At 43.0% G+C, this 72,089-nt stretch overlaps 1 protein-coding gene across 2 annotated transcripts; it reads right to left on the bottom strand.

The window, feature by feature from the left end:
- Positions 1 to 24,198: 24,198 nt before the first annotated feature.
- LOC134612802 (prostaglandin reductase 1-like) lies at positions 24,199 to 70,591 on the bottom strand. Of its 2 annotated transcripts, XM_063457248.1 has the most exons (11): positions 70,479 to 70,556; positions 69,570 to 69,625; positions 68,925 to 69,040; positions 47,589 to 47,634; positions 46,018 to 46,077; positions 43,743 to 43,910; positions 42,954 to 43,071; positions 38,279 to 38,434; positions 35,552 to 35,657; positions 24,713 to 24,831; positions 24,199 to 24,321 (listed from the first exon to the last, which is right to left on the bottom strand). In XM_063457248.1, the coding sequence occupies exons 3-11, from the start codon at positions 69,028 to 69,030 to the stop codon at positions 24,208 to 24,210; spliced, it is 993 nt and encodes a 330-aa protein (XP_063313318.1). In that variant the 5' UTR covers positions 69,031 to 69,040; positions 69,570 to 69,625; positions 70,479 to 70,556; the 3' UTR covers positions 24,199 to 24,207. The 2 variants fall into 2 exon arrangements, with proteins under 2 accessions (XP_063313318.1, XP_063313317.1); XM_063457247.1 differs by lacking the exon at positions 69,570 to 69,625 and having other exon boundaries at positions 70,479 to 70,591.
- Positions 70,592 to 72,089: the final 1,498 nt, after the last annotated feature.

The raw sequence follows: 72,089 nt of genomic DNA, 5'->3' as shown, positions 1-72,089 counted from the left end.
GTGGGTGGAGAGATAATGTGTGTGAGGGGTGCACTGTGTGTGTATGCAAAGGTGTACTCTGTATGGGGGGGGTCACTATCTGTGAGGGTGTGCTGTGTTCAGTGGGTGTAGAGAGTGGAATGGGGAAGCGCTTTTACAATTTTTACTTTATAAATTCTTTAAAAAAAAAAAAAGAATATTCCCCTTTCTCTGATCTTACCTTGCAGGGAAGGTGTGGCACAATCAGATCCGTGGTGGTTGAGAAGGCTGCTTATCCATCGGGTACAGGGGAGGTCACAAAATGAGAGGTCTCTCTCTTGGAGCTCTAGCACTTACACAGACTGACCCATACAAACCCACAGACTGCCCGCCCACACAGACTGACCCATACACACACACAGACTGACCCATACATACACAGACTGACCCATACACACTCACACACAGACTGACCCCCACACACAAAGAATGACCCCCACGCACAAAGAGTGACCCACCCCACACAGACCGACCCACCCCACACAGACTGACCCACCCCACACACAGACTGACCCCCCCCCCCCCCCCCACACACACAGACTACCCCCCCCACACACACACAGACTAACCCATACACCAGGGCTGACAAATTTGTTTGGAATCTAGGAGTCAGCTAAAAAAGTTAGGAGACAGTTTTTTTTTAAGGGACACTATAGTCACCAGAACCACTACAGATTAATGTAGTTGTTCTGGTGCCTATAGCCTGTCCCTGTAGCCTTTTCAATGTAAACGCTGCCTTTTCAGAGAAAAGGCAGAGTTTACATTGCTGCCTACTAAGACCTCTAGTGACAGTCACTCAGATGGCCACTAGAGAGTCCTGTATCAGTGCTCTGCTTGGAGGCGCGAATGTTACCCAGAGAGAACATGCGTAATATCCTCCCAATGCTTTCTTATGGGAAAGCGTTGGCTTAGCTGAGATCATTAAGATCTCAGCTATGGAGGAGGGACAGGCCGTGGTGAAACCAGCATGGCGTGGGAAAAAAGTGAGTAAAAACACCAATCGTGTGATCGGAGGAGGCAGGTACCTAAACAGACACACGCTCTCTGACAGACAAACACACACACACACAGTGGTGTATCCTGGTTTTGTGCTGCCCTAGGCAGGACAAAACTCAGGCGCCCCCCTCCCGCCCGCGCCACCCCCATCCAACCCTTCCCCCCGCCCGCACCACCCCCACCCTTCCCCCGTCTTCTAAATACACACATTCACTTACAGATACGCATACACTCACTAACAGACACACACTTACAGACACACTCACACTCACTAACAGACACACACTCACTAGCAAATACACACACACTCACACTAACAGACACACACACGCACTAACAGACACACACTAACAGACATACATACACACACACACACTAACAGACACACACACACACTAACAGACATACACACACACACTAACAGACATACACAGACACGCTAACAGACATACACAGACACACTAACAGACATACATACACACACACACACACACTAACAGACATTCACACACACACACACACACACACACTAACAGACATTCACATTCACAAAACTTTTGCACAAAGTAACAGAAGTAGTGATGTCCCGAATGGTTCGCTGGCGAATAGTTCCTGGCGAACATATGCGATGTTCGGTCCGCCCCTATTCGTCATCATTGAGTAAACTTTGACCCTGTACCTCACAGTCAGCATACACATTCCAGCCAATCAGCAGCAGGCCCTCCCTTCCAGACCCTCCCACCTCCTAGACAGCATACAATTTAGATTAATTCTGAAGCTGCATTCTTTTTTTTTTTATTTATTATTATTTTTTTTGTGTGTTTGTGTTTATTATACATTATCCTCCATAGCCAGTAACCTGTGTTTATTATACATTATCCCCCATAGTCAGTAACCTGTGTTTATTATACATTATCCCTCCCATAGCCAGTAACCTGTGTTTATTATACATTATCCCCCATAGTCATTTATCGTTGGACCTAGGCAGCATGATGTCTTAGGCCGGCCCAGATAGTAAGTTAGTGAGTGAATAATATAATATATATGTTCAGAAACATATTAGTAATATATGTAAATCGGGTTCATGCAAAGAGGGTGAAAAGGTATTAAAGAAAAACACACTTATTGCATCAAATTTACAAAGCCAAACTTTTAAAAGCTTTCCTCATTTTTTTCTCGGGATGAGGAATATATAGGTTGTAGACTGAGGATTTCCATCTGCCCAATCTTTTAATAATATGCACTGGAGTGTCAGTGTTGAAGGAGACCGAAGCTGCCCGTATTCTAAATGAAAGACCCGAGACATGGATACAACCCAATCTTAGGAGTAGTGTTCTGATGTAGAAGATGAATTTAGCCGTAGTCCGATGGATTCAGTGAGAGTAGTGGTGAAATGTGTGTGGCATGACTGAGTGTGGGTAAGTAAGAGTCAAGTATTTTAACTGGGTACTAGTTCTAGGTGGGATAAAGTAGTATAGCGTATGGATGAGTAGTTTGGTTCGTTTTAGAGGTTTGTAGAGAAAGTATATAGTGATCATGATTTTTAGCGATATCCAATATTTTTAAGGTGGTCTCAAACAAACATAAAATGCTATATAAAATTTGTGGGAATACCGAATAGTCATGTACAGTAAATCAGAGAGGGCTCAGAATATCGAACCATCGATCGGTAACCTGGATGAAGTAGGGGGTCTATCTGTTTTATTAAATATGCGGTAATATGCTTTTAATGGAATAGGACGTTAGGAAAGGTGTGTGATTGGGATAAGTGGTTGTGGCTGTATTTACCTTATCCTGGGACCGACCTGGCTCCTAAGCTTGAGCCACGCGTGGCTGGATCACTCCTGCCTCCACACGAGCCGCATGCGGCTTGATCTCCCCTTCTGACTTAGCCGCGTGCACTGACCGCAGTGATCGGTCACGTGGCCCGCCTGGCACTAGGAGCACGGCTCGAGTCACGAGCTCGCTGTTAAAGGGGCAGTGAGAGCCAAAAGTTGATTCAGGCTCCCATTGGCCCACATCATTCCAGCACCCCCACACACGAACGTTTGGGGGGCGTAGGCATGACGTGGGCCAATCACTGGTGTAACAGTAATGTACATTAAAAAAAAAACTAGAAATTTGACTGTGAAATAATAGCAGTTGCACCAGTGCAACTCATATCTGGTGTAACAGTAGTGTACATTTAAAAAAAAAAAATACAGGGGGCTTGTTGTCACCTTTCGGGGACCCTTGGTGTTGTACGTGGCTGGGTGGAGGAAGAGACCTTCAATGACATTAGTGAGGACAAGGAACGGGACATGGCTAGCTTGGTATCCAACCTTGTGCAAATGGGGAGTTTGCGGTTGTGCAAATGGACTGTTTGCGGTTGTTTGCAGTGCGTTAAACGGGGAGTTTGGTATGTCACTGTGAAGCGGGCGTAACCCTTATACTCCCTGATCGATACAACATCATACCTGTTGTTTTAAAGCATGTTATTCCAAACAATTTAGGAATGTTAGGTGATTTATGCCCTTTATGGATTAAAACCAGACTCTGCATCAACTATGTAATTTTCCATGGGAGTTTTGCCATGGATCCCCCTCCGGCATGCCACAGTCCAGGTGTTAATCCCCTTGAAACAACGTTTCCATCACTATTGTGGCCAGAAAGAGTCCCTGTGGGTTTTAAATTCGCCTGCCTATTGAAGTCTATGGAGGTTCGTCCGGTTCGCCCGTTCGCGAACATTTGCGGAAGTTCGCGTTCGCCGTTCGCGAATGGAAAATTATATGTTCGCGACATCACTAAACAGAATTAATGGCACCTTGAATATGCAGTGCAAATTTGGACACCTGTTCTAACGAAGGTTATTATGGCACTAGAAAAAGTGCACAGGAGGGTTTCAAAATTAACAAAAGTAATGGAAGTTTTTAGTTATAAAGAAAGGTTAACAAAGAAGTAATTTTATGTAAGAGTCTGCACAGATGTTTAAACAGCAACTTGCAAAAACATAATATTCAGGGATATAATTCTTAACAGGCGCAGTAACAGCTTTGTGACCCAAAAGATCTGACATCCTATCTGAGGTTGAGAAGATATTTATTCCTAGTTTGTTTCAAACTGGGTTTTGCCTTTTCTTGGATCAACAGCAAAATCAGCATTTATATAGTTAAAGCAAATACACTGCTCAAAAAAATAAAGGGAACACAAAAATAACACATCCTAGATCTGAATGAATTAAATATTCTTCTGAAATACTTTGTTCTTTACATAGTTGAATGTGCTGACAACAAAATCACACAAAAATGAAAAAGTGGAAATCAAATTTTTCAACCCATGGAGGTCTGGATTTGGAGTCACACTCAAAATGAAAGTGGAAAAACACACTACAAGCTGATCCAGCTGATCCAACTTTGATGTAATGTCCTTCCTTAAAACAAGTCAAAATGAGGCTCAGTAGTGTGTGTGGCCTCCACGTGCCTGTATGACCTCCCTACAACACCTGTGCATGCTCCTGATGAGGTGGCGGATGGTCTCCTGAGGGATCTCCTCCCAGAACTGGACTAAAGCATCTGCCAACTCCTGGACAGTCAGTGGTGCAAAGTGACGTTGGTGGATGGAACAAGACATGATGTCCCAGATGTGCTCAATTGGATTCAGGTCTGGGGAACGGGCAGGCCAGTCCATTGCATCAATACCTTCGTCTTGCAGGAACTGCTGACACACTCCAGCCATATGAGGTCTAGCATTGTCTTGCATTAGGAGGAACCCAGGGCCAACCGCACCAGTATATGGTCTCACAAGGGGTCTGAGGATCTCATCTCGGTACTTAATGGCAGTCAGGCTACCTCTGGCGACCCCAAAGAAATGCCACCCCACACCATTACTGACCTACTGCCAAACCGGTCATGCTTGAGGATGTTGCAGGCAGCAGAACGTTCTCCATGGCGTCTCCAGACTCTGTCATGTCTGTCACATGTGCTCAGTGTGAACCTGCTTTCATCTGTGAAGAGCACAGGGCGCCAGTGGCTAATTTGCCAATCTTGGTGTTCTCTGGCAAATGCCAAACATCTTGCACGGTGTTGGGCTGTAAGCACAACCCCTACCTGTGGACGTCGGGCCCTCATCCCACCCTCATGGAGTCTGTTTCTGACCGTTTGAGCAGACACATGCACATTTGAGGTGATTTTGCAGTGCCCTGGCAGTGCTCCTCCTTTTCCTCCTTGCACAAAGGTGGAGGTAGTGGTCCTACTGCTGGGTTGTTGCCCTCCTACGGCCTCCTCTACGTCTCCTGATGCACTGGCCTGTCTCCTGGTAGCGCCTCCATGTTCTGGACACTACGCTGACAGACACAGCAAACCTTCTTGTCACAGCTCGCATTGATGTGCCATCCTGGATGAGCTGCACAACCTGAGTGTGGGTTGTAGACTCCGTCTCATGCTACCACTTGAGTGAGGTGGGAATACGGACAGAAGACAGACATAATTCTTCAGCACATCATAAGGGCCTAGACGGGACATACTTGTGTATAAGGGAGGATAGATAGGTGGGAGCAGCATTATGTAGACATTTGAAAGCAAGAACCAGAATTTTAAATTGAGCTCTATATTTTATAGGAAGCCAATGTAGGGACTGACAGAAGGGTGAGGCATGGGAGGTGCGGGCGGACAGGAAGATGAGCCGCATTCATTATGGACTGTAACGGCGCAAGTTGGGAGCATGTAAGACCACTGAGAAGCAGATTACAGTAGTCAAGGCGAGCAAGACTAGTGGAATGGACCAACACCTTAGTTGCATCTGGCGTTAAATAGGGGGGTTGCGCGCAATGTTTTTGAGATGGAAATGACAGGATTTGGTGATAGATTGAACATGAGGCTTGAAGGAGGGGTCGGAGTCAAAGAGAACACCTAGGCAGCGAGCCTGCATGGTGGAGCTGATGGTAGCACCGTTGACTTGGAGGGAGACAGACACAGGAGTAACAACACTTGAGGGAGGAAAGACCAGAATTTCAATTTTGGTCAAGTTTAGTTTAAGGAAGTGGGCAGCCATCCAGTTAGAAACAGCAGAGAGGCAGTCAGAGACACTAGTCAAGAGGGACGGGGAGAGATATGAAGAGGACAGGTAGATTTGCGTGTCATCTGCATAGAAATTATATTGGAAGCCAAAGGAGCTAATGAGTTTACCAAGGGAGGCAGTATAGATAGAGAACAGTAGGGGACCAAGGACTGAACCTTGGGGGGCACCAACAGAGAGGAGTTGGGGAGAAGAAGCAGAGCCAGAGAAAGAAACACTGAAAGAGCGCTGGGAGAGGTAGGAGGAGCACCAGGAGAGAGCAATATCTTGTAGACCGATATTGCGGAGGATGAGAAGAAGCTGTTGATGAAAAACAGTGTCGAAAGCCGCAGACAGGTCAAGGAGAATTAGGATAGAGTAGTTACCACGAGATTTTGCAGAGATTTTGTACATCATTGGATACTTTGGTCAGTACCGTTTCCACAGAGTGCTTAGCGCGGAAACCAGACTGAAGCGGGTCTAGCAGAGAGTCAATCTCGCATACACAATTTTTTCAAGGATCTTGGATGCGAAAGGCAGTAGCGAGATAGGACAATAGTTGGATGGGGAGTTAGGGTCAAGATTGGGCTTCTTTAGAATTGGGGTTACAGTTGCATGTTTGAAGGGCAATGGAAATATACCAGAGAAGAGAGAGAGATTGAGAATTTTAGTGAGAGGTGGAGAAAGAGAAGAAGACAGAGTATGGATGAGATGCAAGGGAATTGGATCTAGGGAGCAGGTGGTGGGGCGGGAGGACTGGAGCAGAGCAGAAACCTCTTCCAATGTAGCGGGTGCGAATGAACATAGAACAGCAGAGGGAGTGAAGTTAGGGGAAGTATTGTAAGGGGAAGAAGAAAGATGAGAGATCTCTTCTCTGATTGTAGAGATCTTGTCAGTGAAGTGAGTTGCAAAGTCTGAGGCGGTCAAGTTAGTAGGTGGAGGAGGAACAGCAGGGCAAAGAAGAGAGTTAAATGTGTGAAATAGTCATTTGGGTTCGCGTGAGAGTGTGGTTATGAGGGTATTAAAGAGATTAACGTTTTGTAGAGGAAAGAGCCAAGCTGTATGAGCTCAGCATAAATTTATAGTGGAGAAAGTCAGCGTTCAGTAGTTCTGGAGCATTTTTGGAGGTATCGAGTGAGCTTGGTGTGCCAGGGTTGTTGTTGGGGGGGCCTGTGGCATTTAAATGTACAAGGTGCCATGATGTCTAGTTGAGAGGAGAGGGTGGAATTATAGAAGGAGTTTGGAGAACTAGGACAGGTGAGGTTTGAGATAGGTAAAAGGAGAGTTTGGAGATTAGTGGAGAAATGCTCTAGGTCAAGGCATTGGAGGTTTCTGTGAGAGTGATGTTCAGACGGTGGTGTCAATTGGGTCTTAGGTATGCCAATGTCAAAAGTGAGCAGATGGTGGTCAGATAGAGGAAAAGGAATATTGGAGAGATTAGAGGCAGTACAGAGATTGGTAAAGGCAAAATCAACAGTGTTTCCTGCTGTATGGGTTGCTAAATTGGACCATTGCGTAAAGCCAAAGGAGGAGGTTACAGAGAGCAGACGAGAGGCATCAGTGCAATTGGGGTTATTCATTGGGATATTGAAACCCCCAAGTATAAGGGAAGGAGTGCTATATGAGAGTAAGTGGGGAAGCCAGGAAGAAAAGTGCTCAATGAATAGTCTAGGATAACCGGGGGGGGGGGGGGGGGGCGGTAGATGATAGCAATTCTTAAAGGAGTGGGTTTAAATAGGCGGACAGTGTGAACTTCAAAAGAAGAAAAGGATAGGGCAGGGGGAGTTATGATTGGTTGAAAGGTACATTGAGGGGAGAGAAGGATGCCTACGCGGCCTCCTTTACAGTTGAGTCTGAGAGTGTGAGAGAATTGTAGCCCACCAAAACATAAAGAGGCAGGAGTAGCGCTATCAGAGGGGGAAAGCCAGGTCTCTGTAAGTGCAAGCAGTGTGAGTGAGTTTGAGGTGAAAAAGTCGTGTATGGTTGTTGATTTTAAATTACTGCAGATGGAGCGGGCATTCCAAAGTGCACAATGAATTTTGGTAAGTGAGGGTAAAGGGCAGGGCATTGTGATGAGGTTTGTGAGGTTTCTGGTTGTCTTAGTGTGTGTAGAGAAGGGGCATGGCCAAGACAGATGACCACATGAAAGCCGAGCTCTGTGAGTAGCTTAAGGAGAAGGGTGAAACCCGGCTTGTAAACACTACGATGACAGTCAAAAAGCAGCGCAACACTGCGGGGAATACCCCTGCCACAAAACACCCGTCATTTAAGTCCTCTCTTCTGAGGTTTCTCTCCGAACAACGTACACGAGGCAGCCAGCCCTCCAACCTGTCAGATTTGGAATGCTCCACAGACGGCAACAACATTAAGGCACTACTCTCCCAGCTGCCCTGAACGGACATTGCAGCCATGTTCCAGAGGCTGGAAGAGAGTTTCAGCGACAAATTGCAAGCAGTCAGTACCGATGTCCAGCTGGGAGCAAGGCTTCAAGCATTGGAGGAAAGTGAAGCTGCAAAACAGCAATGATCTGAAAGCCACACCAAACAAAGATTGCACTCAGAGGCGATTCTATACCTCCAAAGCAAGTTGGAGGATGTAGATAACCTGAGGGTTACCAGAAGGCACGGACAGAACCACGGAGAACCCTTTTAAGGTACTGACTGTTCTCTTTAACCAAATCCTCACTAGACCCCCTGATACAGCAAATAAATTTGACAGAGCACATAAAGCAGCCAGGCCGAGGAATATACCATCAGATAAGCCCCGCAACATTATATGCCGTATTCAGATCTTTCCCCGTTTAGGAGGAAATCTTTCTTAAAGCACGTCAAAACCGCAAGCTGAAATTTGAGGGTCACCCGGTTGACATCTACCAGGATTTATCACCCAGTAATCTGCTAGTTAGGCAGGTACTAAGACCCATCAACCAGGCCCTCTAGGAGAGACGCATCAAATTCAAATAGAACTTTCCTTTTGCTCTTATTGTGACGGAGCCAAGGCAAGACATACTCTATCACTACACCGGCGGATGTACCGGACTTCCAACAGGCATTGGATCTGCCACTCATCGGAGTAGAGGACTGGACAGGTCTGTCGGGCTATTATCCCAGGCACTTACCGCAAAACCCCAGGTGGCAAAGAACACCACGGAAACGCAGGAGGCAGATACCACCGGGATCTGACACTCCCTCCACTGCCAGACATAAAGTGATCTGAGGACTATCGCTGGTGATCATACATATCTTTAACCCATCCACGATCCAGTGAACCTGTTGTGGATCAGAATGTTGATCTTTGTTATATTCAGAGGAAACCCAAATTGTTGTTACAAGTGCACTCGGAGAAGCAAGAATTAGACACCAGACACCTGTTGGTATTCAAAATGAGCCTCTGACGTTTTTTATTCATCAGCTGGGTTTTATACATTAAAAAGTAAGTGCTTACGTGCAAATACTCTTAGAACAAAAATAGCAAGGGAATACAGATAAGACATAGGAATGAGCGCCATGTATACATAACAAATAAGTTTCTGGGTAAGAGAGAACAACAAGATTAGAGTAGAGACATCTTGGGTGGGGGCTCTCTGCTCCCGGGACTTAGACATATATGGTCTTAAGTGTTGTTCAAGCATCAAGCAATCAATCCTGATTCCAAGTTAGCCAATTTTAATATAGGATATCATTATATGACACCTATAAGCTTGAGCCTTGGAATCAAGATAAATTCTATCACAATCCCCTCTTTTGATCCAAGGGTCACCCAAATGTCCAAGGTATATCCAGGCCTGCTAGCCAAAGCCTGTGGGACTTTCATTTATTGCTTCACCACGGTTCCCTTGGACTGAGCGACCACCAGAATCAGCAGAGGAGAGTTCTTTCATTTGTTAGGCGAGGTAACATCATAAAACCTTTCCGAGGTCGGAGCTGGAATGTAAGTTAAGGTACGACCAACAGTAGGTTTGCTTTTACATAGAGAGGTTAGTAGACATGAAAAAAATCTAAAGGTTAGAAAAATAGCCATAATGACAAATATAGCTAATAGCAAAAAGTACAAAATTTTCTTAATTAGTAAAGTCAACCATGTTCCTAGCCCAAATGTCCAATCCCAATCCTCAAAGAAGCCGTTATCTTGTTTGATATCCTGTACTAAGTCATGTAAATCTTTTATATGTTTATGGATCATAGTGCCATGGTCAGATAGGTTAAAACAGCACATACCTTCAATAGCTTCACATCCTAAGTCATGTTTCATTAGTAAGTAGTCAATGGCTGCTCTATTCTCAAGGATTGCCTTCTTATTTGCCTGGTTGTCCATAAGTAGCTCTTCTAGGGCCTGTGAAGTGGCATTTAAACCTTTTGCAAGGGAACAGGCTACAGCATTAACTACTCGGGTATTATACAGTGCTAAGCCTGGGACTCCTACCAAGGTGTACGCTAGGGCAGAGTATTCGGCTTTGGATAAGAGAGTGATTTCAGAGTTACAATCAGAAGTAAGGGTGTTTTTAACATCTCTCCTGTCTCTCAGCAGTTTGTGTAGCTGGGTGGTTTTAGTGATCAGGTCAGATTTGGAAAACATGGTCATGGTTAGTCGAGAAATTGCACAGGGACCTCCTGTAATGTTACCTGGGACATAAGCATAAGTAATATTTCCACAGGAGAAAGTCCATCCTTTAGGAAGATAGACATTGTAGTGGTAACTCATAACTTGGTGAGTTTTGGTACAATTCATAGTGGTGCTCAGGGCTCTACAATTCGTGGTATTTTTCCACCATGTGGGGCAAAACAGGGATTCAGTATTAGGGTCTCTTGAACAATTACATGAAAAAGACCAACATAGTTCAGCGCCTGTCACATTAATTGTCTTCAGGGATAGGGGGGGCATGCCTACCAGTGGTTTGAAGGCATAAGAATATAGTTGTAGAGATTTATGGGGTCTATGGGTATGTAGGTACTTCCTCAACAGTGAGATTGGTGTGGGGACAGCTATAAGACAAGATTCTATGGCGTTTTCAGTACTAAGGAGAGGGTTGAGGCAAAAGGAGGTTAAATTGAAAGCCTTTGCTATCTGCAACCATATATTTTCCTGCCATGCATTATTATTTTCTGGTCTCAAGTCAGAGTAGCATATCTGAACAGAGCATAATATGGTAAAGGATATGAACAGCTTCATGTTGGTGGATCAGTCGGAGTGACTTGTTTACAGTGACTGGCGTGTATCCACGTGGCTTTTCCTTCTAGTTTTACCGAGGTAGCCGTAGTCAAGAGCACTTGGAATGGACCGTCAAAGCGTGGTTCAAGTCCTTTCCTCACATGCCTCTTTATCACCACCCAATCACCAGGCTGCAGTTTGTGAGTTGCAGAGTCAGAGTCTGGATCTGGAATAGAATCAAAGACTTGTTTATGCACCTTGTCTAATCTTTGGTGTAGGGCCTGAACATAGGCAGTCATACTACCATGCTGCATCTGGAGGGTTTGGGGAAAATAGAGGCCTGTCTTTGGGGCACATCCAAACAGGATCTCAAAAGGGGATAGGCCATGTCTGGAATTGGGGGTGAATCTCATAGAAAAGAGTGCTAGGGGAAGGCATTCAGTCCAGGGCTTCCCTGTGTCTTGCATGGCTTTTGCAATCTTGTTCTTTAAGGTGCCATTTGCCCTTTCTACTTTCCCACTACTCTGGGGGTGATAAGGGGTGTGGAAGGCCTGACTGATCCCTAAGGCTTTCATAATTTCTTGCATTATTTCCCCAGTGAAATGGCTACCTCTGTCACTTTCAATCACTTCAGGTACTCCATATCTACATACCAGTTCCTTCAGAAGCTTACTCGCTGTTATCTTTGTTGTGGCTTTCGACACTGGGTAGGCCTCTGGCCAACCTGAAAAGAGATCAATGCACACCAACACATATTCATACACTCCTACCTTAGGTAGTTGAATATAGTCTATCTGCAGTCTTTGAAACGGGTAAAGTGGCCTTGGTGTGTGCTTACTCTGTGTTTTGACAGCCTGTCCTGGATTGTTTCTAGCACAAATCATGCAAGCTTGGGTGTGTTTAGCTGCTACAACAGTAAATCCGGGTGCTACCCAATGGGTGTTTACTAAGCTGTTCATGTGCATCTTGGATAGATGTGTAGGTCCATGGGCAATCTGGGCCATCATGGGGTACAATACTCGTGGCAAACACAGTCTTTTACCTTTCCTCCACATTTTGTCATCATCAGGTTCTGCATCTTGTTTCCTCCAGAGGTCATGTTCTTCCTTGCTTGCCTGTCTTTGTAAGCTCAACAGTATATTGTAGTCAACGGCGTCATCTGTAAGAACAACTTGTAGGAAGGTTTTACCTTTAGAGGGATGAACTTGAATTGCTGCTTGCTTGGCAGCTTCGTCTGCTCTGTGGTTTCCTCTTGAAATTTCATCTGTGATCTTCACGTGAGCTGCCACCTTGATGATGCCTACTTGAGTGGGTAACAGGATAGCGTCCATAAGTGCACTCACGGCTTCAGAATTCTTGATTGGAGTTCCTGCTGAGGTGAGAAAATCACGAGCCCGCCAAATAGGGCCAAAATCATGGGCTATACCAAAAGCATAGCGAGAGTCTGTAAAAATATTAGCAGTCTTACCAGAAGCCATTTTACACGCTTCAGCGAGTGCCTTCAGCTCTGCCTCCTGTGCAAAGCAGTGAGGAGCGAGTGGTTCAGCTTTTATTATCTCATGTGCAGAGACTACAGCATATCCAGTGTGGAAATTACCCTTCTCATCAGCATATCTGGAACCATCTACAAAAAACTCAAAATCTGCATTAGATAATGGAGAATCAGTTACATGCAAAAAAAACTGCTGTTTCTCGTGCCATTAGTGCTGCACAATCATGGGGTACCTGGGCATCAGCTAACTCATCTGGTGAAAGTGAATTTACAAAAAGATCAGAAGTACAAGTACCATTCCCACTCCCCTCTTTTAAATCCAGGGGAAGTAATGTAGATGGATTTATTACCATACACCTTTTAAGAGTAACATTAGGTGGCATAAGCAAGGCACATTGCATTCTGAGATGCCTTGCAGTATGTATGTGTTTTGGTTGAACTTGTGACAGTATGCTGTTGATATCATGTGGTGTGTATATGGTCACCGGATTATCTAAAACAATATCAGTGGCTTTGTCCAGGAGGGCAGTAACAGCCGCCACTGCCCTAACACATGAGGGGGCACCCCTGGCAACAGGGTCCAATCTGGTGGAGTAGTAAGCTATTGGTCTTTGTTTACCACCATGGTCCTGTGTAAGGACAGATGTAGCATAACCTGATTGCTCAGTACAGAACAGGTTAAAATTCTTTCTGTAATCTGGGAGACCCAGTGCTGGAGCTGACGTTACCAGTATCTTAAGTGTATAGAAGGCATTTTCTGCCGCATGGTTTAATTTAAATGGTTTGTTTTCGTTGGCAAGACAATCATACAGTGGTTGCATGTAGATAGCTACTAAACGCAGCCAAGGACGACAGTAAGATATCAAACCGAGAAATGTACGAAGCTGGGCTAGGCTGCGGGGGGGTTTAATATTTTGAACTGCAGTCTTTCTACTCTCTGTGAGATGTTTTATGCCCTGGGAAATGCAATGTCCTAGGAAAATAACTTTCTCTACACAAGCTTGCAGTTTCGTTTTTGACGCTTTACAGCCTGCTTTTGCCAGGAATTTCAGCAAGGAGAGAGTGTTTACAATACAAGATTCCATATTATCGCAACATAGGAGTAGGTCACCGATATACTGCAATAAAATTACATTATTTGGCCTCTCCCATTCTTCAAGAATCTGGGCCATTGCCATGCTGTACATAGTGGGTGAGTTTTGTGCGCCCTGTGGCAATACTGTCCAAGTGTACTGTTTGTGTTTATGTGTAAATGCAAATAAAAACTGACTGTCGGGATCCAGGGGGACACTGAAAAATGCATTTGCCAAGTCAATAACAGTAAATACCTTAGAGGAAGGTGGTATTTGTGCCAACAAGGAGTGTGGGTTGGGAACATTAGGGGCAATCAGTTCAGTTACAGCATTAATTGCCCTCAAATCATGTACCATACGGTAAACCACAGGTTTACCTTTCTCTTGCTTTTTCTTAATTGGGTACAATGGTGTGTTACAAGGGGAGGTGGTCTGGACAACTACCCCTGCCTGCAGAAACTCTTGCACAGATTGCGAAATAGCATCTTCCTGTGCTGGGCTTAGGGGGTATTGTTTTTGGTATGGAGGTTTGGCTCCGGGCAGGAGATTCACCTTGACTGGGGGCACAGAGAGTCTGCCTGTATCTGTCTTCCCTGTAGCCCATAAGGAATCAGGGACTGAGGACAAGTCAATGGTAGGTTCTGGCACATGGCTGGGCATAGTGAGAGTTGCCAGAACATTTGAAAGAGATATCATTTGTTTGTCCTCTAAAGGCACAGACAATGTTACTTTTCCAGTGGGGCTATACTGGATATTTGCACTAAGAGCAGACAGTATATCACTGCCTAGTAGATTAACAGGGGCATTAGGGCTGACAAGTAGCCTTGTCACAAGGGCAGTAGAGTCGTGTAGCTTCAATTTCAGCTTGTGGGTAAGGGGAATGTCATTTTCGATACCATCCACCCCTACACATGATAATACATCATTAGATTTCTCATACGGGAACACATATTTTTCCTGTAACATCGATTTAGCAGCGCCAGTGTCCAACAGGAAAGGGACTATTCGGCCCCCAGGTAGTGTAACATCGAAAATGGGTGAGGGTCCTGCAGAGTCAGGGATATTTATAATATGTAGGGACACTGGTTTGCCAATTTCCTATTGGGGAGGGGGAGGTGGTGGAGGTGGTTGGCTGTCTTGGGAGTTATCATTAGAATCCTGGGGTTTTCTATTTTTAGGAGGACACTTGCAGTTACGTTTAATGTGTCCTTTCCTGCCACAATTCCAGCATTCTACCTGCCTTCTGTCTCCGTCAGCTCTAGGGACAGTTACAGCCATTAGAGGTGTGCTCCTCTTTCTAGTATTTAGATTAGCTTCCACTCCCCTAGCCACCTTCACCAGATCACCATAGGTTAAACTTCTCCACTCAGGTCTAGCATTTTGGAGACCAGTCCTTATGGGTATGTGGATACCATCCATGAAGCAGTTAATAAGCAGTCTGGTCGAAGTGGTTTCAATATCTGTGTAACCCAATGCCTCCCAAGCCATCTGTAGTCTGGTGAAAAATGTCTCTACAGGTTCATCTTTCCCTTGTAATATATCTCCTAATTTATGGGCTAGTTCCTCTGTCTTTACCTTAGCCCATTCTCTTATTGCAGTGACATAGCATGCTCCAGATGCAGACTTGGTTCTAAACCATTCATCTGTTTGCATGTTGCTTTTTCTGAGGTTATCTTCATGGGCATCAGTATATTTAGCAATTATTCTAGCCAAAATGGGGCCAGCTTTTAGTGCCACAATCTGTTTTAAATCCATCCAAGTACACTGGTAAGTAGCTTGAATTGTGGATAGAGACTGAACTAGAGCTAAGGGGGCCTTTTCAACATCTGCCAGCTGCTGTATTATTGCCAGTTGTTCACTGGGTGTCCAGGGCTTATATTCTTCCCAGTATTTGATACTTGAGCTCGGCTGTCTATTCTCATGGTACATGCTCTCAACTTTGGGTATCATTGGAGTAGAAAATTGTGGAGCTAATGGCCCCACTGGGGTGTCTATGGGGGCAACTAGGGGTTCCTTTAAGTCTGGGCTATCTGCCTGCTCTAATGAACCCATAGGTCTTACAGGGGCTGCTAGGGGACCATATGAAGTCCCACTGCGTAATATTACTGGAAAGAGAGGTTTTGATCTCTGTAAAAGGGAAAGCGCCTGTCCTTTAGGGACCAAAGGAGTCCCTGCATTATCCTGGTAAAGGGGTGGGTTTACAAGATTTTTCCCAGGATCCTGCCTACTCTGGGACCCTAGAGGTCCAAAACATTGATAATATGGTACACCTTTCCTGGTGGTTTCTCTACAACCACATTTAGTTAATTCAACAGCAGTATCATGCCATTTTTGTGCAACTTCTACTAAGTTATTATCTTCTAACCAACCTCTGTAATTTGCCATAAATTCACTCCATATATGTGGGTCTAGAGTGCCCTCTGAGGGCATGCCAGCTTTCTTAAGTAACCTCTTAACATTCTTAATTGCTCCTTGTCCTTTGTGATGCTTGACAATAGTCAAAGCCGTAAATCCCCCTTGGGTACTTTCAGAGCTACCCATCTTAAAACTTGTAAGGGTTAATTACTTCCTTACACAAGACAAACTGTACAATAACAGTGTATTTAAACACTTATGACCGCTGCAGTGGAATTTTCACAGTTCTGTCTTCTAAACACAGATCAGGAGATCTGCCCTTGGAGGATTCTAACTCAAATTATAAAACAAATGACAAGGCAAACAATAAAAATAACTTACAACCCACAGTTCTATTCCACTATCTCAAGATTCCTTTCACAAGACATAACACAACCTCCACCTGAATATAACCATAATACCACAGAAAACAAGTTCTTTAGATCAGACGTTTTTAAAATCCTTACCCACCCGGACCGGGGTCTCAAAGAGCACCAGAGAGTCTAAATCATTTATAGGTAGAAAAATAAAAGCTTTTTCTTACCCGCTGCAGCTGATTAACCGTCTGGGCTCCGAGCCAACCCTTCTGGGTCCGGATGAACTGGATTCGTCTGATCCCGGGTTTCGGCACCAAATTGTTGTGGATCAGAATGTTGATCTTTGTTATATTCAGAGGAAACCCAAATTGTTGTTACAAGTGCACTCGGAGAAGCAAGAATTAGACACCAGACACCTGTTGGTATTCAAAATGAGCCTCTGACGTTTTTTATTCATCAGCTGGGTTTTATACATTAAAAAGTAAGTGCTTACGTGCAAATACTCTTAGAACAAAAATAGCAAGGGAATACAGATAAGACATAGGAATGAGCGCCATGTATACATAACAAATAAGTTTCTGGGTAAGAGAGAACAACAAGATTAGAGTAGAGACATCTTGGGTGGGGGCTCTCTGCTCCCGAGACTTAGACATATATGGTCTTAAGTGTTGTTCAAGCATCAAGCAATCAATCCTGATTCCAAGTTAGCCAATTTTAATATAGGATATCATTATATGACACCTATAAGCTTGAGCCTTGGAATCAAGATAAATTCTATCACAAACCTTAGTGTTCACAATGTTTATACATCTCCTTTTTCTGTTGCCATTGTTTCACACTCCTGTTGTTTATATGCACTAGCCGGGCTCTTGAAGCCCTAGACTGAAGAGATGATATGTCATAGGTGGGGATAAAGGGGACCACAAGGGCTCAGGCTCCGGGTACAAATACGCTATTTACTTATGATGCACACCTGATTCAGGTGAATAACGCAACAGTTATGTTATCTAACAATGTTATGATTCTCCCCCAGTTTCCCTTACAGTAACTAGGCCACTCACCCCCAGAGAGGTGTCTTAAACCTACTTGTGGACACGTAAGCGTGACCTACAGGTGTGGCACCATTCCCACTGCTTGTATGAGCTACCCTGGTCATACGTTTGTACATAGTTTCTATTTTCCCGTAGTTATTGTTTTTTCCTTTTGTTTTCTCCTACCCATCCTGCACCGAATCTCATGTTACGGTGACATCTTAGGGGCTCATTACCTAATGCAAGGTATATCACACCACTCCAATGGCACGGATTAATCTGATGTCCCTGAACGTAAGAGGTCTCAATTCCCCAGAGAAAAGCACTATGTTAACACAGGAACTAGACTGGCAGATGGCCTATATTATGTTTATTCAAGAAACCCACTACAGGGGTGACTTCCAACCATGACTCAGATATAAACTAATACAACAGATATTACAGTAACTAATTGGGAAGTCTAGGGAGGTTGCAATCCTACTGGCGTCACATATTGCTTTCACAGAGGTCAGTAGCAAAACAGACCCCGAAGGGAGGTTCTTGTTTGTAAAAGGAAACTACAATGGCCAGCTAATCACACTAGCTAACATTTATGCCCCAAACTCAGACTAGGTTTATTTCACCGGCTCCTGCCTGAGCAAGTTAGAGAGATTTGCAGAGGGGGTACTAATCTTGGAGGGGGGTTGGAATGTGGTTTAAGACCACTCGCTAGACAGCTCATCTATCAGACGTCACCAGCGGATGCTATTTTAAAGCACTCTACATGCCCATCAAGTGATGGATTGCTGGCGACTCATTTGGATAGGACTCACAGGATAGGGACTACACGTTCTTTTCCCCGGTAGTGAATAGTTACTTCAGGATAGACATGTTCCTCCTAGGTCATAGATACCTTCCCATGCTCACAGGAGCATCTATTGGTAATATTACATGGTCAGACCACGCATCGATCTTACTGACCCTAGTTTTGCAGGGAGACGCTAAACGTAACACACACTGACGCCTGAATGAGACACTTCTGGATGATCCAAGGGTAATGGAAGACCTACGCACAACACTACACAATTACTTTAAAGAAAACACTACTTTGGAGGTCTCTGATCCCTGAGTGTGGGAGACCCACAAGGGAGTCATTAGAGGTACCCTACTTAAGTGGGGTTCTTGGATTAAAAAAGAATGCACTGACAAACTTAACTCTCTTTCAGCAGCCGCACATGAGAGCGAGACATTGCACAACCAGTACCGCACACAGGAAAATTTCCAAAAGCTCACAACACTCAGGATGGAACTCCGTTCCCTACTGGCCTTAACAGCTCATAGATCGGTCCAAATGATGCAGAGCATAATCTATGCCCACGGCAATAAGAGTGGGAAACTATTAGCCCGAGCTTTAAAAATGAAGCTCCAAAAAGCATTTATAGCTAGGATAAATAATGGGAATAGGAAGAAGTGTAACACTACGGAAGCCATAGCCTCAAATTTTAGGGACTTCTAACACAACCTCTATATCTTAAACTGACCCACTCTGTTCGCTCCCACATGTGCAGGCAGAAATTGAAAAATTTGGAGCACTGTCAAACTTTAAGATTAACGCAGACAAATGCGAAATCCTGGGGATTTTGGTATCACCAAATTGGCAAACGTGTATTCAGCAAACACATTAATTTAAGTGGACAAGCTCGGCACTCACATACCTGGGGAGCGCAAAACTCAAAGGGCTATATAAACTGAATTGCCTATCTCTCATAGAAAGCATTAGACGAGACCTCAAGAAATGGGATCTGCCCTATTTCTCTTTAATGGGAAGAGTCAACATCTTGAAGATGATGATCTTACCTAGGATTCTGAACATGTTCCAAGCATTACCAATCCCCCTCCCAGGGGAATGTTTCCACATCATGCGGACATTTTTCGCGAATTATGTCTGGGGCAGTAAGCCAGCATGTCTAGCTTATACCACACTGACTTCTACCGTTGGCAGAGGTGGACTTAAAGGGACACTATAGTCACCCAGACAACTTCAGCTCAATGAAGTGGTCTGGGTGCCAGGTCCCTCAGGTTTCAACCCTTCACATGTAAACATAGCAGTTTCTGGGAAACTGTTATGTTTACATAGCAGGGTTAATCCAACCTCTAGTGGCTGTCTTCCTGACAGCCGCTAGAGGCGCTTCTGCGACGCTGGATGCGAAATTCGCATCCAACGTACAGAATGTCCATAGGAAAGCATTTCTACTGGTAGAATGCGCGCGCGGCTCTTGCCACTCATTCCGCTCCACTCGGGAGCTAAGGTCCACTCTGCGCCACGGGAAGGGGACCCTGCAGTGGCTTTGTAGTATGTTGCATGTGGGAGTGTAAATTTTGTTATCCCTATGACTAGTGATGTCCCGAACGGTTCGCAGGCGAATAGTTCCCGGCGAACATAGCGTGTTTGCGTTCGCCACGGACGGCGAACATATGTGATGTTCGGTCCGCCCCCTATTTTTTTTTTTTGTTTGTGGCCAGATTTACTAATACTAAGTAAAAATTACTTAGTATTACTAAATTGTGCCCCTACTCGCAATACCGCGAGTAGGGGCATGTCTATTAAACAGTGAGCAGCCTGTGGCTGCTCACTGTTAAAAAAAAAAAGCGTCCCCCCACCCCTGAGCGGTGGGTGGGGGCCCTAAATACCAATAGGGGGGGACCTATTGTCCTACCCCTGGCCCCCAACCCTGAGCGGCGGGTGGGGGCCCTAAATACCAATAGGGGGGATGGACCTATTGTCCTCCCCCCTGGCCCCCACCCGTGAGCAGTGGGTGGGAGCCCTAAATAACAATAAGGGGGGACCTATTGTCCTCCCCCGGCCCCCACCCCTGAGCGGTGGGTGGGGGCCCTAAAAATAACAATAAGGGGGGGACCTACTGTCCCCCCTGGCCCCCACCCCTGAGCGGTGGGTGGGGGCCCTAAAAATAAGAATAAGGGGGGGACCTACTGCCCCCCCGGCCCCCACCTTTGAGCGGTGGGTGGGGGCCCTAAATACCAATAGGGGGGGACGGACCTATTGTCCTCACCCCCGGCCCCCACCCCTGAGCAGCGGGTGGGGGCCGTAAATACCAATGGGGGGCACCTACTGTCCTCCCCCCCGGCCCCCACCCCTGAGCGGTGGGTGGGGACCCTAAAAATGACAATAAGGGGGGGACCTACTGTCCCCCCTGGTCCCCACCCCTGAGCGGTGGGTGGGGGCCCTAAAAATAACAATAAGGGGGGACCTACTGTCCCCCCCAAGCCCCCACCCCTGAGCGGTGGGTGGGGGCCCTAAAAATAACAATAAGGGGGGGACCTACTGTCCCCCCTGGCCCCCACCGCTGAACGGTGGGTGGGGGCCCTAAAATTAACAATAACGGGGGGACCTACTGTCCCCCCCCGACCCCACCGCTGAGCGGTGGGTGGGGGCCTTAAAAATAACAATAAATGACAATAAGGGGGGGCCTACTGTCCCCCCCGGCCCCCACCCCTGAGCGGTAGGTGGGGGCCCTAAAAATAACAATAAGGGGGGGACCTACACCAGGGGTGGGGGCCGGGGGGGAGGTCAGTAGGTCCCCCCCTCATTACCATTATGGCCCCCACCCGCCGCCCAGGCAAAATTTTATGTTCGCAACATCACTACCTATGACCCAACTGCTCTTGCCTTTCAACTTACTCCTATATTTGTGTATGTCTATTGCCATTTTCCCCAGATTTTCGCTGTCTCCCTCTCTCCCTCCACCCATTTGTGTGTGTCTCCATTTATGCCCTGTTTTGTGTGTGACGTTGTTATAATGTAATAACCTTGCACTCTAATAACTCATCGGAAGCATACTCTGTTCTGCCTACTTCATTGATTTATTGTACATGGGTGTAAAAGTAGGGAATAGGGATGGAGTACAGATGGGATGGGAAGATCACCCCTGGTTATTGAAGGTGGGGTCCAGAAAGAGTGCCGAGTGCATAAGGCAGTAATTAACATGTTACTAAGCTCTAAGCAGAAATTTTGAGAAGACTGTCACTGGGAATCAAGTCTTCCAGAAGAACAGGAGAATAACTTGCTTCAACTGATCCTCCACACCCTGCCAGCTACACTCAGTATAAGTGCCATGTGCTGGCTTGGCACCAGCATTTTGCTCCCAGCTACATAGCATAGCAAGGAGTGTTGAAAGCTTCTTATACTGAAGTATTGTCCAATCTAATTAAAAAATATACAATGGTGTAGTTAACGTCACTGGTGTAATGAAAGTTTTCCTTCCCCTTTCTCTTCTGTACACAGTATTTAGACACTGCAACACAGAATTACACTAATGACACAATAACACTTGTGGTTGGTATGACTGCAACACAGTAATGTAGAGTGTACACATGTATCATAGAGATTCATAGAAAAATAAATCTCCTCAAACCCATAAGCCAGCCCCTAATTTAAAATTTAATTAAAAAATCATTCACCTGCTCAGATCTTTGTTAGATCACGTATGATAAAGTGTTTTTTTTTTTTTGTTTTTTTTTAGCAAATCTAGCAAGCAACAGGAAGTATTAGCAATTTGTTTGAGGGGGAGCTAGCCTGTGAATAGCTCCTCTCATGAAAATATTGATAAATTATATTCAATTTGGTAGCTAATCATTATCAGTTTTTATCAGCTTTTTTTCTCCGTTTTTAGTTCCCAAAATATTACGTATTTAGTGAGGGGGCTGCCCCCTATACAAAATCAGTCAAATAAGTATTCGGGATGAAAAGTTTCTATTAGATCAAGATAGATCAACAGGGTTATTCACTAAAGTGAAAATTCTAAGTGAATTTCACATTTAAGGTTAAAAAAGCTGAACTGGAAAATCTATATATGTTAACTATGCTTCCAGTTTATCTACTCTAGCTTTAAATATAAAGTAATGGGAAGCGTGGTCTAAAAGCGCTCCAAAGGAGCCACATAAATGCCATTTGCAATTTTAACACCCCAACAAAAACCCATTATAAGAGAGAGTTGAACCAAAGTCTAAATGTGTCAAAAAGTTGCTTTATAGCCCAAACACGATACTGTAAGTCTAGCAAAATCTTGTGAAGTTCGACAGTTAGCTTATTTGATGGGTTATAGAGATCAGACTTTTGTGACGTCATTTGCATCATGAAATTCGAGTAACCCCTTATACAAAGTGGTAGTTGAAATCTGTAATGAGAAATTATTGTGATGCTATAACTCAATCTACAATCAGTAGAAGAAGATACGCCCACCTAATCCCATTGGTCACTTTAAATTAGTGACATAGAGAAACTTAAGATAAGATCCCAAGTTCACTAACACTGAAAACTGTAACCACCAATTAACTGGTGACACTTACACTTAAACACAGCCATACTCATATCATGCTCTATACCAGCCCCTCTTAAATCCATAAAGGTATCGGACATCAAACTGATCTTTGAACGACACGTTTTACAAGCCAGACCTCTTACTTGCACCAGATTACCTATGTCTAATTATTTTAACATGTTTTAATAAGATGCCTTATTCACAATAATTGTAATGGGGACAAGATAGTCCCTCTCAACTAAAACTCGCTTAAAAATTAGGATTGACTATGGTAGATTTTAATTAGATCAGCCAGTTATTTTGTTACTAAATCCAGGGGTACTGACATTTTTTGTAGGGGGGCTGAGGATAGGTTAGGCCTCCTCAACTAAAATTATTCCAAAAATGTATTCAGTTTGGTAGGTATTTGATCTGATATTATGAATCAGATATTTTGGTAGATACACACCACGAAATACTCTAATTACCTTATTAGTTATTAACTCCCAGTTTATACCTCTTCTTTGGTGTTTTCCTGATTTCCCATGACTTTTTGTCATTAAAGGAACACTATAGCGTTACGAATACAAAATTGTTTTCCTAATGCTATAGTAAGCCCCTGTCCCTAACTTATGAGGTGTCTTCCACGTATATAAAGGATTAAAAAAAACTGTTTTCACTTGTGTTAATTCCAGCGCTGAGATACCTCTGTGCTGGCTTTATTTCCTTCTTCTGTGGAGGATATAATTCTCATGAGAATCAATGCTTTACTATGTGGATTTTAAAGACATTAAATGTCCTCATGCACAGTGTGAGAACATCCAGCATTATTTTGGAAGGCCTCTTGTGGCTCTGGAAGACATCCACTAAAGATTATTTTAATCCTGCGGTGTAAAGATTACAGTTTCAGTGAAACTGCAATGTTTTAATTTTCATGCTTAAGGAGACAGGGACACTGCACCCAGACCCCTTCAATGAGATAAGGTTGTCTGAGTTCCTATAGTACACCTATAAAAGGAAGATGTATACTAGCCCGATACTGGAGTCTGTGCTATGTGCAAGCCATGAGATTCTCTATGTATTGCAAACACAGAAGGAGGAAAATGAAAAGAAGAGTGAGTTGTGGGTCCAGCAGCATTCAGTTTGGATCCTCCATGTTGGTGAGAAGAAGTGAACCTGTATCCTGCAATCCATTTAAAGAGCAACTTAAACTACATCAAACATCCAAGCATTTGACCAGTGCTGTCTATGGTCAGTCTGAGCACGGAGGTAGATAAAATGTGCTGCTATAATTGCTAATATTTGCGTATATCTATTACTAGAATAATTACAGACAAGTGGCATACAAAACAATATATTTTCGAAATTATATTTTCACAAAACTCAGCATGTGATGGAAATATGAAATGTTTATTTTGCAGTTATGATGGCTTTCCCAATGTTTTCTCCTTTAAGCATCCCAAGAAAAGCAGAGGGCATGTTGTCAAATCCTCTGGTGATGTGCTCATTATACTTTAACTTTCCCTGTGTAAAAATAAAAAGGTAAAAGGTTATTTAATTTATGTTATAGCAGAAGTAGAATTCCAGAGTTATTTATAAAAGTGTGAGTTGTTAGGAAATTAGGAATGCAATGTGAATATCAAATTATAATGTGAATAGCCAAAGGGAAGACATAGTTGACTTGGAGATTTTTCTAATTCAGCTATTTTGAGCTAAAACTGAAAATTCACTTTTGTTTTACTTTGTTTTCTTGACAATAAACTCTTTAAAAAATAAACTAAGTGCTAAATTTCTGTTCCTTTTTAATCTGGAATCAAAATTTCAATAGGAGCATTTTGCTTGGAGTACATTGATGCAAGAAATATTGGACACATATGAACTTAAAAAAAGAATTAATATAAGTGCAAAAATATACCTCTACAACCCATTGCATGAGTTTCTCCAAGCCTTCATTATATCTGCTCAGCCAACGCTGTACTGTAAATCCTTCCATGCGAAGTTCTTGAAATATTAAAGGGATGTGGACATACTCTCCTGTGGAAGATGCATCTGTTTTTATTCACTTTAATTTTATAGCATTATGTTTATTTCAAAGTGCCACATCATTTTACTGTTTATATATACTCTTCTGTGGACATAATATAATCAGGTTTGCTGTTAAAATGACACTATTGTGTTAGGAATACAAATATGTTTTCCTAACATGACAGTGCCCTAGTCACGTTTATTTTACCAAACGAGCGCTGCCAAGGTTAAAAAAAGGTCTGATCTCTTTTGCTGAAGCTCCACCTCTTTTGCTGAGATTATCAAGAACAATGATCTCAGCAAATCCAAAGCTTTCCCACAGGAAAGCATTAGGAGGTTACTGCCCAGGTACAGCAAACCACCACTCTGCACCAATCAGATAGTCTCTATGGTGACCAATAAAGTTGAAAAAAGAGGACTAATAAAACAACTATACTATCAAGCAGGATTCTTGTAGACATTTTGACTTCAGCTACTAAGTGAGAAAAACCAGCAGTGATCCTGTCTATTTCCTGTACCTGTGTGGGCGTGGGAGATAGCGTATGTCATTGATTCTAGCGTGAGACCAAGTTTAGCTGTATTCTGTATCTAGCTAGCAGTTACTGCCAGGATCACTGGAAACAACTTTAAGTGGGAGACATGAGATTGGCAGACATTGTGTCATTATCAGGCTTAAAGGATCACTATAGGGTCAGAAACACAAACATGTATTCCTGACCCTATAGTGTTAAAACCACCATTTAGCCCCCCTGGGCCCCTCATGCCTCCATAAATATAGTAAAATATTACTGTATTCAAGCCAGAAACTGTAGATCTGCAGGCTTTTTGCCTCCAAAAAACAAAACAAAAACAAAAACAAGCAGTCTGCTGACATCATCAGAAGTGGTGGTCTAATCCAATCACAGTGCTTCCCCATAGGATTGCCTGAGGCTGACAAAGAGGCAGATCAGGGGCAGAGCCAGCATGATTCAAACACAGCCCTGGCCAATCAGCATCTCCTCATAGAGATGAATTGAATCAATGAATCCCTATGAGGAAAGTTCAGTGTCTGCATGCAGAGGGTGGAGACACTAAATGTTTGGATGCATTTTAGGCAGCCACGACCCAGGAAGGATCTCTAACAGCTATCTGAGGAGTGGCCAGTGAAGTTATCACTAGGCTGTAACGTAAACACTGCATTTTCTCTGAAAATACAGTGTTTACACCAAAAAGCCTGAAGGTAGTGATTCTACTTACCAGAACAAATGCAATACGCTGTAGTTGTTCTGGTTACTATAGTGTCCCTTTAAGTTGCAGCTGTATCTAGCTATCAGTTACTGCCAGGGTCATTGAAATACATTTGAGTAGAAGATAGGAGATTGGAAGGCATTTTGTCACTGCTCCTAGTGTGAGACTAGGTTACCAATAAACAATTGTTACACGGTTTTGTTTTGGGGTTTTTGTTTGTTAACAGTTTAGAGGAAATACAATCCTTATTTTGGGCAGAGTGGTGTTCTGTTCAGTAACAAAGGAAACAAAAGTTCCTCTTTCCTAGTCAAGGTCATTGATTAATTATAGCTAGCTAGCAGCTGCTGACAGAGGTGTTTGAAACAAGTTTGAGTGGGAGATAGAAGATAGGCTTATTTAGTCATTCGTCTTAGTGTGAGACTAGGTTAGTAATAATAATACATTTGTTAATATATATATATATATATATATATATATATATATATATATATATATATATATATATATATGCTAACTGTTTGGAAAAAGAACATTCATTTTTTTCTGACTGTGTTTAGTCCAGTGTGTGCTGTGCATGCATGAGTGAGAGCACTGCACAGTATATATTAACATCAAACACAATAACATTACAGCAGTAAGCCCACCAAGCACTAAACCATTTTGTAACACAACTATTTTTGCTGAATAAACTTTCATTTATATAGCTTACCTAATTTATTGTAATAAGAAAAACAAACCAACTATCATCAATGTGTTAACCCCAAGCCGAAATTGAGGAAGGGTAGGGGAAAAGGTCCCATTCCCCAATCCACCACCAGCAGTAGTGCCATGGCTTCTGAAAGCTGGAACACCTTGGCCATGAGGATTGCTGCCACCTCTGCCACCACTGCCTCCACCACCACCACTTCTACCACCATCACTATTAGTAGTTCTCTGCCTCAGGATAGAGAGATTCACAGAATGTCCACTGAATCCAATTTAACACCCAGGAAGCAATTGTTCCCTTCCCCCCTGCCCCCTCTCCCCCCCCCCCCGCCGTAATCAGAGAGTGGGCCCCTGAGGTAATAATGGGCTTAACCCAGGTGAGATAAATAAATAGACTGGAAGGGGAAGTAACCTAACTAGAATAGGTAGGATACAACCCCACTAAGATTACCTAAAAAAAAATAATAAACAACTTTATTTACAGATATACATGGAAACTTACAAATCCCTATATATTAAAAACGATAGAACATGTGAAGTCCCATTTAGGCTGATGCACCTTTTTTATTTTTAAACTGCACTTTTCTTATTTTGTGGGGAGCTTTTGATGGGATACACAGAGGTTACTTTACCCTTCATCCAATAACGCAATTTAGGAGTTATTCAGTCGATCTAGCATAGGCTGCCTAAAAGTAAAAAAGGTGCATCAGCCTAAACGGCTCTTCACACGTTCTATCATTTTTTTTTTAAATTCTTTATTTTTGGTCGTGACATTGAGCAACATGCAGTTTAATAAGACAGTTGGATGGCTTGCGCAGAAGCCCATGGCGATATACGAAGACAATTCAACCGTTAACGTAACAGTGCGGCTTACGCAGAAGCCCATTGATGCTCAGTGAAGTGGACTAGGGCAATCGATATGACATGTTATGATCTGTCCCGTCACCTTTCTTGTTTGTAATGTATCAACTAGGCATCTATAGGTGCCTTGGTGAAGGAAAGACGCCCTTTTATTGTAGTTTTTAGGGGCTTGCGCAAAAGCCAGCGTTTGCAGTGTGCCATACGTATTTCACGGTTTACAGTGAGGTCGTTGTGAACAGCTTGTTACTGAGGCAACTCATATGGTCTCTGCACTGTGATGAGCTGTCACTTTAAACATTTATACCTACTTAACATTATTAACAAACTGAAATTCAAGTAAAGAAGGAAGGAGAAGAGAAGACCGTTAGCATGATAAGAGGAAGTTGGAGCATATGACAGCGTTGTTTTCCCCCGGTCAGTATGTGAGGTTGCGAGAGAGAGAAGAAAGAGAGAGGGGGGGGGGGAAGGGAGGGATGAGTAGAGGTGAGTTGGACCCGATGTCGGGAGAAGGCAGGCGTCCGCCCTCGAAAGGTAGTCTCTATTTCCCTGCGAGTATGCGGGGCGCTTGTTCAGGGATCTATGTATTCCTCCCAGGGTTCCCAGACCCTACGGAAGTGTGTGTATGTGTCTCGCACCTGGGCCGTGAGTTTATCCATAAGGCAGGCCTCTTTGATATTGCCTATGGTTCTGTCCATGTGTGGAGTGTCAACCTGGAGCCACGTCTGCGCCAGGGCGCGCCTGGCCACTAAGTTGATTTTGTTCACCAGTTTTTGTTCTCTATTCAAGAGGTTATCTATCGGTTTGGCCAGTAGGCACGTCCAGGGGTCGGGCTGGATTGGTCGTTTGAGAACGTCTGTCGTGAGTTGAGCTACCTGTTCCCAGTATTGGGAGACTTTCGGGCAGGTCCACCACATGTGGAGGTAGGTACCTTTTTCCCCACAGCCTCGCCAACATACATCAGAGGATGTTTTGCCCATTCTGTGTAGTTTGACTGGGGTGGTGTACCACCTCAACAGTGTTTTATAACATTGCTCTTGGTGAATAACACAGATTGAGGACTTGGCCGCTGCCTCCCATATGTCTTGCCAATCCCCGCTATCCAGGGTTTGACGGAGGTCAGCTTCCCACTGCAGTATGTACGAGGGCGTTTGGGAGTCTTTTGTGGGTGCGCTTAGCTGCTCATACAAGCGAGTGATAAGGCCGGTACGCGGCCCGCCAGACATGCATAATGCTTCAAAGAACGTGGGCTTTGCCCTGGCCGCTGCTGCTATGTTGGGTTTCTTGGCAAAGTCCCTAAGTTGAAGATATCGAAAATAGTCTTTATTGGTTAGGGGGGCCCTAGTTTTCAGATTGTCGAAAGTGTGGAATGTACCATCCTGAAACAGGTGACAGTAACGTTGCGCTCCCGTGTCCTCAAGACCTCGGAAGTCCCTTGGGGTCATGCCAGGAGGGAAGGCTTTATTGCGAAGGTAGGGCGTCAGAGGCGAGACAGGGTATGTGAGGGCATATTTATGAGCTGTAGTATTCCATATTCGAATTGAGTTTAGGATGGCTGGGCAGGAAGTACGGAGCTCTGGGCGGTCAGGTTTCGGGACCCAGATCCAGTACTGGGGGAGGTCGGTGGACATAAGGTGTGTTTCTAGGTCAACCCACCTGTGTGTGTCAGGCGGTGAGTGCCACTCTATAATTTGTGCTAGGTGGGCTGCCAAGTAGTAGAGGTAGAGGTTCGGGAGTCCCAGTCCCCCTCTGCTCTTAGGGGTATACAGTGTGTGTCTTGCTACTCTGTGCCTCTTCCCTGCCCATATGAAATTGTCTATTGCGGTTTGTAGGGGTTTAAGATCGTTTTTAGTTACTGCCACGGGTAGCGCCTGGAAGATGAAGAGGAGGCGCGGAAGGAGGTTCATTTTAACGGCGTGTAGCCGTCCCATCCACGAGATGGGCTTGTCATGCCATCGGTCTAAGTCTCTGCGTAGGGTATCGATTAGCCTTTGGTGGTTTACCTTGTATAGTTCCGTGTGGTCTCGTGTGAGCTTAATCCCTAAATATTTTATGGGCTGTGTGCTAATTTTAAGGGCCGTAGTGCATTGCAGCCAGTGGATGTCTGCGTCTGAGAGCCCTATCGGCATGCCGACCGATTTTTCTATATTGATTTTGTATCCAGATACCTGGTGGTACATGTCAAGGAGCTTAAGGACATGAAGGATTGTTTCTTTAGGGTCTGTTATGGTAAGTAAGAGATCATCGGCATAAGCCGAGATTTTAAATTCATCGGACGCAACCTGTACGCCTTTGATCGCATTGTCTGTTCGGATGAGGTGCAATAGGGGTTCCAGCGCTAAAACAAAAAGGAGGGGAGAAAGGGGGCAGCCCTGGCGGGTGCCGTTTTTCAGGTCAAAGGGGACTGGCTGCGACCCTGGGATGAGCATTTGTGCTCTTGGGGCGGTGTACAGAGCCTTGGTCGCTCTGATAAACGTTTCGGGGAGGTGCATTTCCTCTAGGAGGACAAACAGATATGGCCATTGTATTCTATCGAAGGCCTTCTCCGCGTCCAGGGAGAGGACCAGAGAAGGCGTTCGCTTCGTGTTTGCCCACCACACTATGTCCACGGCTCGTCTCGTGTTGCCGTATAGTTGTCTGTCGGGGACAAAGCCCACTTGGTCAGGGTGTACTAGTTCAGGGAGAATGAGGTTGAGTCTAGTGGCCAAGATCTTTGCATATACTTTAAGATCAAAGTTGATGAGGGAAATAGGGCGATAGTTGGCCACCTCAGTGAGGTCTCGGTCAGGTTTGGGAATCAGGACTACGTCTGCTGTGGAGAGGTCCACGTTGGGTGAGTCGTTGTCTGTCCAAGTCGTGTACATTGCGGCTAGGTGGGGGATCAGCTGTTCCCTGAAAGTTTTGTAGTAAGCACCGTCGAACCCATCTGGGCCCGGGGCCTTCCCTCCCTTGAGGGCTGTGATTGCCCTGTCTATTTCATCGTGTCCTATGGGTGACCCCAAGGGCGCAGTTTTGTGCGCTGGGAGTAGCGGCAGATGGGCCTGCCGCAAGAAGTCCGTAACAAGGTCTAGGTGCATGTTATTCGTAGTCGTAAGTGTCGGGGAGTGGTTATAGACTTGGGCATAAAATTTAGTAAATTCTTCGTTGATATCCCTTGGGTTGTTAAGTACTCGCCCCTGAGTGTCTTTGATGGCTATGATGTTAGACGTTGTGCGTTTGGGTCTCAGGGCTCGCGCTAGTAACGTATCCATTCTGTCGGATTTTTCATAGAAAAAACGTTTGGAGCGGACCATGTCTCTACTGACCTCGTCCAGCATGAGCTCTCTGAGTTGTCGCCTAATGTCTGCTAGGTCTCTAGTGGTATGTGGGGTGGCTCCCTGTTGGTTTCGTGTTTCCGCCCTGCGCAAGAGCTTCTGGAGCTCTGCCAACTTCTCAAGTTTTTTCTTCTTTAAGTGTGTGGCTGTCTTAATAAGCAGTCCTCTAATCACTGGCTTATGAGCCGCCCACAGTGTAGTGGGTGATACGTCCGGGGTGTCATTGTCCTGAAAGTAGCGTATGATGTCTGCTAAGATTGCTTCCTTTGTCTGGGGGTGTCTGAGTATGGAGGCGTTGAGCCTCCACCTCCAGGAGGTATGGGGGCCCGGCACTTTAAGGGTTATGGCAATGTCGGCATGGTCGGACCAGCTGATGAGGTTTATGTCAGAGGTTTTCAACCACGACATGGCAAGCGAGTTAACTAGGAACATGTCTATTCGGGAATAAGTGGTGTGGACAGCTGAGTAAAAAGTGTAGTCACGTACACTCGGGTGCTGTATCCTCCAAGGGTCTAGAAGGCCCGTGTGGTCTAGGAATGCGTTGAAGAGTTTGTCTTGTCCTCCCTTATTCTGGGACCTAGGTAGTCCTGGGCCTCCACCCCTGTCTAATGCTGGGCATGGTGTGGCGTTGAGATCCCCACCTAATAGCAGGATTCCCCTGGGAAGTCCTAGGATCAGTGTCTCCAGGTCTGTCCAGAATGCTCTGTCGGGGACATTGGGCGCATAGACATTGATCAGATGGTATGTGTTAGAGTGAAGCATGCCTGACAGGACCACGTACCGACCCTCTCTATCCTCATATGTGTGAATTACAGCGAGTGGGCAATCTTTATGGATCAGTATCTCAACCCCATTCCTCTTACAAAGTGCCCTAGAGGCGTATGCTCTGGTGTACATATGGTTCGTGAGCTGTGGCCCTGAGATACGTGAGAGATGGGTTTCTTGAATATATGCTATGTCGGCCTTCTGCCGTCTGAGTTCGCGGAAGAGAAGCCGTCGTTTGTTTGGGCTGTTGAGCCCGTTAACGTTTAGTGACGTTAGTTTGAGTTCCATTTTGTGTAGTTACTTTGAAATGTAATATGCCTGGTTATGTGTGTTCGGTTGTCCGCACGCCCTGCTAGTCCAATTCAGGCGACCTAGTCGTCTCCCCCAGCAGGTCCGGGTGTGGTGGGTTGGGTCGGGGGGGGGGGGGGGGAGGGGGAGAGGTAATGGGAGAGAGGGTGAGGGAAAAAAAAAAAGTGGGGCTATAGAGGGAGAGAAAGAGAGAGAAAAGAAGGAGAGAAAAAGAGAGAGAGAGAGATTTACGTTGGTATTTCCAACGTTAGAACAAAACACTTATATACACTGTACTGTACAATTCCGGGACTTATACTATGCCAGGAGCTCTGGGGGTGGGTCACCTCCGCGTCAGGGGAATCACCTCAAAACGGGGGGAAACTCAGCCGAAGAGCACCCCGGCATTGCTCAATCAGAGCAAAACGTCAAAGGACGTTGTATACCAGCTCCCGATCCCTGAGCCCTTTTAGCAATGAGGGAGGGAGGAGGGGGGGAAGACCCAGGGAGCCGCGCCAGGATATCCCTGCAGCGCCACGAGGCACGAGCGGCACCGTGAGTCATCCCACCCCCCTGCGCGCACCCGCAAGAGCACTCGCCAGAGAGGCTGCATGCGCGCCAGATGTGTAGAGGAAGCTGCCCAGAAGGCGCGTCCAAGTCAGGGTCCCACCCCCTCCCTGTAACTTTGCCCTGAGGCGGGCTCACCCCCACCGGCCAATCAGCCAGTGTAACCTGCGTCCCGCTCTATTTTTTGTGCAAGGGTACTTGCCCCCTACTTCCCGCCATCTATAGCATGCCCCTCCGCCATCTTGCTCACTATGTGGAAAGCATTCGTTTGTCTGTCATTTTCTGTGCTGTTTCTTTATTTAATTATTTTTTCTTTTTATTATTTTTCCCCATTTTTTTTTTTTTGCTTGTGTGTTTTTTTTTTTTTTTTTTGTAATTTCTTATTATATATATATATTTTTTTTTTTTTGGTCTATTTTTCCCCTGCTGGTCGTTAGTGAAAATAAACTATTAATAACCTGCCTCCTCAAGGCGTCCCCTCCACAATCAAGTCCCCCCCCCCCCAACAGAAGGAGGTGAGCGCACCGGCAGAGGTCTGTGATGGAGTGCCAAAGCGCGCCATAGCATGGTATCCTCCCAGCCCATTAAACAGTGTTATCATGTACCCTGCCTTTACCCCGCTAGCTTCAGGTTGAACCGGGACCAGCATTATGAGATAAAACTCCCGGTGTCAGGGCGTCTCAGGGCGCACTATCTTTGCCCACATACTACCAGCATATAAAGTATACATTATAACATTGCGTGAGGAGCAGCGGCTGCCATCTCAGTCCCCTGAAGTATCATGCTGCATCATCTAACTATGGGAGCACCAAAGCTAATCCCCTCGGTACTAAAGCCCAGTGTGCCCCCCAGGGTAGCAGAGGGCTTCAGGGGTAGTAGCATACATCAGATGACATGTCCCCACACTGTTATGTTCCCCCATTATCTGAGTTTATGGAAAGAGAGGAACCTAAAACTAACACAAACCAATAACAGAGTGAAACCAGGGCATTTCTGTATACTTAAGTGATATCAAAGCGTCCAAAGGCTGTCGCAGGTCCCCCTGCCTTCTGCAATGGAGCCCCTCTGGGCGCTCCATCCCGGCGTCATTCCCGCTGGATATCTTGGGTTTCGGCGGCAAAGTCTAGCCTGGCGAGAGTCCCTGTGTGCGACTGTGGGGGCTGGAAGTCCTCTGGCAAGTCCAAGCCCAGATCAGCCAAAAACGTGGGTATGTCCGTTGTAGGGAGCAGCACCGATGGCCTGGGGCCCTTGAAGACCAATATCTTGAACGGGTAGCCCCAGGCAAAGCGCAGGCCGTTGTTTCTCAGCAAATCAGTGACCGGTTTCCACTCCTTCCGTCGGAGTAGAGTGGCCGGCGCCACGTCTTGGTAAATTTGGAAGTTGATCCCCTCGTGGGCAAAGGCCGTCGTCCTGCTGTGTCTCATGATGGCCTCCTTGGTCGTGTAGTAGTGCCATTTGATGATAACATCACGGGGCGGGCTATTCTTTGGTCCTCGGGCCCGCAGGGCTCTATGTACCCTGTCCACCATCCACAGGTGTGCCGGGATGTCGGGGAGGCTCTGTTTGAAGCAGGCGACCAGTGTCTCCTCAAGGGTCGCATCCGCCACCGATTCCGGTAATCCGCGTATGCGCAGATTGTTTCTCCTGGAGCGATTGGAGACGTCCTCAAGCTCCAGTTCCAGGTTTGTCACTCTGGTAAGGAGGGTGTTTGTGACAGAAACCGCCTGATTGTGGGCTTGTACCGCCTTGCCGAGTTGCAGCTCGATGCGGGTTGTGCGGCCTCCAATGGCGGCTATCTCTGCTTTTACCTCCGTGGCCGTGCGCTGGATTTCCTCGGCCAGGTATCCTTTAACGTCCGCTAGGGACTGTAGGATGGCACTAGAAGCTGCCTCCGATGGGGTGTCGTGGGCCCGGAGGGGGTCCTCGAGGAGAGTGGCACTGGGGCTTGCGGTCGAGGGCACGCCACGTGCAGCAGGCCTCTGGGCGGCAAACATGTTCGCCACGGATAATGCTTCTGTGGTGCCTTTTTTCTTGGTAAGTCTGCGGCTTGACATTCGGCCGTGGTAAAGGGGGTGATCAGGGCACGGTTCACTGCTCCGAGATCGGTGCTGTAGCAGATTACAAGGCTTTATTGAGCTCCGGGGTGTGGAGCACTCGTTCTATGCGGCCATTTTCATCAGCGTCCAGGCCACGCCCCTCTATCATTTTTAATATATATGGATTTGTGCGTTTCTATGTATATTTGTAAAATAAAGTTGTTTATTATTTTTTGTTAGCCATTTCCTTGAATGATTTATACTTGAGGTAATCTTAGTGGGGTTGTATCCCACCTATTCTAATTAGGTTACTTCACCTTCCAGTCTACAGTATAATCTAGTTTGTTTGGATCATCAGAGTCACTATTTAGTGAGGAATTAGTGCAGATTACCAAAGTATTGTCGCCAATATCTGGTGTTCATGGTGGTGGAGGTGGTGGTGATGAACCCAGTGATTATAATTCTGTTTTTCTCACAACTGCAGACATAGCAGTTCTACTTCTGGCCCAGAAGCTACTAAACTGTTAGTATAAGTATTTTCTTGGGCAACAAGTGTTCACTCACTTCCTGCAAGTCCATCTGATTTTGCACGTTATTACAATGCCATTGAACAAAGGGTGGATGCCGCTATGAATGCGCACTAGACACAGCAGTAACCTAAACTGTCTCACACTTGGATCAGTTAAAAAGGAAACAGGTTATCCATCTCTCACTTAAAGTTGGTGTAAGTGTCACTGTCTTACTTATCAGTGGCAAGGCACAGCAGTAACCTAACCATTCTCACACTTGAATCAATAACACAGGCTCTCCCGTATCCACACAGGCACAACAATGGTAAAACCAATACTGAGTGTCTGCTGGTCTGTCTCCATCAACAGAAGAGAGATGTGTCAACACTTAATAATAAGTATTTAGAAAAGAATATACTCCAAGGAAAAATGTGGAAACTTGAGGAAATAGAAATAATACCTTTTCGCGGGACTGTATCATTATAGAGGGCAATAGCACCGCAGACTGCAATTCTTCCATATTTTCTCATCTGCCTTAAAGCCACATCTGCAAATTCTCCCCCAACCTGCACACATACAGTATAAAATAATTTACAAAGTTATTAAAAACTCTTATTTTTTTTGTCTCAATGTCAGTAAACCTGTAACTTGAGTAACCCAGTATTAAAATAAAGTAGATAGATAGATAGATAGATAGATAGACCGACCAGACTGTCAGAATGAAAAACCTTGAAAGATTTTTTGAGTAATTGATTGTATGATTGAGTTATTACACCCTGTTCCAAATTATTATTGCAAATTCTATTTTAAGTGTCACAAAGATTAAATATTTTGTTTTTCAGTTTAACTCATGGATGGCATTGTGTCTCAGGGCTCTTTTGATCACTGAAAACAATCTTGGACACCTGTAATAATTAGATTGCCAGGTGAGCCCAATTTAAGGAAAAACTACTAAAGGAGGGTGTTCCACATTATTAAGCAGAGCACCATTTTCATCCAATATCGGGAAGAAAAATGATCTCTCTGCTGCCGAAAAGAGTGAAATGGTTCAATGCCTTGGACGAGGTATGAAAACATTAGCTATTTCATGAAAACTTAAGCGTGATCATCGCACTATTAAGAGATTTGTGGCTGATTCAGAGCACAGACGGGTTTGGCACATTAAGGAAGATTTCTGCCAGATCCATGCATTGGATCAAGAGAGCAGCTGCTAAAATACCATTACAAAGCAGCAAACAGATATTTAAAGCTGCTGGTGCCTCTGGAGTCCCACGGATATCAAGGTGTAGAGTCCTCCAGAGTCTTGCAACTGTGCATAAACCTTCTATTCGGCCACCACTAAACAATGCTCACAAGCAGAAACGGCTGCATTGGGCAGAAAAAATACATGAAGACTAATTTTCAAACAGTCCTGTTCACTGATGAGTGCCGTGCAACCCTGGATGGTCCAGATGGATGGAGTAGTGGATGGTTGGTGGACGGCCACCCTGTTCCAACAAGGCTGCGATGTCAGCAAGGCGGTGGTGGAGTCATGTTTTGGGTCGGAATCATGGGAAGAGAGCTGGTCGGCCCCTTTAGGGTCCCCGAAGGTGTAAAGATGACCTCTGCAAAGTATGTGGAGTTTCTGACTGACCTCTTTCTTCCCTGGTACAGAAGGAAGAACTATGCTTTCCGTAATAAAATCATCTTCACGCATGACAATGCGCCATCTCATGCTGCACAGAATACCTCTGCATCAATGGCTGCTATGGGGATAAAAGGATAGAAAGGCATGGTGTGACCTCCATCCTCCCCTGACCTCAATCCTATTGAGAACCTTTGGAGCATCCTCAAGCAAAAGATCTATGAGGATGGGAGGCAATTTACATCCAAACAGCAGCTCTGGGAGGCTATTCTGACATCTTGAAAACAAATTCAAGCAGAAACTGTCCAAAAACTCACAAGTTCAATGGATGCAAGACTTGTGAAGCTGCTATCAAATAAGGGGTCCTATGTTAAAATGTAAGGTGACCTGTGAAAATGTTTAAAAAGTTAAAATGTTGTTATAAGTTTGATTGAAATAGCTTTTGATTTCAGTAAAGACGCTGCAAACACAACAAATTACATTTCAGTTCTTTACAACCTATAAAGTGTTTTGAAAATTGCTGTGCATAATAATTTGGAACAGTGCATTGTAAGTTTCTTATGTTAAAAAAAATACTGTTATCATTATGAGGTTTGTTCAATAAAATTTGAATTGTACTCTTAATGGTTGTTAACATGAGAATTATGCTGACTGTTATTTACATCAATTATTAAGGTAAATGAGAAAAATATAATTTGCATAATAATTTGGAACAGGGTGTAGGTAAAATAATGCCATTTTGGAGTTCTGGAGATATGAATGAAAAAAATGTGTAATTGAAAAACATACATCGTATTTGTATGGTTAAAAGTTTTATTCCAATGTATTTTCTCCATAAGTTATAAGATAACAGATACTAACAAAAAACTGTCAGCAGCTTTCAAACAAAATAGCCCACTTTTAACTTGATAAATTGCCCACAAAATCTACTGATTTCCATTGTGATTGCTGCTTATTTAGCACTTTAGCCTAGATTAACACCTGACTTACCTTTATAAACTGCCCCCTTTATCTTTTAATTTTCAATTGCTAATTTTTATTGAAAAGTATAGGTATAGAATTATGCATTTCACTGTTTGGGAACTGAACTAATGTTCTGTTGATTACCATTTTTTAAGTTGGCTGCTTCCACTCCTATTTTTTTGCAGATTGAAGTTATTTACTAAGTGCATGAGCTGCTGAAAAAAATAATCTATAATTTTGGAGGGTTACTCACAGAAAAGAAACATGGATTATGGTGTTAATAACACAATGCATGCAGAACCTTAAGAATGAGCTCAGCATGGTGATGTAAAATGTGCTAGTAGCTAAAAGAAACATTTGAGCAAAACTGTTTAGCATGGTACGACTTGTACAGTACGACATGCTAGTACAAGTTGTACTGCTTATTTTGCATTTATAGCTCTTAATAACCCTGCATTCGAGGTAGAAAAACTACACACACCCCATTAAAAGTAAAGAGGGTTGTTAAATAGTAAGGCTTGTACATTTTGAAATTACCATGTTAAATGAATTTAATTTGATAGCATACGTAACACTAGTAACGCATAACATGTGACTCACATTCTCAAAGAAGCAATCGTAGCCATCCGGAGATGCTTTTTTCAATGCTTCCTCCAGTGAGCGCACAGTCTTGTAGTTAAAGGCTTCATCAAAACCAATGTCCTTAAGATATTTCACTTTATCATCTGAGCCAGCAGATCCAACCACTTTACAGCCCTGGATGAGAATACAAAGTGTATTCATATTATGACAGTACAATGCTACCACACTACAGCACAGATATACTATTACAGTAAATGCACATTCAAGCTCAATAATCCCAGCTCTAAATGGTATCATCACAGAAGAACAAGCCAAGGCAGGGAAAGTGATTACACTGAAGATATAGATGGTACTCTAGTGATGGCTAACCTTGACACCCTAAATTGTTTCTGGACTACATTCCCCATGATGCTCAGCTAGCTTTTACAGTTTAAAAGCTAGCTGAGCATCATGGGAAATGTAGTCCAGAAGCAATTTATGGTGTCAAGGTTAGCCATCACTGTGGTACTCTATTTTTGATTAAAGAGACACTCTAAGCACCAAAAACACCACATATTAACATAGTGTTTTTAATGCCAAGATGATACAATTTTTCACAGTTCAAAGAAATAGCCATGTTTACACTTTTCAGAGTACACGCCTCTAGTGGCTGTTAGACTGAATACAAATAGAATCACTTCCTCCTTCAGACCTTTGAAAATGTAAGGTCTTTACTCCAGCATAATCACACACAGCATGATGTATTTGACTGATAGAGCATGCCATTTGCTGCTCATGCACTGCATGTCCACAGTTCTTCTTGACCAGTCAATCCTGATGACTTTGTGAAAGAGGAAGTGGCTGCATAGAGGAGTCTGAGGAGCATAGAGGAGCACTGTAATAAAGGCACATTTTTTTTTTTGGATATTTAACTGTACAGTGTTCCTTTGATAAGTATTGTTCATTACTGAATATGACCCGAGGAACAAGATTCCATGGTAATCACATTATCTCACTACTTGGACATGTACAATTATTAAAACATTAATTGAATGCAGTTAAATAAATCTAAAGTGTCAAATATATTACATTTATTTTGTGTCTGATGTTGTTTGCTTTTATGGTTTTTCTTTAGTAGATCTATAAGTTATGTGATTGATTAACTTAAATTTAAAGGTGTTACTGCATAACTTTAAATTCTCTGAATCTGAAATTAACATTCAGAGCAATATTATAGTTTTTTTTTTCCGTCTAATATATTTATTAATTTTTTTTTTAAATAGTATAATAGATAATAGAAAAATGACATAAATACAATAATGTATGAACTGTTGTAAAAAAACAGATAAATAAGTAAAATACACATAAAAATATAGTTTCCTATATAAATGAAATAAATAAAGTATGTACAGAAGTGAAAATAAATTAAAAGAATAAGTTATAACATGGTACCAAACAAAAAGCCAGGTTTAAGTCCACATTCCTTTTTCACACCATCTTCCACATGGACCATTCATGCTGCACTATAGATGTGAAAGTAGATGGTTCATGGAAAGCTAATTCACATCTTTTATTTTCAAATACTACAGAAAAGACTTAACCCACAATTGGTATTGTGGGTGATTTCCAGAGTCGGGAGATGATGGAATTTGCTGAGATTAAAAGATGGCCTTGTATAATTTGTTTATATCTAGGCAGGTTAGAGGAATTTGCTTAAAGAGACAAAGACGCAGGGATAAAACTACATCAAATTCTAATATTTGATTAATTAATTTGAGAATTTTCAGCCAATAAGATTTGATTTTGGGACACGAATAGAAGATGTGGAACAATGTACCAGTATGACCGCAGTTTCTACAACATTAATTGTTTTAAGATTTAAGTTAAAAAGTTTGGAAGGGGTTAGGTATCATCTATATATTAATTTGTAGTGGGATTCCAAATTATTTGTGCATTGAGTGATACCTTTTAATGATAATAAGAAATTATTCCATTCCTCTACTGTGTATATCCCACCCAGTTCACCCTCCCACTTCAACATGTAGTTCAATTAATCATACATGTCACCTGCAAAAATATTATAACACATGGAGATGCTTTGTTTCCGACCATGGTCCATTAAATACATTTTTTCTAGTTTTGTCATATCTAATTTCAACAAGTTCGGATCCTGATTGGAAAGAGCGAAATGTTCACTAATTGTTGTCACAAGTCTCTCATATGTTTGGGCATCAATTAAACTTAAATGGACACTCCAGGCACCCAGACCACTTATGCCCATTGGAGTGGTCTGGGTGCCAACTCCCACTACTCTTAACCCTGCAAGTGTAATTATTGCAGTTTTTTTTATAAACTGCAATAATTACCTTGCAGGGTTAACTCCACCTCTAGTGGCTGTCTACTAGACAGCCACTAGAGGGAACTTCCTGCTCAAATCCCCATAGGAAAGCATTAAAATCCGTTTTCAATGCTTTCCTATGGGGAGACCTAATGCGTCTCCTCGGCCGGTGGGCGGGATCAGTCTCGCCAACCAGCCGACGGAGTAAGAAGGAGGAGCAGCGCGGAGGAGGAGACAGTGACGAGGGACATCGTCGCTGCCTCAGGTAAGTGACTGAAGGGGTTTTCACCACTTCAGTAACTGGGGATTGGGGGGTGGGAGGGAGAAGGAACCTCCAGTGCCAGCAAAACGGATTGTTTTCCTGGCACTGGAGATTCCCTTTATGTTACATTTTTCTTTTAGTTGATCAAAAGGCAGAAGGCTATTGGAACAAAATAAATCATCAATATGGACAATCAAATGAGAGGCTCAGTAATCTACATCCAATTCCGGTAAAGCATAACGTTTTTCTAATTATGGTGTAGCCCTAGACCATATGGCAGGTAGTTGAATTTTTTTGAATAAAATATACCACATTTTAAGGGTTAATTTAGTGGAGGGAAACAAGTCTGCCGCCTTAAGACATTGAGATGAAGGCAACCACAATAAATCTTTAATGGAATGAGGTAAAATTTTACTCGCCTCCATTTCAAGCCATGAATCGAACCAGATTCATGCCGGCAAACATCCAGTTGGTAAATCGGGGGCATTAAGGACATTTTTCCAAGATCATGCCGTCTCCATTCCGGGTGCAGTAGGCCTCAATATGGCGCCGGAGTTCTCACAGGATGGATCTGCACCATCAAGCCCGGATGGCTCAGAAGGCTCCCACTTTACAGCTGATACAGAGATTAAAGACGCCCTCCGCAACCTACCTTCTAAACAGGACTTAGCCTCGATGCTGGGAAAGCTAGAAATATAATTCCAGAAGAAACTGGAAATGATCAGCGTGGACATCCGCAATATTGGAGGCAGAGTGAGTACTTTAGTGTGTAGACTAATACGGCAGAGTGCACAGATATTATGGTAAGGAGGATATTGTACTAATTGGTACTGGCGACAAGCGGAAGGGTATGAAGAGAGGTTGATTGCTGCTCGGATCGTTCTCGGAAGCTCAATGTTCCAGCTCCTCACTGCTCCCTCGCGTCGTCTGAAGTGAAGCCGGGCGCCGGAATATGACATCATATTCAGTGCCCGGCATCACTAAACCGTGGGAGGGAGCAGTGAGGAGCAGGAAGGACCTCAGGGAGATGCCCCCCATCGGCTCCTAAAGGTAAGGAGCCATAAAGAAAAGAATGTGTATGTGTGAGTGTCTGTTAGTGTGTCTGTCAGCAAGTATGTGTGTGTGTCTATCTGTGAGTGTGTGTGTCTGTCTGTGTGTGTGTCTGTCAGTGAGTGTGTGTCTGTCTGTCTGTCACTGAGTGTGTGTGTGTGTGTGTGTGTGAGTGTCTGTCAGTGTGTGTGTGTGTGTCTGTCTGTTAGTGAGTGTGTGTCTGGCTGTCAGTGAGTACTTGTGTGTCTGTCTGTGTCTGTCTGTCAGTGAGTGTGTGTGTGTGTGTGTTTGTCTGTCAGCAAGTATGTGTGTGTCAGTGAGTGTGTGTGTGTGTGAGTGTCTGTCTGTCAGTGAGTGTGTGTGTCTGTCTGTGAGTCTCTGTCTGTGAGTATGTGTGTGTGTCTGTCTGTGTGTGTCTGTCTGTCAGTGAATATGTGTGTGTCAGCGGGAGGATCAGATTTGGCACAGGGTGGTAGACAGGCGTGCTGTGGTTTAGTAGAGGGGGGGCTGGAATTTAGTAGAGGGGGTGCTGTGTTTTTTTTTATACTGTACTTTTTAAAATAAACCTAAGTTTCTATGAAAATGTAAGGTATTTTTTTTTGCGGCCCACATAAACTTAAACCTTGTTTATGTGGCCCATGCCAGACTTTGAGTTTGACATGCTTGATCTAGTAGAACGATCCAAGCAGCAATCAAAGTGCCACACCACCTCCAGCCTTCAGCTTCAGTCCCTGTGAACACAGTTGCTTCGGTTCGCCGCCCTTTTCACTTAGACACTTTTATTATACATTTTATGGTTATAATATTCTTAACGCCTTTTTTACTTGTTAATTGTGTTTAGTATTTCTATCCCAAACCTTGACAGGTGCCATTGTGATTATATAATCAATGTTATTCACTTCATCTCTCAATGAGTGTTGTGGCTGATCATTGTACTATGGCCTGGAATGGACTTGAACATTCTTCATCGATTTGTTATTTTTTTAATACAAAAAATATGTAATTGCAATAATTAAAAAAAAAAAAAAAAACTTCAATACATATAGCAAAAATATAGTACTCACCGTGATTTTTGCAATTTGTCCAACCAATGTTCCAACAGCTCCAGCAGCTCCATTGACCAGAACAATTTCTCCTTTTTTGGCACAGCATATCTCTCGGAGGCCAAAGTATGCAGTTAAACTGAAATAAGTGATTTTAGCAATTACATCAGTTCACATTAAACTCAGTATCTATATCTATAGCAGTCATTAAACTTAGATGCAGAGGAGGGAATTAAAATCTAAAGTTTGCCACATCTCCCGTATTAGTTGCATTCACCCCATGACTGAATCTTTGATTCTGGGAATAAATTAAAGGGAAATGTAAGTTGGGAATGTAGCTGAACATTAACTTCAGGCCTCCACTAATATTAAAATTCTAAATTTTTAGCAAAAGTCAAGTTTTAGGTACATAATTATTTAGTTAAAGTTCAGTCCTATTCAGGCTCAGCTTGGGTGCATTTTGTTAATGTAGGTCATGGCTTTTCACCATTGCCCAGATGAAGAATTGTTGCATCTGGCTGTTACTACTAAATGTGCTTGCAATTAAAAGAAAAACTCACAAAAACTGAGGAAGCTTGCTGTGAGTTTCTTAGTCATAAGGTACTCCATGGTGGCTCATATGTCCTGAGTGTTTATTATTGCATCCAAAAACGGTCATAGGCCTGGACTATTCAAGTCCAAACCATTACTGACTATATACCACAGAGGAATTATACAATGTAATCTATTGCATCACATTTTGTGATTTATTAGTACTTGCCAACTCTGTCTAGCCAGTATTGGTATCCATGATAAATATAAACTGCTTACCCAGGCATTCCTATTGTGCCAAGAGCCAGCGATTTTGGGATGTGTTCAGGCCAGTTGGAAAGCAGTGCTGTTAGATCTTTACCTTGGGAAATAGAATGAGTTGTCCAACCAGCGTTTGACACAGCAAAACTGCCTGCTGGGAATGCAGGATTTTTACTCTCTAAAACCCTAAGGAGGAAAAGAGTAGTTAACTTAGCATGAAACCCTGACAAACAAGGGAGTTTGCTGCTGCTTAGGAACTGTCTGAACTTAAAAAGCCACAAAAGACTATCTCCAATCACTCCTATACCCTAAACTTCAACCCCACTTTTTCTCTCTATGGAGACTCAGACCTCATCCTTTTCTTCCATCAGGTATAGTGAACGGAACGAGGTGGGGAGAAACAAATCAGTAGTCAAAGATAAAAACAGGTAGTGGTGTCTGAGTTGGGCATCAAAAGTGCAATTTGTAGGTCCTGACGTATAAAAGGAATTCCATGGATATCAGCATGATTTGAAATCATCACCAAATCAAAATCAAAAAATGCCTTACGAAATCCCAGAAATGAAAAATGCATTATAACAATAATAATAACATTAGAACAATAAGTGATTTGAGCATCATCTAGCTGCAGTAGGAATGCTGTACATAAATATAGTTGGGGTGATATTCAGGTATGCAGACTTTGAAAATTATTTGCACACTGACAGGGTTAGCTACTTAACACTAAATTTTGTCCTGATAGATAGAATACTGTGAAAATGACCAAATTTAACCCATACTTGTAAATATCATACTTACTAAAGACAGAATTCACTCAACCAAAGCAAATATGCTGCAATTGGCTAAACGCATTCAGTGTCTGGATTAAAGTCAGTGCTTTCACACCTGAACCCTACACATATATAGAATATAATTTGAAAGATTCACAAATAACCAATATTAATAAAATGTGGAACCAAATGCATCCAGCAGGATGCACATTTTTCAAATATTTATTTTTTTTGTTAATCAATTGTTTTTATTATCAGATAGGTAAAATGCAGTGTGGGCGCGCAGGCCCTGAACATCAGTAAAGTGTAAGGTTACAATACAGGAACATTGTGTTCGCGTGTTAATAATACAATGTGATACAATATCATGTACATTTCACATAACAGCTCTCATAAGATGATAGTGTACAAGGGCTTATTCGGTCATTGAAGTAGTTGCAGAGTGTAGATGTAGTGTGGTCTCGTGTGGCCAGTTACATCTAATACGAGTCAGGGCCCTTCGAATACGGCAGCCTTTGTAGCCCCTTGAGAGTTGTGGGATTACCTACAGTACCCTTACACTGTACGTGTCATAAGCATTTTTCAAATTATCCTTCACTTGTGTTTTTGCACATTAATTGACAATTTGAGGAACAATTTGCACGCTGGCAGAGCTGCATTCAGCGGGTGAACAGGTAAAACCCTTGAGGGGACTCTAATTTTAATATTCAAGGAGGGAGAACCTAATATGTCCTCTGGACACCACCCATGCATAAATAATTATACAATACGGGTGTTGAATATGCCATTGTCTGTTGCCCAAATAGTGGTATGGCCACTAACCCCTTTAATAAATAAATAACTTTTAAAAAATATAAAATAAATCTATTAATTGTAAACTAAAAAATTATACTGACCATCATAAGTCTTCTTTTAACTCTTCTGTTCTTCAGCCACAGAAAAAGACAAATTAAAATCCATAATTCCTAATGCAACTAATGAAAATTATTAAAAAAAAATTTTTAAAAGCCCCGAGTCAAAAAAAAAAAAAAAGATGAAGAAAATGAACCAATAAAAATAATCCGTATTTGCCCTGCGAGGGCTCAGCACAGATCTCACAGTGGAGAACGTCCTATTTTACATCAGAAACAGTGCTCTTTATGTTGGCTGACTAACAAGTACTGGCTAGGTGACACATAATTAACCCTTGTGCCACCCAGGGTTTTTAACTAGTTTGGAATTTTTTTTTTAATTCAGACTTGGATTTGAAGCATCCAGGCTAGGATTTGAAGCATTTTGTCTGGATTTCATCCGTCAAATGAGGACCAATTAGTTTCCCAACAATTTCACTAACCGAGGGAACCAATCAGTGCACTTTTCACAGAGTTCAGATGGATGTGTGGTGCTATATTTAATTACCAACCTGGTTCAGCTACTGATGTAACCAGGTCAAAGAGGCCCTACGTATATAAACTACCTATTTCAAATATAGAAATCATAGAAATAATAGAAAGAAGATAACCAAAAAAGTCCTTAATGTTTACCTGGCAACCTGTGTTCCCATCATGATGTCACCTTCTTTCATCATCCTCTTGCTGTAAGGTCTAAGAAAATAAATTAAATATTAAACTACTTTAAACACTGTATGTTTCTCACTATTGAGAACAATGTATTTCTATGACTAGTGTAAGACAAGTATAGATTTCGATAAAGTGTGAGATACAATACAATAGCCTAATATTGTTCGCTTTTGATATAATAGTGCAGGTAGCTAACTTGGGTCATTACAAGCCAAGATACATCATTTCAAACACTGCATTTATTTTGTAGAAGTGGGGTTTGAGTTGATTATTATCTGGATTGTGTTGGAAGAAAAAAGTCCAAAAATTAGAGGGAAGAAAATATGTGGGAGCTGAAAATGAAAGGGGGGAAAAACTTGTTATCTTTATGGTGATTTTACTGCTGTTATTTTGTGCATCAATACACTTTTATTTAAACTAAATAGTTTGTTTATATTAATCTTCCATTTTTGGTCAGTATTACAAAACCCCATCATCACTGCATGCGGGGAAGGGCTGACAATGAGGACAAAGGGACATCTCTTGCCAGACCAATACTATAGAGAGGTATGTGGGCTGCTGTAAGCCTCACAACTGTCCTGCCCATTTTAGGGTCCTGTTCTGCCATCCCACATCTGGGAACACCAGGGGACTGCTCCAGTGCAAAACATTGCCAGAGAATTATAAACACTCTTGCTTTGTATCATGGGCACAGGATCATGAAGGGAACACGTCAGGAGCACTCTCTGTATGATCCTGTATGTAGAAGGCCAGGTTAGAGCCTGTCAGCCTGGCATGGCTGACACATCCCTTTCGTGGATCCCTTTCTTGGGTGGCCCAACGATTATGGGCATTATGGGCATCATAAGCGATGTCACTAAAGGTCCTGTTGACCTGTCCCAATCCCATACATTGTATTAATATAAATATTATTTATTATTATTGTATTCAAATTATGACAGTTAGGAGCTTGGTGCATACCCTCTTCTGGCTGTAGAGAGAAACTACATCCTACTTTACTCTTTGCCACAGCCAGTGATTAAGAATGGAGACACATTACTCTTTGCCACAGCCAGTGATTAAGAATGGAGACACATTACTCTTTGCCACAGCCAGTGATTAAGAATGGAGACACATTACCTTCACCACCAACATAAGCAAAGCTTCAGTGATCTATTAAAAAAAAAAAAAAAAACTAAACACTTCAAGCAGGCACCAGGGGTATTGCAAGAGGGTTTTATTTATTTTGTATTTCATTTTAAGAGGAATGATACATGTAAAAGAAATGGTGAAAAATCCATTGTACAGCGTTACAGAATTTGATGGCACTATATATAAATAAATAATAAAAAAGCCTAGCAGGGTGGGGAGGAGAATATTATGGGAGGTAGAGGGGAGATTCAGGGTGCAAACGCAGTGATAGAAAATATGCTTTCATGTCTAATAAATGGTGACCAAATACTGTATATTATTTCTAGGGCTCACAAATGTCTTTTTTTTTTGTTATATCAATATCATCTACTATTTATGTACATTAATATATGTTACATCTGTACCTCATGTAAGGGTCAACACTGAAATATTCTGCTTCCAGCAACACCTCTGCAAAGCAAAAAAAAGTACAGCATTACTGATGTGAGGAGATATAGGTTTTATTCCATATGAGGTATGGTGCTTGGTCTTGACAGTTTTTTAAATCTATTTTCCTACTTCAAATTATATGCATGAAGAAAGCCAGTGTTTTGGGATCTCCCACTTATAGTTCTACCATAGTCAGACCAAGTGATATGGAACAAGGTATAGTTACCTCCTACAACTCTTTTTATCTCAAACTGTGTTTAAGGAGGCATTACTGGGATCCGTTATCCTCATGGTTCCCCAATAACACTAATTGTTGGTACTTTTAAATAAAGTCTTTGGCATCATCTGCTCTCTTACTAGAGTCGGTAGAGTTGTGCCAGTTCTCTGCTTAGCTTGCTAAACATTAAAGCCACTCAATAATTCCCTGTAATACCCTGAAACTGACACATAGAAATTGTACAGTTATTATAATTTATATTATGAAGTTTTTGAAAAGGCAAACTACATCCTGTGTGTAAAATCAAATAAAATTATAGCATAAAATACATAACTGTAATACACGATTCTGTCCCCTCATTTAAAATATATGGAAACCTGGTCAATGGAATTTGAATATTCGTGACTCTCTTTCTGCCTTTATTTGTTTATATCAATTATTGTTGTTTTTTTTTTTATTTGCATTGTATTTGCATTCAGTTTATCTCTTCACCTTTCCCTTGTCTTCTCTCCCATATGTTCTCTTCTATACTTAAACTTCCTAGCACTCTACCTTTTGTTGCGCCCCTACTGTAAGATCTGTGATAATCTGCTATTTTTTATTTATTTATTTATTTATTTATATTATTTTTCGTATTGCTATTCTTAAAATGTCTTTCTTTTCTGTTTTCACTGGCCTATATTCTAGCAGAAAATTGAGACATGTAGAGTCAGCTAAGTGTGGTTCTCAAATTTGAAGGGTTTCTAAAAAAAATACTGTTGCTAATATTTTAAATCAATTCTATTATAGTTTCGCGTATGCTAGTAATTTAAATTTAGTATACTCTGTTTTCAAATGTATTCAAGTGTTCATATGTACCTGTATTTATGTAATAATTGTATTACCTGTATTTCTATTTCTGTAACATACATTTTTGTATACTTAAAAATTAACCACTTCAATTCGGTAATTGTGTATTCACAATTCCAAGGGTCTGCACCCATACATCACAATCGTGTATACATGATTACAATGATTACAAATGAAGTCACTCTGTCACACTCACTCTGTAACAACCACCCAGTAACCCATAAACACACATGCACCAATATACAGGCAGTAACCCTTATAGTCACACAATCACAACTCACACATAAAACACAACCCCATCGTAAACATAATGCACACAGCACACAGCAAGACCACAAGCAGCTCGCCCCATACACAACACATTCAGCTCCCTCCACACATATGCTCAAAGACACAAAGATACACAGACACTGTGCATTACAGGCACAGTGATGCATACACATTCACACAAATATACATTTACCAATGCACAAGGATACTCACTGCCAGACACACCTCTTAGGCACATACACCAGACATGCACACACAGCTAACAATACACACTGACAGACACACACTGTGATTGTGTGACTGTTTCTGCCAATGTATGTGGGTGTGTATATGTGTGTCATTGTGTGTCTCTATACATCGGTGGGTTTGTGTGTGTGTGTATGTATGTGTGTGTATTATAGTGTGTATGTGTATGCATGTTTCTAGTGTATATATGTGCATGTATCAAAGTGTATGTATCTGTGCATTTGCATTTGTTTCCAAAAATACAACATAGCTGCAATGTGAGGGTGATATGGTATGGGTTATGTTATGCTAATTTGACATCATATACGATATGCTTAGGGATATATATACACACACACACAGACAAAAGAGAGTGCATATTGGACAATGTATAGTTGAGAATATTATAGAGAAGTGAGATTGAGAAATGCTATTTATTTACCACAATGTATTCCTATCTGTAACCTCATTAATTAGTAAATTATCTTTTTGTTAACTTTTTTCTCCAGACAACATTTTTGCTTTTGTTGCCATTAAATAATGGGCCATCTAGACATACTGAAACAAAAAATATATGACAGGTGCATAGTCGCCATATGGGCAGGGAAGGGATCCCTTGAACCCAAACCCACCCAATAAGACACCAATACCTTAAGGTATGGGTCAAAATTGTCACAGCTTTAATGATAATAAAGATAATAATAATAAATTATGATATACAATTATATAAAGGTATAATATATATATATATACCCGCCACACCCCCAACATGATATCATCTCTCCCATATTTAAATCAAGGCAATGACCCACAACATAACATAATTCACAATATATAACAACCATATAAATATAACATGTAAAGTGCCAACATTCATCAATTTCACCTGGTAGGGGTATATCCATATACCACTACACCACCGAGGTTCTGAGCCACCAACGGACTCGAAACCTACCAAAACTTGTACAAACAGTGTACCATTTTAACCAATCAACTAACTGCCCTTACTCCTATATTAGCTAAGGTCCATTTGTCCCTTAATATTCCTTACCCCACCCCGCCGCCCCCGTGACCAAACGGGGGAAGAAAAGACTATAAAAGGGAGGGTCCAACTCTGCAAGGTAAGAAATTAGAATAAAGGGGATCCAAAATGGCCAACCCTTTATGTCGGTCAACCCCCAAACACTAGCCCACCAATCCCCACTATTGCTCCGGACCCTAGCCCGCCTCCTAGCCCTGTCAGGGCCCTATTCCCTGAGCTGCGCTTTCTCCATGGGTTTCATTTAAACATTACTTTCCAGGACACCCACAATACTCAGATTCTAGGATGATTTTACTACTGCTTTGTAGTAAAGGGGTTAAATACTTTGGAAAAAAACACATATCTATATATATGCATGTTACTGTCAACGGGTAATGCAGTGTGTGGAGAAGCACAGTCTTAGGTGTAGCAACCCTTTAAACAATGTACATTTTTCTGGAGAACGACTGCCAACACACATCTCCCTGGCTGCCAATTAACCTAACTCCACATTTGGATATAGTACCTGGGATCTATCAAATTAACCACAAGCTCAAAATGTATCTAAAGAAATGCATCTACATTTGTACATTCCATAAATATGCAGGATGGATAGCTTTGAATAAGGTTTGCAAACAGTTCCCTCTGGTGATGGAATTTATATTGTAAGTATATGAGCTCCATGCTAGTTGAATCAATAAAACCTGTGCTAAACAGTTTTATTGCTATGTGCACTAATTTAATGTTTTATGTTATTATTTGAGAGGTAGATGTAATTATGATCAAAGCTGGATTAGTCAAAGTAAAAATGTTAACACAACACTGACACATCTACTGGCCACCCAGAGATATGTTGGTGACCTAGTGAGAAGAGAGGACAAAATGACATATGTCACCAATTGAATCATCAACAGATCATGAAACCATGTTTAAGAACTTACCAATCAACTCAGACTGCAGAACTTGGTAGTTGTACCAGGAAAATAATCCACTTCCAGCACTTCAACCTTAGACACTTTGACCCCAGAGTACTCACCTTCTAGAAAGAGTTCATATCGCAGGCCCAACCATAGCTTCCCTGCTACTTAAGAAATCCCTCCATCACCAGAAGGAAATGATGCCTATTTGCTGTTCCAAATAAAAGTTATTTTTGTGGTTTTTATGTTTTTGCTAAAATAATCTTTCATCTCTGAGCACTAAGCTTGAGGTCATTGGGAGTTTGCATTGAAGTGTTACTACATGCATCATAGCTACCAGAGACCACTGGCACTGTTCCCTGGTAATGGGGCAAACCATTTTCAGTGACTTGCCCTCTTCACTGGGTTCCACCGAGCAACAAAGTGATGTGCATCTGACTTATTCTGTTCTGACTAATGATGTCCCAATGATGCTGCTGGAGGTTACACAAAAATGGGTTAAACTCTGCATGCGCAGCATTTCACAGCGAAACACTGTGAATACAAGCTCTAAGCACCATAATCACTCCAAGTCAATGATGTCATCATCATAACCCCTTGGAGTAACCCGTTAAAGTTTAGCAGGGCAGCTACATGGTGATTAGATAATATTGACATTAAATCATTAAGGAGCATTTAGTGTGTTTTTTTTTTTCATGTGCAAGTCTTTAGACCGGTCTAATTGTACCTAATTGTTAAATCTTCCAGGATAAATGTGTTATTTTTTAATGTGCTGATGCCTTTTTTCCTGTAATAGGGCTGCAAAATGAAACAATAGATTTACAGGTTTTATTGGGAACAACTTATTCCACTGAAAAGTAAGCTATGCCCCATAAAATACACTTAGTTATGGCAACAGGAGAGCAAAACAGACAATAATTTTCCACTTTAACTGTTTTATGGCACTTCAAACACAATTGAATTTAATATTTTACATACGTTCATTAAATACATTACTTAAAAGATTATCTGCTCATTTTATTACGATCTACACTTTTACAAATTGGATAAGAATACATGCCAATACATGTGTGTGGTAATATAATAGCACGTATGAGCTTTATTTATATATTTTTTAAAGGATTTTTTAAAAAGCGTATTTTCTAATAAATGGTCTACCATGTTTTACCCTTCTTAGTATTTTATCTGCATCTATAGCAGCAGCTGAAATGAATGGTATGCTGTGTTAATGTATGGTCATCTCAAGATTTCCTGGGAGATATGGAGAACTAGTGGGTGTTTTCCTATTATGACTGTTGGCTCCGGAGAATCCTCAGCCTCATCTCATTCCCCAGGCCTCCCACAGGCGTCCCAGCAATCACCGATCCAAGTCCAACCAGCCCTTCCTGCACAAGACATTGTTGCCCGAGCAGCACAAGCTCCGAGTTCCTCCGATACAGTTAGTTTCCACGCGCCACAGAACCCAGTGCCCTCTGATGATGGTAGCATACTCGGGACAAGCCGCAACATCCCTGGAATAATGACCCTAGGGCCCCTCCGGCCAACCCGGGTGGGGCCCCCTCAATGTACGTCTTGTTTAACCCATCCCAGGCCGCAACTGTAGTAGCATCTCTTCCAGACCCAGAGAAACAGCCCATGCCCTTCTTCCGAAGAATCACTTAGATCCAAAAAACATACTCTGCCGCATGGCGTGACCTGCTCAGCCTCTGTGAAATCAAAGCAGGGGATGCCTACTGACCTATAATGGAGAGAAGCGTCTCCACTGCCCGTCTCTCTAGTGAGACAGATTTCCAATTTGGTATAGAGTTCTGTGAGCAACTCCGTGCATGAGCTCAAGATAAGTTGGCCGATCAGGCAACTTGCATTAATTATATTGTTCAAGACAAGACACTATCACTCTAAGAGAAATATCACTCTAGATTGACTCAAACCTTCTCTGATCTGAGATTTAATTTGTATAACAAGGCCCACACCCAGATGCTGTCAGCAGCTTTTGTTGCAGGACTCAAAGAACCCATAAAGAAAGGCCTAATCTTGTCCCGTCCCGAATATAGAATTATTCCTTTGGACACCCTTCTCCTGGTTGCTATGGGTCTAGAATGCCTGCATCCCAAAAATCTGCCCCTCTCATGTTTTCCCTGCATAATCCTGCAATCAGACCTGCTCCAGCCCCTGCTGGTTATCCCATACCCCGCTTCCGGGCCCATTCATGGCTCAGCCTCCTAGGCCGCAGACCAGGACCTGTTTTAACTGTAACCGGGCTGGTCATTTCAGAAAGGACTGTCCTGCCCCCAAGGCCTTTAGACAACAACCACAGACCATAAGATCACCCTATCCCATGGCTGGCTATCCACCTGCTCTGACCCCAGGTTATCCTGCAGCTGCCTACCACCCCACTCAAACTCCAGGTTATCCCATGGCAGATTATCCTCCACCTACAGCTCCTAACTATCCTGCTGCTCGCTGCTCATAATTATGCTGCAATCTACTCCATTGATAGCCATGCCTCTGATTGTTATATACCTGCTTACCACCCTGCACCCATTCACCAACGCCCTGCACAGCACGTTCAGCAGCCTACTTATCCTACAACATTCAATCGTTCCTACACTGGCCCCGATCAGGCTCATCTAGATCTTGTACAATAGGTAACTGGCAAACCTGTGTCTCAGGCCCCTGTCATGGCAGTGCCTACAGGGGATAAAGGGGGGGGCCTAGCTACAGTGGTCCTATCCATTGAAGGTCAAACTACTACCTTCTTAGTTGACACAGGCCCAGCCCGTAGCATTATTACAGAACAAGACCTGCCTGACACCTCCTTTCTGTCTAATATTGATGTTTCTTGCGTAGGTGTAGATTGTACTCCCCGCAGTAACCCACTGACTAAACCCTTACGAGTGGGTATCTTCCCGGATCTCCTCACACATTTTGTGGTTTCCTCCACCTGCCCCATTAACCTGTTGGGGGCTGATGTTCTTTCTCGCCTACAATCCTCTATCTCTTTCACCCCTGATGGCCAGGTACAGCTATTAACCCCCCTATCTAAAAAGGATGCTTCAGCCCTCTGCTCTCTGCCCCTACTGCTTCACATAGAATCCCCCCGGAATGCTAGGGTCCTAGATGACTCCCCCAGTGCGCTAGCCAGAGTTCCAGCTAAACTATGGTCCACTGGCCCCGAAGACATTGGACGTCTCCAAGTTCCTCCAGTGGTGGTGAAGTTGCTCGAAGGTGCTTACCCTCCCTGAAGGCCGCAATATCCCTTGAGACCTGCTCAGGCTCTTGCCATCTCCAAGCAGGTTGAAGTCCTATTACAAAAGGGCACTCTTGTCAAATGTGAATCTCCATGTAACACCCCTTTGTTTCCAGTGAAAAAGAAGACCGAAAAAGGTGAACGAGACAAGTACAGGATGGTTCAGGATCTCAGAGCTTTTAATGACATCACTGTTCTGGAGGCCCCCATCATTCCTAACCCTCATACTCTTCTATCAGAGGTACCCCCTACTGCTAAGATTTTCACAGTAGTTAATTTTAAAAATGCCTTCTTCAGTGTACCTTTCGATCCCTCCTGCTGGTATTTATTTGCATTCACCCATGACCGCCAGCAGTATACATGGACTGTCATGCCTCAAGGAGCACAGAATTCACCTAGTCAATTTGCAAAGGCCATGTCAATCATTCTAGAACCATGGCAAAAGACTCACACTGATGTGGTCCTCCTCCAATATGTGGATGACCTTCTCCTCTGTGCAGATGACCTCCCAACTGCTGAAAGTACCTCAGAAGATCTCCTTTGCTTTCTGGCAGAACAAGGCTGCAAAGCCTCCAGAAAGAAGTTACAATGGTGCCAGCCCTCTGTGGTCTTCTTGGGACATTGTCTTTCCTATGGCACCCGTCACCTCACTCGAGATAGAGTACGAGGAATCACAGCCATCTGCCCACCACCGGGCCCACAAGCCTCTTCATGCTTTCCTGTGTCTCATCTCCTATTGCAGGGCCTGGATACCAAAAGCATCCACCTTAATGCAGCCTCTCTATGATGCACTAAAATCTGAACCTTTCTTTCTATCCCCTGGAGCTCTTTCTAGCTTCTATACTTTGCAACGTGCTATCTCCTCAGCCCCTGCATTTGGCCTCCCCATCTACCAGAAGCCTTTCAAGCTCTTTGTCTCCGAACAGTTGGGTCATGCACAATCCCATGGTTCTCGCCCACGTCCTATCGGCTACTATTTCTGTCAACTGGACCCTGTGGCAAGAGGAGGCCCTTCCTGTCTGCGAGCAGTCTTTGCAGCCTGTGCACTTCTGGATAAGACAAATGATCTAGTCCTTGGACACAAGCTCACCAAACTTGCACCTCAATCAGGTCCAACCGAAGCATCTCACATCTAAGAGACACTTTCGCCTGCAGACTTCTCTTCTCCTACCTGACAATGTCACCTTACAAAGATGTTACTCACTCAATCTGGCCACTCTTCTGCCACTTCCCAGGGGGGAAACAGCGCACTATTGGTATAGTCTTGATATAGATCCTGACTCTGCCTTTGAACTACAGGTACGAAAACCAACCGTTCCACATGATGAGCAACCTTTCCTACATTGCACCCTGTGGTTCAAAAATATTCCAGGACCAGATCCCCACTACGAAGAAGAGCTGGTCAAACTAATAGAGGTTTGCCTCATCATGACAGACCTATTTTGTGACTCTAAAGGAAATAGTGTGGCCCTGGTCCTCTTACCCATGGAAGTAAGACACATGTATCATCACTGGACTTTGGCTGTTCCTCACGTCTCCTTCACCAAATCCCCAGAAATCTCATGGAAGGAACTTGGCCCATTGGCCAGCACGTGGAGCATTGCAGATCAAGATCAGCTTGCTGCAGAGGGTGTCACCAATAGAACAGTGAACTGCAAGACAACCGGTTACCCCCGAAACCACACAGAAATAGGCGTTGATGCCCCTCCCACGGACCAAGACCAAGATGCTCCTCATGACTGCTTTGAACAGATGAAAATGTAGACAACACATCTCCCAACCGTACATGAAACTGCTTTACTGGAACTTGACTTCACTCTATTCGTGTATGGCTCCAGATATGCCGATGAGCAAGGAAAGTATCACACTGGATTCGCTGTCACTACAGTGGATCAGGTACTTCAAGTATCATCGCTTCCCTAATCCATGTCTGTCCAAGAAGCTGAACTGAAGGCTCTCACCACAGCATGCAAAATGTCTGAAGGAAAACGTGCCAATATCTACACCATTTCAAGATATGCCCTGGGCGTGGCACATGACTTTGGATTAATCTGGAAGACAAGGGGTTTCCTTACAACAACGGGTATACCAGTCAAGCATGGTACAGCTATTAAAGAGTTGATGGATGCCCTACTACTTCCTGAGGAGTTGGCCATACTAAAGGTAAAGGCCCACGGGAGACTGAATTCAGAGAAAGCATGCAGCTAGGCAACTACCTAGCTGACCAGGCCGCCAAGGATGCTGCTCGTGCACCAAGGGAAGTGGACAGAAGAGTGTCCGCTGAAGAAACCCCCATATTCACTAAGCAGACTTTGCCTACAAATCACAAGTTCCCGAAAGAACGGCAAGCAGTTGCTAATCCCGAGGAAAGACAGAGCTGGAAACAGAAAGGAGCAACCCTCCAAGATGGAATATATACCATTAACCTCAAGTTCTGTTTACCTAAAAACATGTACCCAGCAGTGGTCCAGTGGGCCCATGGAGCAGCACATCTGTCCAAGAACCTCATGAACTCCCTGATCAATAAGTATTTTGAAGCACCAGGCATCACTTCTTTAACCAAGAATTACTGCAGATCCTGTACCATCTGTGCCAAAGGCAACACCAGGAGAATGGAAAAAGCTCCCCCCAAGCATCTAGCCAAGCCTCAACATCCCTTCCAAAGGATCCAAATTGACCATATTCAAATGGCAAACAGTGGCCGGTACGAATATGCACTAGTCATAGTGGACATGTTCTCATTTTAGCCAGAAGCCTTTCCTGTCACCAACATGACAGCTAAAACCACGGCCAAACATCTACTCACCGAAGTTGTGTGCAGATATGGAGTCCCTGAAGTGATAGACAGTGACCAGGGCCCATCCTTCACTGTGACTAAGGAAATCTGGACAGCACTGGGGGTGACCCTTGCATTCCACACACCCTATCACCCACAGAGTAGTGGCAAGGTAGAACGCATGAATGGCACCTTAAAAGCCAGAATGCTTAAGATGGCCCAAGAGACTAACCTGCCCTGGCCAGAGAGTCTTCCCATAGCTCTGTTTAGTGTAAGATACACACCTAGGGGGAAGTTTGACCTGTCCCCATATGAAATTTTGTTTGGCTCAGTCCCCAGACTTGGCTGCTATTTTCCCCAGCAGCTCCAACTCCACTCAGATATATTGATTGACTATGTAACTGCCCTTTCTCAGGCTTTAACCAAAATCCATGCACAAGTGTTTTCTTCCATTCCAGAACCAGAGTCCGATACAAGCACCCACAAGTTACTTCCTGGTGATTGGGTTCTGGTCAAGAGATTCCTGAGGAAACACACTCTTGAGCCGAGATTTGATGGTCCTTTCCAAGTCCTCCTAACTACATCTGCCTTAGTTAAAGGGACTCTCCAGGGAGGCAATTTTACTTACCTGGTTCCAGCGCCGGGAGCCTCGTGAAGCCGCACCCCCTATTTCGTCAAAATGACGAAATAGGCGGACGCGAGCAGGGAGCAATCAGACACTTCCATTTGGAAGCGTCATTGATACCTTGTGCGCATGCGCGGCTTTGCCGCACATGCGCACATACTTCAGAGGGCGGCATTCATTCAGTGACAGCTCAGCTCGCGGTCTTTGCCCGCCCCCCTCCTCCGCTGACAGGCTGGAGAGAGAAGGCGCGCACACAGTGCCTTCTCTCTCCTGAACACGTCAGACGTATTTTAATACGTCTGACGTGTCCAGGGCCTTTTTAGGGCCCTGCGTGATAGGAAGTCCCTCTAGTGGCCGTCTGTGTGACGGCCACTGGAGGTATTCCTATCAATCAATGTAAACACTGTATTTTCTCTGAAAATACAGTGTTTACATTAGATTGCCTGCATGGAGCTATAGATAATACCTGAACAACTACATTAAGCTGTAGTTGTTCAGGTGACTATAGTGTCCCTTTAACCCCTTAAGGACCAAACTTCTGGAATAAAAGGGAATCATGACATGTCACACACGTCATGTGTCCTTAAGGGGTTAAATTGGCTGGGAAGAAGACTTGGATACACACCTCTCATTGCAAGAAAGTTCCAGCTCCAGAGGAAGCAAACCTTGTCAAGTCATGAGCTTCCTGTACCTTTTCCTGCTGCTAGGGCTCATAGAGGCCCAACTGTCAGGGTACCTGAAGTCTCTACCTCTGAGAGAGGTAGAGACTTAGAAGTTTATCCATCCGGACGGCATGTCTCCTCGGTCCCTCGCGGTTCACCCGGTCTTGCAAACGCCGGCCGCGAGGGAGTCACTTCCTTTTCTAGCACGACGTCCGGAAGCCGACGTCATGACGCCAACCCGGAACGGCCTGTCACTCAATTCTGTGGAGATGAATCAGGACTCGTCGGAGGCGTGTCCTCTCTCCCAAACCAGGGTATTTAACAGTGTTCCTCTCATTTACTCATTGCCCTGTCGTGGTTCTAGCCAGCCTAGTCTCGCAGTGCTCTTGTATCCTTGTTTTCCTTTTGGTTTTGACCCGGCTTGTTTGTACTATTCTGCTTTATCTGTATTCCTTTGACCCGGCTTGTCCCTCGCTTACCTGTCTTCTCGTTCCCCCGACCTCGGCTTGTCTCTGACCATTCTCTACTCTTTCTGTGCGTTAGTCCGGCCATTCTAAGGTCCGGTATACGTACCTTTCTACTGTTTGTACTCTGCGTGTTGGATCCCTGTCCCGATCCTGACATTACGACAGGGCCAATGGATCCTGCAGGTACAAGCAGTCAGCTTGGTCCTTCCGATCCTAGGTTTGACGCCATGGAACACAGAATGGACCAGATGGCCTTAGCACTACAGGCATTATTGTCCCGTGCTAATAACCCACCAGAGGAGACACGTACTACTACTGTTTCTCCGGTGACTTCGGGCCTAGAGGTAGCCACTGTAGGTGCCTCTTCCCGTATTACCCCACCAGTACGTTATGCTGGCTCTCCAGAGAAGTGTCGTGGTTTTTTAAACCAGATCAGTATTCACTTCGAATTACAACCCCGCTCCTATCCTACTGATAGGGCGAAGGTTGGATTTATTATTACATTACTCATTGAGAAGGCTCTGAGATGGGCCAATCCCTTATGGGAGAATGATAATCCGTTGGTATATAATTATAATGCCTTTGTAGCTGCCTTTAGAAGAACTTTTGACCCTCCTGGTAGAAAGGTCAATGCAGCCAGATTACTGTTGCGCCTGAGACAGGAGAACCGAACACTGGTGGATTATGCACTAGAGTTCAGGTCTCTAGCGGCAGAAGTCAAGTGGAATGAGCAGGCTTATATAGATGTATTTTTGAACGGGTTATCAGATGTAATTCTTGACGAGGTTGCTACTAGAGAGCTCCCTGAGAATTTGGAGGATTTAATTTCGTTCATTTCCCATATTGATGAGCGTTTAAGAGAGAGACAGAACACTCGAGAGAGGAACCTTAGACCTGCCTTTAAATTAGCTCCTGCATTTCAAAGTCCTGAGTCCAATACCTCACTATTTCCTGAACCTATGCAGATAGGCAATACTCGCCTCTCAGAAGAGGAGAGACAGTACAGGAGAAGGGAGGGATTATGTATGTATTGTGGAGTTCGAGGTCACTTACGCCTGAGTTGCCCTAATCGCTCGGGAAACGCTCGCACCTAAGTTTCTCTAGAGGACAGGCCTTGGGTGTTTCTATTTTGTCCTCTACTCATAATTATAAAGATCACAGGCTTCTGCTACCAGTTTCTTTAACTTGGGAGAAGGGAGTAATAAAGACCATGGCCTTGATAGATTCCGGAGCTGCTGAGAATTTTATCGATCAAGTCTTTGCTACTGAACACACTATCCCATCCCAGTTAAGGGATACACCCTTGGCCGTTGAGGCCATAGATGGTAGACCTTTACTTGAGCCTGTTATTTCTCGTGAGACTATACCCATTAACTTAACTGTTGGTATCCTACACGAGGAAAGATTATCACTTATGCTCATTTCGTCTCCTTCTGTTCCCATAGTCCTGGGTTACCCATGGTTAAAGAGACATAACCCTATTATCGATTGGGAGTTAGGGGAGATACTCTCATGGGGTCAGGGGTGTCAGGAGAGGTGTTTACGCAGGGTTTCCCCATTGGCTGTAATTAACACACCAGGTAGTTCTGCCCAGTCTACAGAGATACAGATACCCCCTCTGTACCTGGACTTAAAGGCAGTGTTCGACAAGAAGAACGCTGATACACTACCCCCACACAGGACCTTTGATTGTAAAATTAATCTACTGCCTGGTACCATGCCTCCCAGGGGCAATGTATATCCTCTATCCACTAAAGAGAATTCTGTTCTAGAGGAGTATATTCGGGAGAATTTAGACAAGGGATTCATTAGGAGATCTTCTTCTCCTGCCGGGGCTGGATTTTTTTTTGTTAAAAAGAAAGATGGTTCACTAAGACCTTGTATTGATTATCGAGGTTTGAATAAAATAACCATCAGAAATGCCTATCCGATCCCCTTGATTACCGAGCTCTTTGATCGGCTGAAGGGCTCTAAAATTTTCACCAAGTTGGACCTCAGAGGGGCATATAACTTGGTGAGAATCCAGCAAGGACACGAGTGGAAGACTGCGTTCAACACCCGTTATGGGCACTATGAGTACACGGTCATGCCTTTTGGTCTTTGTAACGCACCGGCAGTATTTCAGGATTTGATTAATGAGGTTCTTAGGGAATTTCAACATGATTGTGTTATTGTGTACCTGGATGACATACTCATACACTCTAGAGAGATTGAGACCCACCATAGACAAGTCAGAAAAGTATTACACAAACTTCTGCAACATGGTTTATACTGTAAATTGGAGAAATGCAGTTTTGACCAGACCCAGATAGACTTCCTTGGGTATGTGATTTCTGGGGAGGGCTTTAAGATGGATCCTGACAAACTCCAGTCTATTTTGGATTGGCCATTACCTAAGGGACTCAAGGCTATTCAAAGGTTTATTGGTTTCTCCAATTATTATAGGCGCTTCATTAAGGGTTACTCTTCTATTATTGCGCCCATTACTAATATGACCAAACAAGGTGCCGACACTAAGACTTGGTCTACTGAAGCTCTCCTTGCTTTCAAAAATCTCAAAGAACTTTTTGCTTCTGCCCCAATTTTAGTCCACCCTGACACGACTCTGCCGTTCCTACTCGAGGTCGATGCCTCTGAGACAGGAGTAGGTGCTGTTCTGTCACAAAGGTTAGGTGTGGATAAACCGTTACATCCTTGTGGTTTTTTTTCTAAGAAACTTTCTGGGCCTGAAAGCAGATATGACATCGGCGACAGGGAACTGTTAGCGGTCATTATGGCCTTAAAGGAGTGGAGACATTTATTGGAGGGGACCTTACATCCTGTTACTATTTTGACGGATCACAAAAACTTGTCCTATATTGGGGAGGCTAAGCGTTTGTCCTCCAGGCAAGCTCGTTGGTCCTTATTCCTGACTCACTTCAATTATGTGCTTACTTACAGACCTGGTTCCAAGAACTCGAAAGCCGATGCTTTGTCTCGCCAATATGAACCGTCTACTATATCTGAACCGGTTCTTTCTTCTATAGTTCCGAAATGCAATATTATTGCTAATACGAATCTCAGGATTCATTCTCCGTTACTGGCCGAGATCATCAAGATGCAACATGTAGCACCTAAACAGACTCCTGGGGGTCGATATTATGTTCCTCCTGCTCTTCAACTGGAGTTATTACAGTGTTTCCACAACAGCAAGGTGGCGGGACATCCTGGTATTCGCAAGACGTATGCTTTGATCTCTAAAGACTTCTGGTGGCCTGCTTTACGTAGGGAGACTAAAGATTTCATTGCTGCGTGTGAGGTTTGTACTAAGACCAAGCCACCTCATACGCTTCCATGTGGATTTCTGCATCCCCTAGAGGTTCCAGAGAAGCCATGGTCCTGTTTGGCTATGGACTTTATTGTCGATCTACCTATCTCTAAAAAACAGACTGTTATCCTCACCGTGGTTGACAGATTCACCAAGATGGCTCACTTCATTCCTCTGCCTAAACTTCCATCTTCTCCCGAATTGGCAGAGATATTCGCAAGGGAGATTTTTCGTTTACATGGGATACCCTCCCAAATTGTATCTGACAGAGGTTCCCAATTTGTTTCCCGTTTTTGGAGGTCCTTCTGCTCTCAACTGGGTATTAAGTTAAATTTTTCTTCTGCCTATCATCCTCAGTCTAACGGAGCTGCTGAACGTACCAATCAAAAGATTGAACAGTATTTACACTGTTTTGTTTCCGAACACCAGGACGATTGGGTCGGTTTGATTCCTTGGGCGGAGTTTGCACACAACAATCTCGTTTGCGATTCTACTCATTCAAGCCCCTTCTTCATGAATTATGGTTTTCATCCATCCATCCTACCCCCGGTTTCTCCTTCCCAAGGGATACCGTCGGTTGATGTCCATGTTGCCAACTTGAGAAAGTTGTGGGATCAGACTCGACAGATTCTTCTGCACAATTCCATGCTGGTTAAGAAACACGCAGATAAACGTAGAAGGGCGGCTCCGGTTTTTGTTCCAGGCGATAGAGTATGGTTGAGCACTAGAAACATTCGTTTAAAAGTTCCTTCCATGAAATTCGCTCCCCGTTATATTGGACCTTACAGGGTCCTGACTCGAATTAACCCAGTTGCGTATCGTCTAGCTCTTCCATCTGCCTTACGCATTACTAACTCCTTTCATGTTTCATTGCTGAAACCACTGGTCTGTAACAAATTCTCCTCCAAGATCGCCCCTCCTCGTTCTGTTCAAGTGGAGGGTCAGGAGGAGTATGAGGTTAACTCTATCATTGATTCTCGAATCTCCCGGGGAAGAGTACAATATCTGGTCGATTGGAAAGGTTATGGTCCTGAGGAGAGGAGTTGGGTACCTCAAGAGGATGTTCATGCTCCTCGTCTCCGCAGGGCGTTTCACTCCCGCTTCCCATCTCGTCCCGGTTCCTTCCGCCCGGTGGGCGTATCTGAGAGGGGGGGTACTGTCATGGTACCTGAAGTCTCTACCTCTGAGAGAGGTAGAGACTTAGAAGTTTATCCATCCGGACGGCATGTCTCCTCGGTCCCTCGCGGTTCACCCGGTCTTGCAAACGCCGGCCGCGAGGGAGTCACTTCCTTTTCTAGCACGACGTCCGGAAGCCGACGTCATGACGCCAACCCGGAACGGCCTGTCACTCAATTCTGTGGAGACTAATCAGGACTCGTCGGAGGCGTGTCCTCTCTCCCAAACCAGGGTATTTAACAGTGTTCCTCTCATTTACTCATTGCCCTGTCGTGGTTCTAGCCAGCCTAGTCTCGCAGTGCTCTTGTATCCTTGTTTTCCTTTTGGTTTTGACCCGGCTTGTTTGTACTATTCTGCTTTATCTGTATTCCTTTGACCCGGCTTGTCCCTCGCTTACCTGTCTTCTCGTTCCCCCGACCTCGGCTTGTCTCTGACCATTCTCTACTCTTTCTGTGCGTTAGTCCGGCCATTCTAAGGTCCGGTATACGTACCTTTCTACTGTTTGTACTCTGCGTGTTGGATCCCTGTCCCGATCCTGACATTAACAAGTTGCTATTACTAAAGATAATCATGCTAATACATTTTGATACAACTCTTCTAACACACGTGGCTATGTTTACATTTGATTACTCTGATATTGTCAATTGTACATTCCCACAATCATTGCTATCAACAGTATACAAAGATATACCCAACATAAAGGACCCTTACATATGTGGGACAGATGCTAGTTTTAAAGTTAGCTTGGATAGGTTTAGTTAAGGTCACAGTTAGACAGGGTATAGTTTGATAGTGTGAGGTAGAGTTAAAATTAGGTTTAGAAAGGGCATTAAAGTTTGATATTGTTTAGTATTGTGACATGGATAATGTCACTTCACCAAATAGAATCCTTGGGCAGCAAGTAAGCTGCGTAAAAATTAAAATAGTTCACTATAAATATCTACCTTCCATAGTAAGAACAAATAATGAATACATAAATACATAAAACAAATAGAACATTTGTAGTAATCTACCTGAAACTACAATCAGAGGAGGGATAGTATATTTGAGGAGCTGTGCCTTCTAGATTGTACCTATGTTTTGTAAGTATTTTTAAAGGAACACTAAAGGGTCAGGAACAAAAACAAAAACATTCCTGACTCTATTGTGTTAAAAACACCTTCGCCCCCCTACATATTCCAGTCTGCTGCTGCTCGCTCTGCCCCTCATCTGCCTACTTGGCTGACATCATCATAAGTTATGACCTGAGCCAATCACGATGTTTTAAGGCATTGGGTTGGCTGAGCTTGTCATGGAAGCAGATCAGGGGCAAAGCCAGCACAAGCCAAACACAGCCCTGACAATAGGGTGGAGACACTAAATGTGCAGCACTGCCCAGGAAGCACCTCTAGTAGCCATCTGAGGAGTGGCCAGTGGAGTTATCCCTAGGCTGTAATGTAAACACTGCCTTTCTCTGAAAAAACAGTGTTTACTGCAAAAAGCCTGAAGGGAATGATTATACTCACCAGAACAAATTCAATAAGCTGTAGTTGTTCTGGTGACTATAGTGTCCATTTATTTTTTTGTTTATTAAAGTGATCTGATAGAGATAGCACTATGAAAGTATGATTTCATTTTTAACTCTATATCACTTGAAAAAAATCATTAAAAACCCACTTCTTCATTAAAGCGTATCAATTAAACTCTTAATAGCTCCCAACTGATTCCTCTTCTGCAACTTTCACTAGTCTAATACTATCCTTACCATTTTTTGTGTCATTTTACCCCACTCCCTCTAGCATGTAAGCTCATTGAGTGGATTCTTTTTTTATTTTGATAGCTCTGGACGTGTAGTGGGATAACTACTATCTATAGACTGTAAGCTTGTCTGAGCAGGGCCCTCTTCAACCTATTGTTCCTGTAAGCTTTTGTAATCGTCTCATTTATTGTTAAATCTCCCCCTTTGGGGGGCGGTCCCACGGAACGGTCGCATGGTGTGAAAGCTCCGTGATGATAGTGGCCCAAACCGACAAAAAAACGCGGTTATCGGATAAATCTCCCCCTTTGATAATATTGTAAAGCGCTACGGAATATGCTAGCGCTATATAAATACCAGTAATAATAATATTAATATGTAACTTTTTAGACCTTTAATATAAGAAAAGATGCATTTAAAAATTATGGCATTCCTGTTATTTCACTACATAAATCCATCACACAGACGATAAAGGTATACATGTTGATATTGTTGTAATTGGAGGCACTATCAGAATACAAATAGGGAGTCTTTACAGTACTGGAAGATTTCTCATGAAAATAAACCATGTGTATGAAAAATACAAAAATTACTAATTTAATTGCAGATTTGGAAGAGGTTGGTGATCAAATGGTTAAATTAAAAGTGTCAAAATGTAAATACCATGTGGGGTTTACTTTTAAGTAATGTACACATTTGTGTAGTAGTTTTATATTTTTAACTACTATTGAAGTTGTCAGCATACAAAAGTTTGCATTTTAAGAATCAGGATTAATAAATGATTTAATTTCTAATTCTTTAGCTACAGTTGCTGTTTGATGTGTAAAAATTATTATTAACTAATCTGAGAGATAAAAAAAATTATTTTTTTTTTTTTTACATCGTTCCCATGTTTTGATGGGTTTTTCACTAAAGTGAGAATGCAAAGTGAATTTCAAATTTAAGATCAAAATAACTGAACTGAAATCATTCTTTAAAGGACCACTATAGGCACCAAGACCACTTCAGCTTAATGAAGTGGTCTGGGTGCCTGGTCCAGCTAGGTTTAACCCTTTTTTAAATAAAAATAGCAGTTTCAGAGAAACTGCTATGTTTATATTAGGGTTAAGCCAGCCTCTAGTGGTCAAGTATGTTTTCCTGGCACTATAGTGGTCCTTTAAGTCAGCTATTCTTTCAGTTTAGCTGCTGTGGCCTTAAATTTGAAATTCACTTAAAATTGTCAGTAAATAACCCTGATAGTATAAGTACCAAAAGGCCCTGGTCACTAACTCAATGACAGGATTTTTTTTATTAAGGTAAAAGTTCATAGTAAATTCATCGTGAATTTCAAATAAGGCCAAAATAGCAGAATTGGAAATTAAATCACTTTGAATCTCTCACATCAGTGAATAATCATGTGAATCTCAAAAATCATTGGTCCTAGAGGGGTTAAAAATCCTAGAAAGTGACATTTAAGCATTCCTAACCAAAAGAATGGCTTTAATAAAGTCTATAGATCGATGCTTAGTAGATGAAAGCTCACATTCCAGAGACATTTGCTGGCATAAGACCAGTGAATATAAAGCTTCTATAATAGCATGACATGTTAGAGCAGGGTTAACACATGGGTGTAGCCTTTTTCATAACCCACAGCCAAACGTTAAAATTGTGCAAATTGACATTTGACATTGCAAATTAGTTTATCACGAACATTATATATTTACTGAATACTATTTATTAGACTTGTACACAAATGAGTTGCAGCTGCTAGAAAATTCATTGTATTCTCCATCTAAATGAATCAATTCATCTGTGAGTTACCTGTGAAGTCTTATTCAATTAACAATTTAAAAGGCATTTGATTTATTTCTAGCATTTGTGCACAAGCCTACAATTTGACAAAATACTTATTAACATTCCTGTAATGTCAAAAGTGGTCCAGACCAAGGGTCTTAGCCCTCCTCAAGAACAAAAAGATACAACGAAAATGTGGTAAATGTTTAACCTTAACCTTTAATAATCAAATATTTTAAACGGGTATTAACCCATTGGATACACATTGTATTGGTTCTGAGAAGTTCTAATTATTTTCAAAGAAAACAAACTATGGAAAATGAGGCCTGTGACAAACGCTGGAAGAGTGTGGAAGCCGGCCTCCTAGCCACCGACTATGGTCCAGGTCTGAGACACCGTTTGGGAGTTACCCTGCCCAGCCGCCATTAATAGCTTTCCCTGGGTGCCCCTGGTTCGGCACTTTCCCTTCATGCGAATGGAACCGAATGCAAGCTCTCTGGCAGATGTTCACATGAACCAAAACCATGAATAGCCCTCAGCGGTACTTACCTGCGACCGCTATGGAACTAATTTCTGCATGAGGACTTTGTGGCTTCCCGGTCACCTCAGCAGCACGTAGTCGTGAATGTTATGGAACTTTTTTTGGCATGACGTGACAGTACAGTTCCAGGATAACTTGGTTTGTGGTTTTGAACCACTGGAGGGAAGGTGCGTGAGACTAAGGGGAACAAACGCTATCTAAGAGCCAGGTTGAGCACCCTGTATTACGGCTGCAGGAGCTCCCGAAAGTTGACAGGCAAAAGCACCAAACACCCTGGAACTATTTTGGGCATAGGACCATGTGTGCGGCTAGTCAGAAATTTAACACGGTGGTCTGAGTGCTATTTGGAGAACTTGGGGGCTCAGATTAGGGCAATTTAAATATATATTATTTGTAAGGTTAATTTAAATGTTTTATATATTTTACAAATAGAATCCACTCAGCCAAATTCCAATCCAGATTGTTGCCACTAGGGTTCAACCAAACAGTCTCCAATAATCCACTGATCTATCTATGTAGTAAAAATATAACCACAGTGGGTCACTGATATTGACATAGGTCACACAGATACCACTTAAAGCATTACAATACAGTGAATGCAGTGCTGAAAATCAACCACCAGAGGTCACTGTTCCACTACCAGGTGGTGCTGGCATCCCAAAAGAAAAAATTATTATAAGGGAGCCACATAAATATATCTTGGTATAAACTGCATAGTAGTAAGGGGGAGTGGTAATTTTGAAATAAAAGGCAGACAAACCTTCCTAGTGGAGGAGATCAGACTGGCTGTTCCCTAGGTAAACTCAGCTAAATAAAGATAGATGAGGGAATAATTATTGTTAGGTGGCACAGAGGAATAATTTTTATTTATTCATAAAATATTTTACCAGGAAGGATAGATTGAGATATCTCTCGATTTCAAGTATGTCCTGGGCCCACAAACACTGCAATGTTACAGTAGGGTAGAATATAATATTACAAAAAAATAATACTATATATATATATATATATATATATATATATATATATATATATATATGTTATTTGCCACGTTGTGGCAGGCTTATGCGATATATGATCATATAATGTAACTAAACCCCAATAATTTTGCCTTGGTGAGGTGTTTTTAAACAAAGCTATTACAATCTGTGAGATTTGAAATCATTCTTTAGTGAATAAACGAGTGCGCTGGATTCTGTATTTTGTATGTTGGATATATTGGCCCCAGCAGCACCATATAATGTATGCATCGTCAGGTGAGTGCAGCCCTCTTGGTTTCATTTACACGTGTATAAAGTTAACAAAGAACAAGTAAGAAATTTAGTAAACTGTGATTACAGATGCATCCTGTATTGAGAAATGTTTCCATAGATCTCTTAAAATAGTTTAGATTGAATGAAGGTTTAACGGTGTACCTGAGGTTATTACATATTTGCGGTGCTCTTTTGGATGGATAACAAGAGCATAAAGAAATTATTACTATCATAAAAACGACCTTACCTCCATGTTTAATGGCTGGTAATTTCACCTCTTTTAACTTGAAGTCTGATAATTTCGGAGCCCCTTCAAAGTGTTTAACTAACGTCCAGGAGCGGGAAAGCACCATTCTGTGATGACTATAAGAGAAAGCAAAAATCAAGAAAACAAATCTGCAAAGGTTCTAGAAAAGGTGCCTTAATATTCTCACACGACAAGAAGTGGTTTATTCCTGTTAACAATATTCTTATATCTATTGGAACAATGTATATTCCTTTATACGCCTACCCAGTTCACCTTGCCAATAATCATGCTAGTATTTGCAGCTCATTTTCTTTCTTAGTTGGCATAGTATCTTTTGTTTCTGAGTAAATATTTGTATTACTTAGAACAAATATATCAAAACAGAATAACTGACATGCTACACACATATTAAAACATGTTTGCAACATGCGTGAAGATATTTTTATGACATATAAGTGAAGATATAATTATATGCATGAAACAAATGTTTCAGAACAGGGATAGCCAGGAAGAAGCCCCTCAACCTAACAGCTGGTAAAACAACATGGGTGTTGTTAAGCAGCTGAGGATCTACCACTTGGTCACCCCATTTTACAAAATGGAAGGAAAACATGACAAACATACATACAGGAAATCATTAATTACTTTCTGACTCTTGCTTGGTGACATGTTCTCAATTTCCAAAAATGGAAGACCCACCTCTGAAGAGGAAATCCACTGTTTTGTTAAATAGTCAATCTAAAAATCACAAATATATTACAAAAGCATGCTTGTGGCTTAATAAATACTTATTACGTGATCTGCCATAATGAGTGAGTACTGTACTAATAAGTTCCATGACGTCTGGGCATGTCCCCTTCAGTCTGAGATTAGTGGCTACGATTAGAACCGCCATTTTAATGACAGCAGTTGATATAGCTGCTTCCTGGGACCGTAACTTTCACTAATATCAGGCAAAACTGAGACATGTTTGTCATACTGCTACATTTATACAAAGTTCTTCCCTTAACCCCTACACTACCCTAACAGACTACAGTATATATAAACCCATTCACTACCCCAATTCTACATGTCACAGGCCCTAATTGCACTATACTATCACATTAACCTTCTACACTACACATCCACTAAAACATCCCAACAGCTACCCCAAATAGTATCCCCATACTAACCATTTACCCATACACTTACACTAACCTAAAAACATGAGAAAATAGAACAAATATATTGATGGTATAATTTCAACTTTCAGTCTTGTGGTCTTCATGATATTTCTTGAACCCCTTAATGGCTTTATTTTTATCCTCAGTGTATCTACATTCACACTAAAGCACAACTTTTGATTTAACTTTTGCGATTCACTGTGTACAAAGATCATGCTAGTTCAGAATTTTGAGCAAGAACTGGAGCACAAACATGGCTAAAACAAAGCTAAACAACTCTTGCAGCCAGCATCGTTAGAATGGAATGTATCCTTACGTGACCCATCCCAATACACCCTATATGCACACACTAAAATTACAAATCTGTTAATAATTGGTGCAAACAGCATACCTCATTGTTCACTGATGGCCTTGATCCAAACTGAAATGTTTCAGTAGAGAGTTTTCTGGTTTGCTTTGTCCTAAAGACTCCTCCTTTTGTTCAGTACTTTGGATACCAGTTGCAAGGGAATATGTTTAAATATAAAGTAGCCCAATGATACATGCAATGTGACTGTTATCTGAATGAAGTGGAATGAAGCTCAGAATAACCTGCAGAAAGTGCTTTCAATTAAATGGCAAGTAAAAAAAAAAAGCTTTCTGAAAATGTTTTTGATTTGAAATAAACTAGTGATTTCCTTCCTCCTTTTTATATCCATGTGTTATAAACTATGCATGAATTTATTTCTGTTCTTAAACACTGTACTCCGGAAAGGGTTATACCAAGCACCATGTCCACATGAGTGAACTGAAGTGGTCATGGTGCTTTTATTCTATATGTGCAGTGTTTCCTTTTTAAACACTGCGCATACTGACTTTAACCCCTTAGCTGCTGGAGGTGTAACTCCCCCAGCATCATGGGGGTGTCATTAGCCAGCCAACAAATTCCACACAGTGTTGACGCTCTCAGCCAATGAATCCAAACGTACATAAGCAAAGGAGCTAGGAGCTTTAAAGCCTGGTGAAGACCCAGGGTAAGAAGGCAAACAATTGCTACTCCCAGGGATGGATTAAAATAGGGGCTGATGGAGCTGCAGCTCCAGGCCCAAGCCCATGAGATAGGCAAATTGATTAAAAATAATATATATTTTTTTTAATTAGTTTTTTTTACATACACTACTCTTGGGGTTGCCAGGTATTTCTCAGGTATTTCTTAGGGTTGCCAGGTATTTCTCATAAGTATTTCTCAGGTATTTGAGGCTGCCTAGCTTACTGCAATACCGGCAATACAAATGTCAGTCTCAGTATAAACAGAGATTATTCTGCAATACCAGCGCTGGCCAATAGGGGACACTGCTTGTGTGGAGAGAGGCAGGGATATGAAGTTACAGCATCTCCCTCCCTGCTATTCTCTACTCACTGATCCACAGGGGAGCAGCTCTGCACAGAGAATCCAGACAGCAGCTCTGAGCCTGCAGAGACAGCCAAAGCTCAGGTAAGTGAGAGATAGGAAGAAAGGCTGCAGGGAGACATGGGGACACAGACACCAAGGGGCACTGAGATACACTAAGGGAAACTGTGAGAGATGGGGACACTGGGATACATAGGGGCACTTGCTGACACTGAGACACTAGGGGAAACTGTGAGACATGAGGATGGTGAGAGACTTGGGGACACTAAAACTTAGGGACACTGGGGAACATGGGGGGCACTAGGGACACAGTGGTCCCATGTCTCCCAGTGGCCCCTAGTCTCTCAGTATCCCCATGTTGCCAAGTCGGTGTCCCAATGTCTCACAGTGTCCCAATGTATCTAAGTGTCCCCTAGTGTCCTAGTGACATGGGGACAATGGGAGACATGGGGATACAAACTCTAGGGACACTGGGTGACATGGGGGCACTGAGAGACATGGGGACAGTGGGGGACAGAGGGAGATATCGGGACACTGGGTGACTTTAAGACCTGGGAGACATGGGCACTCCCAGTGTCCCCATGTCTCCCAGCCAGTGTCCCTAGTATCGCA

This window comes from Pelobates fuscus, chromosome 5 (assembly GCF_036172605.1).
Source record: "Pelobates fuscus isolate aPelFus1 chromosome 5, aPelFus1.pri, whole genome shotgun sequence".
In the NCBI taxonomy this organism is placed as follows: Eukaryota; Metazoa; Chordata; class Amphibia; order Anura; family Pelobatidae; genus Pelobates; species Pelobates fuscus.
Note: the sequence above shows the minus strand (reverse complement) of the source record. Positions and strands in the feature narration are given on the sequence as shown.

Bases quoted from the DNA above. Each gene is read 5' to 3' on its own strand.
- LOC134612802 (XM_063457247.1), bottom strand. The intron at 46,078-47,588 runs GTACAGATGTAA...TTATTTTCTTAG, and splicing joins AGTGTTGACCCTTACATGAG to ACCTTACAGCAAGAGGATGA. The intron at 43,911-46,017 runs GTAAACATTAAG...TTTCCTCCTTAG, and splicing joins ATGGGAACACAGGTTGCCAG to GGTTTTAGAGAGTAAAAATC.